Here is a 62,455-nt window from a genome sequence, read left to right on the forward strand (position 1 = left end):
ACACGTTGAATTATTGAACATTTACACACTACACATTATTGAACAATTACATTTTATTTATTTTCTTTTTAACTAATAAACCTACACATTCTGAACAATTATAATTTCAAGCACTGTATTGGTAGTTAGTTAACATGCTACCTAACTGATCAACAATTATATTCCGACAAGATAGAACTGCCAAAGGGGGCGGTGTTGCAATCTACTGCAAAGATAACCTGCAGAGTTCTGTCTTACTATCCAGGTCTGTACCCAAACAATTCGAGCTCCTACTTCTAAAAATTAACCTTTCCAGAAACAAGTCTCTCACCGTTGCCGCTTGCTATAGACCACCCTCTGCCCCCAGCTGTGCCCTCGACACCATATGTGATTTGATTGCCCCCATCTATCTTCTGAGCTCGTGCTGCTAGGTGACCTAAACTGGGACATGCTTAACACCCCGGCCATCCTACAATCTAAGCTTGATGCCCTCAACCTCACACAACTTATCAATGAACCTACCAGATATAACCCCAAATCCGTAAACACGGTCACCCTCATAGATATCATTCTAACTAACTCGTCCTCCAAATACACCTCTGCTGTTTTCAACCAAGATCTCAGCTATCACTGCCTCATTGCCTGCATCCGTAATGGGTCTGCGATCAAACAACCACCCCTCATCACTGTCAAACGCTCCCTAAAACACTTCTGCGAGCAGGCCTTTCTAATCGACCTGGCCGGGGTATCCTGGAATGACATCAACCTCAGTAGAGGATGCCTGGTTGTTCTTTAAAAGTGCCTTCCTCACCATCTTAAATAAGCATGCCCCATTCAAAAAATGTAGAACCAGGAATAGATATAGCCCTTGGTTCACTCCAGACCTGTCTGCCCTTGACCAGCACAAAAACATCCTGTGGCGTTCTGCATTAGCATCGAATGGCCCCCGTGATATGCAACTTTTCAGGGAAGTTAGGAACCAATATACACAGGCAGATAGGAAAGCTAAGGCTAGCTTTTTTAAACAGAAATTTGCATCCTGCAGTACAAACTCAAAAAAGTCCATGGAGAATAAGAGCACCTCCTCCCAGCTACCCACTGCTCTGAGGCTAGGAAACACTGTTACAACCGATAAATCCACTATAATTGAGAATTTCAATAAGCATTTCTCTACGGCTGGCCATGCTTTCCACCTGGCTACCCCTACTCCGGTCAACTGCCCGGCACCCTCCACAGCATCCCGCCCAAGCCCCCACCATTTCTCCTTCACCCATATCCAGATAGCTGATGTTCTGAAAGAGCTGCAAAATCTGGACCCCCCTCTTTCTAAAATTATCTGCCGAAATTGTTGCAACCCCTATTACTAGCCTGTTCAACCTCTCTTTCGTATCGTCTGAGATTCCCAAAGATTGGAAAGCTGCCGCGGTCATCCCCCTCTTCAAAGAGACACTCTAGACCCAAACTGCTACAGACCTATATCTATCCTACCCTGCATCTCTAAGGTCTTCGAAAGCCAAGTTAACAAACAGATTACCGACCATTTTGAATCACACTGTACCTTCTCCACTATGCAATCTGGTTTCAGAGCCGGTCATGGGTCCACCTCAGCCACGCTCAAGGTCCTTAACGATATCATAACCGCCATCAATAAGAGACATTACTGTGCAGCTGTATTCATCGACCTGGCCAAGGCTTTCGACTCTGTCAATCACCACATTCTTATTGGCAGACTCAACAGCCTTGGTTTCTCAAATGATTGCCTCACCTGGTTCACCAACTACTTCTCTGATAGAGTTCAGTGTGTCAAATCGGAGGGCGTGTTGTCCGGACCTCTGGCAGTCTCTATGGGGGTGCCACAGGGTTCAATTCTTGGCCCGACTCTCTTCTCTGTATACATCAATGATGTCGCTCTTGCTGCTGGTGATTCTCTGATCCACCTTTAAGCAGACGACACCATTCTGTATACTTCTGGCCCTTCTTTGGACACTGTGTTAACTAACCTCCAGACGAGCTTCAATGCCATACAACTCTCCTGCTGTGGCCTCCAACTGCTCTTAAACGCAAATAAAACTAAATGCATGCTATTCAACCGATCATTGCCCGCACCTGCCCGCCCATCCAGCATCACTACTCTGGACGGCTCTGACTTAGAATACGTGGATAACTACAAATTCCTGGGTGTCTGGCTAGACTGTAAACTCTCCTTCCAGACTCATATTAAGCATCTCCAATCCAAAATTAAATCTAGAATCGGCTTCCTATTTCGCAACAAAGCATCCTTCACTCATGCTGCCAAACATACCCTCGTAAAACTGACCATCCTACCGATCTTCGACTTCGGCGATGTCATCTATAAAATAGCCTCCAACACTCTACTCAACAAACTGGATGCAGTCTATCACAGTGCCATCCGTTTTGTAACCAAAGCCCCATACACTACCCACCATTGCGACCTATACGCTCTCGTTGGCTGGCCCTCACTTCATACTCGTCGCCAAACCCACTGGCTACAGGTTATCTACAAGTCTCTGCTAGGTAAAGCCCCGCCTTATCTCAGCTCGCTGGTCACCATAGCAGCACCCACTCGTAGCATGCGATCCAGCAGGTATATTTCACTGGTCACCCCCAAAGCCAATTCCTCCTTTGGTCGCCTTCCCTTCCAGTTCTCTGCTGCCAATGACTGGAACGAACTGCAAAAATCTCTGAAGCTGGAGATTCCCATCTCCCTCACTAGCTTTAAGCACCAGCTGTCAGAGCAGCTCACAGATCACTGCACCTGTTCATAGCCCATCTGTATACAGCCCATCTATCTACCTCATCCCCATACTGTATTTATTTATTTATTCTGCTCCTTTTGCACCCCAGTATCTCTACTTGCACATCCATCTTTTGCACATCTACCATTCCAGTGTTTAATTGCCATATTGTAATTACTTTGCCACCATGGCCTATTTTCCGCCTTAATTCCCTTATTTTACCTAATTTGCACTCACTGTATTTAGACGTTTTCTTTTCTTTTTTTTCTACTGTATTATTGACTGTATGTTTTGTTCATTCCATGTGTAACTCTGTGTTGTATGTGTCTAACTGCTATGCTTTATCTAGGCCAGGTCGCAGTTGTAAATGAGAACTAGTTCTCAACTAGCCTACCTGGTTAAATAAAGGTGAAATAAAAAAAATAAAGCATAAAAAAAATAGGTACAAGCTAATAACAAGGTATATATGCTATCTTATTGAACAAGCAACTTAACTAAAATAATGAGGCATCTCTCTCCAGCTCTCTCAAGGTTGTTGTGCTGCTTGGCTGGCTAGCTGCTCAATGGTTTCCTCCAGATATTGCCACTGTTCTCACTGACACTGCAGTGCACACTGCCACCACCAGCTGTGTGTCTCCGCAAGTTCCAGAAAGTCCACTCCTTGCATACGTACTGTAAATATGATGAATCATAGATAGTCAAGGAAATCCTCTTCATCTTCACTGTCCAACTGCATTGTCACGGAGCTGGAACCAGCAGAAGAGGATGGAGCGGCCTTAAAGCTGTATGCTGCTGTGGTGCCAAACTGCTGCAGAACTTCACTTGGTAGATTATGCTGGTGACAGGCATCACCAGCGAGCTTCAGTCCATACCGCACCAGGAGTATGGAGTTGAGATTGTGCAGTGACATTCTATTTCTTAACTTTGACTTGACCACACTCATTTGGCTGAACAGCCGTTCAACCTCCGCATTTGAGTGTGGCAAGGAGAGGGCAGCGAGTGCAGCTTTGAACAGTTCTTCAAATGGATTTGACCCGGAAGAGTCCGTGTAGTCATTCACTTCACTACAAAACTCGACTGTATTTTCAGTTGAGTCCCACCTAAACAGATGGATGTTTCTCCATCGGGAAACAATTTTATCAATTGTTTGGGGCTTATACCCCAGTAGCTCAGCTACTTTAATAATTTCAGTGGTGCCTTTATTGTGCTTTAGCGTTTCCTTAACACCTGAACAAGGCCATGTTTCGCAAGGCTTCTAGGTTGTCTGGTAGCCTTGCTTGCAGCTCCTTGATTAAAGCAACAATGTAGATGATACACTGTCTATGAATGACCTTTTCGTCCTCTGGCACAAGACTGAGTTGGTACACCGTGCTCTCGAAAAGGTACCAAAGGTATATGGTGATGGACTGAGATGTCCATTAATGGCATCCTTCAGGACATCCATTTTTGCCATAGGGTTGACTACTCTGCTGCAAATCGATGTTAAGAGGTGTACCAGATTGTCCAAATGCTTGACAGGATCTGTTTGCTCTTCCTCAAATGACTTCACTGCAACTTGTACGTCGGACAGAGTTGATTTCAAGAATGTCAGGTAGACATAGTTGGTCTTGTCCATGTACCTGGCGTGGAGCACATCCACCATGTATCAATGCTTACTGGCCTTTGTCAACTCAAAGTGGAGCTTCAGTTCTTCACACTGGCTCAATATACGAGTTACCGCAGGCTCAATCGATAGCCAACGTGTGGCACACACTTTGGTGATCTGCAGGAGTTTCTGGCCACAATTAATGGTGGCATACACTGCTTTGTACACCTCGCGCCGTTTTGGGGAAATGGAAAACCAGTTGTAGGTTTCCCTGATTAAGTACTCAACACTCCTAGGGATGGTTTCTTTGGATGCTGCACTGACAGCCAATTGTAAAGAATGGCACACACAGCGGATGAGTACCAAATTGGGCAATGCACATTCTTCCTTTAAAATCTTGTGCACCCGTTGTGCACCCCAGTTATCCCAGACGCATTATCAGTGCCAATACCCTGAAGATTCTCTTTTTTAAGGTTACACTTCTCAAGAAACTCAACTACCGCCTTTGCTATTGATCTGGCATTGCCCCCCTCCAATTCAACCAGCCCGAGAAATGTGGACACAACGGTAATTGTTTTAGCACTGAAATACCGAATCACCACACCCAGGTATTTCGAGACACTGACATCAATGGACTCATCCAAAAGGAGACTGAACTTCTCATCCCACACATCTGATGTTACCCTTTTGATAAAATAAGGAGCCAGTATTCCCCTAATCATTTCTGTGCACTTGGTGCGGTGCATTTGGAAGTTTGTTGCTGTCACAGGATCTGAAAAGGCAGCTTTACAAGCCATACTTTAAATGGTTGCATGCTAGCAGCGAACAATGGTCCGCAATGGCCATTGCCACAGTAGCTTCTGCGCTTTTGCAGTTATCCACTTTCTTAACCAACTGTGGTAATGTAGACTGCGTTGCAGGGTCGTACGGTTTTGATTTATTTATATGCTTTGCTGTAGCACAATGTTTTTTGATGTCATACATTTTTGCAAGCATATCTGATTTGCAGTACGCACAGTATGCCCGACAATCATCCCCAATTACTGGCTTCAACCACAATTTAAATTCAGGTACAGACTCCCACTCTTTTCTGTACTTCTGACTGTACAATTTTAATTGAGACATGTTAATTGATGTTGTAAGTTCTGTTCAAGATCAAGCATTCGGGACCAACTATATTCATTGGGTTTGTCACGTCGAACGCAGACTACTGCTGCTGCAGTCAGCCAACAATGATTTGCAATTTGCTGAAATTGCTGCTGGCCTGCTGCTGCCTGCAGTGTTGCCAACTCCTCAGTAAGGAAAGTAGCTATTGGCTGTCCTAAAAGTCGCTAAATGAGGTCATCACCTAATTTGCATAATTGGCTATGTGCATGTCATTGTGATGGACGCTGTAGGACAGAGGAATAACGTCGCGGGAGAGACAAAAAAAACCACCCTAAATATGTTTAGAACTACAAAAATGAGCAAGCTGCAGAGAGTGGCACACACAGCGAATAAGAACCAGATATTTGAGGTCATACTCCTCATTCAGCACTTTATGGACCCCATTGTTAATCCCCGTCATAACAGAGGCATTGTCAGTCCCTATCCCCAGGAGTTTGTCTTTTTTAAGACAACACTTCTCGAGGAAAGTCACAACAGCACGGGCTATAGATTTGGCATCTCCTCCCTCCAACTCAACAAGCCCCAGAAATGTTGATACAATTGTCTGCTTGGTGTCACTAAAGTACCTTATCACAACCCCCAGGTACTTAGAAACACTTACATCCGTGGACTCATCGAGGAGGAGGCTGAAATGCTGGTCACCCACATCTGCGACCTTTTTCAGAAAGTATGGTGCTAGAACACCATTAATCATTTCTGTGCACTTTGCCCTGTGCATTTTGAAGTGGGTAGCAGCAGTGGAGTCTGAGAAAGCAGCTCTACATGCTTTTCCAATGTGATCACATGCCAGCATGGAACAGTGTTCAGCGATAGCTAATGCCATGGTGGCCTCAGCCTTTTTTGACCATAATGGCAGCTTGTTTTAGGTGGAACTGTTATAAGGCTTTGCCTTTTGAGTATGTGTTTTTTTTTTTTTACAATACAGGCAGTATGCCCGTGTATCATCTCCAATAAACGGCTTCAACCAGCCTTTGAATTCAGGGTTTGATTCCCACTCCTTTCTGTATTTTTGAGTGTACAGTTTAGACTGAGACATGATGAGCTAGCCAGCTAGATGTTTAGCTTATGTCACAGAGAGGCACACACACAGTGGACAAGGTGACTGAGGCTGTGTGAGTCAAATGCAGTGATTTATTTTTGTGCAGCGATTTATTTTAGACAAAGAACATTTTACATTTACATCCCGCCCTGAATGTAAGCCAGGGTGGGATCAGCCAGCGACGGCTTCCTGCATGCGCGATTAATTTGCAGTCTGGACGCGGAGGGGTGAACATCTCCTGCTCTTACTGCAGCTGGGAGGGACTGCTGCGCGAGGACTGGGCCACCTGTGAGTGCTTTGGGACGGGGTGGGGTCCACGGCAGCACCCGCTGCTCGTTGAGAAGAGTAAGAACGATATCGTCAGGGTCTCCAAAAGTCTCCAATAACACCAGAAAAAGTCGCTAGTCGACTTTTTGAAAATGTGTCGCTAGAGGGGTCTGAATACTTGCTAAATACAGCGACTAAGTCGCTAAATTGGCAACACTGGCTGCCTGTGCACGAGCTGAACGCCTGGTGCTGACGTCACTCTCAATGCACTTTTGCAGCCAGGCACGTGTGTTGTGACTGAGGGTGTGTCACGATTCCCACCGACGGTGGCGCCCCCTCCTGCTCGGGTGGCGCTCGGCGGTCGTCGTCACCGGCCTATTAGCTACCACTGATTCCCTTTTTTGTTTTCCCTTCTTTTTGGTTTTGTGCACCTGTATTTAGTTTGGTTAATTAGCGGGGCTATTTATGTTAGCTGGTCCGCTTCCGTGTTGTGCGGGATTATTTCTATTGTGACGGCTCATGTTCGTGTCGGTGCTATTTTTACGCCGTGTGTACTTTCTCCCCTGTGTTTGGGAGTATTTTGTTTGATGAGTGAGTGTACATTAAATACGCCACTACCCTGTGCTCGCTGCTTCCTGTGCCTCATTCCTTCACCACGACTGCCAATCCGTTACAGAATCCCGCACCACGAAAAGGCATGGGAGCAGCGGCCACCCCTGTTCCCTCGATGGAGGAACGCGTCCTCCACCACACTACGGTCCTCCACCGCATAGGATCCGCGATGGACCAGATGATGGAGAGGATGGACCGATGGGAGAGAAGTGGTCTCCTGTCTCCACCTCCGGCTCCTCCGATGCAGCCACCTCCTCCTCCCACTACGTCTGGCTCAGGCGCGCTTCGTTTGGCGCTCCCGAGGGAGTATGATGGGGCGGCGGCTGGGTGCCAGGGATTTCTGCTCCAGCTCGAGCTGTACCTGGCCACCGTCAGACCTGCTCCCTCAGGAGAGGAGAGCGTGAGTGCCCTCGTTTCCTGCCTGATGGGCCGAGCTCTGGAGTGGGCTAATGCGGTCTGGAATGGCCCAGACTCGGCGAGGGACCGTTATCCAGAGTTCACCCGCCGCTTTCGGGCCATGTTCGACCACCCTCCGGAAGGAAGAGCGGCGGGTAAACGGCTGTTCCACCTCAGGCAGGAGACGAGGAGCGCTCAGGACTTCGCGTTGGAGTTCAGGACCTTGGCTGCTGGGGCGGGGTGGAACGACAGGGCCCTCATAGACCACTATAGATGCAGTTTCCGGGCGGACGTCCGCAGGGAGCTGGCCGGTCGAGATGCCGCTCTATCCCTGGACGAGCTCATCGACATGTCCATTCGTTTGGACAATCTGCTGGCTGCCCGCGGGCGTTCGGAGAGGTTCCTGCCTGTTCCACCTCCGTGCACCCCCGCCCCTACCCCTATGGAGGTAGGGGGGGCCGTGCCAAGGGGCACCGGAGGAGCTGGCTCCTCCTGCACCAGCTGTGGTCGGAGAGGACACACGGCCGACCGGTGCTGGAGGAGCCAGTCTGGGAATCGAGAGGGCAGGCAGAACACTTCTCGGTCACCCCAGGTGAGTCAGCACCAGATTCACCCAGAACCCCTGTTGGTCACGTGTTCTTACCTGTTTTGTTTTCTAAATTTTTTCCCTCTTCCCAGCATAGGGCGCTAATCGATTCAGGCGCAGCTGGGAACTTTATGGATCGTGGACTTGCCATTAAGCTGGGCATTCTGCGGGTGCCGATAAATCCCCCCTTCCCCGTGCACTCCCTAGATAGCCGACCATTAGGGTCAGGGCTAGTCAGGGAGTCTACGGTGCCACTGGACATGGTAACGCAGGGGAATCATAAGGAATGCATTAGTTTTTTCCTTATTGATTCGCCTGCGTTTCCGGTGGTGCTGGGGGTCCCCTGGCTGGCTGGTCACAATCCCCGTATTTCGTGGAAACAGGGGGTTCTCCAGGGGTGGTCAGAGGAGTGTTCAGGGAGGTGTCTAGGAGTTTCCATAGGTGCCACGTCGGTGGAGAGTCCAGACCAGGTGTCCCCCGTGCGCATTCCCCCTGAGTACGCCGATTTGGCGATCGCCTTCTGTAAAAAGAGGGCACCACCCCATCGACAGGGGGATTGTGCGATAGACCTCCAGGTTAACGCTGCGCTTCCCAAGAGTCACGTGTACCCCTTGTCACAGGAGGAGACAGCGGCTATGGAGACATATGTCACTGAATCCCTGGGACAGGGGTACATTCGGCCCTCCATCTCACCCGCCTCCTCGAGTTTCTTTTTTGTGAAGAAAAAGGAGGGAGGTCTGCGTCCGAGCATTGATTACAGAGGTCTAAACGCTATCACGGTGGGGTTTAGTTACCCACTACCTCTCATCGCTACGGCGGTGGAATCATTTCACGGAGCAAAGTTCTTCACGAAACTGGATCTCAGGAGCGCGTATAACCTGGTGCGTATCAAGAAGGGAGACGAGTGGAAAACCGCCTTTAGTACCACATCGGGCCATTATGAGTACCTCGTCATGCCGTATGGGTTGAAAAATGCTCCAGCCGTCTTTCAATCCTTTGTTGACGAGATTCTCAGGGACCTGCACGGGCAGGGCGTGATTGTCTATATCAATGACATTCTGATATATTCCACCACCCGCTCCGCGCATGTGTCCCTGGTGCGCAAGGTGCTTGGTAGACTGCTGAGCATGACCTATATGTTAAGGCTGAGAAATGTGTGTTTTCCAAAAGAGCCGTTTCCTTTCTGGGTTATCGCATTTCCACCACGGGGGTGGTGATGGAGTGTGACCGCGTTAAGGCCGTGCGTAATTGGCCGACTCCAACCACGGTGAAGGAAGTGCAGCGGTTCTTAGGCTTTGCCAATTACTACCGGAGGTTTATCCGGGGTTTTGGCCAGGTAGGTGCTCCCATTACCTCACTGCTGAAGGGGGGGCCGGTGCGTTTGCGATGGTCGACGGAGGCGGACGGAGCCTTCAAGAAGTCGAAGACCCTGTTCACCGACGCACCCGTGTTGGCGCACCCGGACCCGTCTCTAGCATTCATAGTGGAGGTGGACGCATCCGAGGCTGGGGTGGGTGCCGTGCTATCACAGCGCTCGGGTACGCCATCGAAACTCCGCCCCTGCGCTTTCTTTTCGAAGAAGCTCAGTTCGGCGGAGCGTAACTATGATGTGGGGGACAGGGAGTTGCTAGCGGTGGTAAAAGCTTTGAGGGTGTGGCGGCACTGGCTTGAGGGGGCTAAACACCCCTTTTTCATCTGGACCGACCACCGAAACCTGGAGTACATCCGGGCAGCGAGGAGACTGAATCCGCGTCAGGCAAGGTGGGCCATGTTCTTCGCCCGGTTTAGGTTCACTATCTCCTATAGACCGGGTTCCCTTAACACTAGAGCCGACGCACTGTCCCGTCTCTATGACACGGAGGACCGGCCCATCGATCCAACTCCCATCATTCCAGCGTCTAGGCTGCTGGCACCGGTGGTATGGGAGGTGGACGCGGACATCGAGCGGGCATTAGTGTTGGAACCTGCGCCTGCGCAGGTTCCCATGGGTCGCATGTATGTGCCGCTCGGTGTTCGTGATCGTTTGATTCGATGGGCGCACATGCTACCTACTGCGGGTCATCCTGGTGTGGCGAGGACAGTGCGGAGTCTCAGGGGGAAGTACTGGTGGCCCACCTTGGCTAAGGACGTGAGGTCCTATGTCTCTTCCTGTTCGGTGTGCGCTCAGAGTAAGGCTCCTAGGCATCTACCAAGAGGGATGTTACAGCCCCTCCCCGTTCCACAACGGCCATGGTCGCACCTGTCTATAGATTTCTTGACAGATCTTCCCCCCTCTCAGGGGAACACTGTGATTCTGGTGGTTGTGGATCGGTTCTCTAAGTCATGCCGTCTCCTCCCATTGCCCGGTCTCCCTACGGCCCTGCAGACTGCGGAGGCCCTATTTACCCACGTCTTCCGGCACTACGGGGTGCCGGAGGACATTGTCTCTGATCGAGGTTCCCAGTTCACATCCAGGGTCTGGAGGGCGTTTATGGAGCGGCTGGGGGTCTCGGTCAGTTTGACCTCCGGTTTTCACCCCGAGAGCAATGGGCAGGCGGAGAGGGTGAACCAGGAGGTGGGCAGGTTTCTGAGGTCGTATTGCCAGGACCGGCCAGGGGAGAGGGCGAGGTACATTCCCTGGGCTGAGTTAGCCCAGAACTCACTTCGCCACTCCTCTACTAACATGTCACCCTTTCAGTGTGTTTTGGGTTACCAGCCGGTCCTGGCACCATGGCACCGGAGCCAGACCGAGGCTCCTGCGGTGGAGGACTGGGTACAGCACTCCAAGGAGACCTGGAGAGCCGTCCAGGACTCCCTGAAGGAGGCCAGTGGACGGCAGAAGAGGAGTGCTGACCGCCACCGGAGTGAGGCACCCGTGTTCGTACCGGGAGACAGGGTCTGGCTCTCGACCCGGAACCTGCCCCTCCGCGTGCCCTGCCGGAAGCTGGGGCCGCAGTGTGTGGGGCCCTTTAAAGTCCTGAGGAGGATAAACGAGGTGTGTTATCGGTTACAACTCCCTTTCTATTACCGTATTAACCCCTCGTTTCATGTGTCTCTCCTCAGGCCGGTGGTAGCTGGTCCCCTGCAGGAAGGTGAGGTGCCGGAGGTCCCTCCACCCCCTCTGGACATCGGGGGGTCCCCGGCGTACAGCATACGGGCCATTCTGGACTCGAGACGCCGGGCGAGGGGCCTGCAGTACCTTGTGGACTGGGAGGGGTACGGCCCGGAGGAGAGGTGCTGGGTGCCGGCGGAGGACGTCTTGGACCCATCCATGTTGAAGGATTTCCATCGCCTCCGTCCGGATCGCCCTGCGCCTCGCCCTCCGGGTCGTCCTCGAGGCCGGTGTCGGCGCGCGGCTCACTGTCACGATTCCCACCGACGGTGGCGCCCCCTCCTGCTCGGGTGGCGCTCGGCGGTCGTCGTCACCGGCCTATTAGCTACCACTGATTCCCTTTTTGGTTTTCCCTTCTTTTTGGTTTTGTGCACCTGTGTTTAGTTTGGTTAATTAGCGGGGCTATTTATGTTAGCTGGTCCGCTTCCGTGTTGTGCGGGATTATTTCTATTGTGACGGCTCATGTTCGTGTCGGCGCTATTTTTACGCCGTGTGTACTTTCTCCCCTGTGTTTGGGAGTATTTTGTTTGATGAGTGAGTGTACATTAAATACGCCACTACCCTGTGCTCGCTGCTTCCTGTGCCTCATTCCTTCACCACGACTGCCAATCCATTACAGGGTGTGACAGAGAAAATCATTTATTTGTGTCATTTAGAGGGAAAATGCGTGCATTTTAGCATTTGAGTCACTTTTCAAAAGTTGCTAAAAGTTCCAAATAAATTTGTAAAAGTAGCTAAATTTGTTGCTAGGTGGGTGCTGTTTGAAAAAGAAGTTGCCAGGGTAGTCTGAAAAGTTGCTAAATCTAGCAACAAAATTGCTGAGTTCTCTAGTTCCTCCTTCGGGCGGCGTATTCCCCAGCCTGGTGCCATGGTCCTGCCCCGTCCAGGATCTCCTCCCAGGTCCATGACTCTGTATAGTCCTCCTGTTGCTGCTTCCTCCGCTACTTGGTCCTTTGGTGGTGGGTAGTTCTGTAACGGCTGTCTGAAGAAGTAGACCAAGGCGCAGCATGTTGTGTGCTCATATTTAATTGTAATCGAGACACTTTCAAAAAAACAAGAAAATGACAGCCAAACAGTTCTGTCAGGTATAACAAAACACTAAACAGAAAACTAACTACCCACAAACCCCAAAGGAAAACAGGCTGCCTAAGTATGACTCCCAATCAGCGACAACGATGTACAGCTGTCCCTGATTGAGAGCCATACCAGGCCAAAACAAAGAAATACAAAGCATAGAAAAAAGGACATAGGATGCCCACCCAAATCACACCCTGACCAAACCTAAATAGAGACATAAAAGAGGATCTCTCAGGTCAGGGCGTGACACACAGAACTTGTTCTGGCAAGTCGTGACAACCAGCAACCTGTCAAACAAGTTCCCAATGCGGAATGCATGAAATGTCCATGAGGCGCACCGAGATGGATACAGGCACAACCTAAATTGGCGCACTTAAGTTTCGTTTCCCAAGAAATTCTAGGCACTGCATTATTTAACCCTGACCCAGTCTTTTCCCCTGCAGTCACTGATACAGTCACCGAGGAACCATGGAAGTTTGTGAGTAACTGTCACGTTCGTCGTAAGGATGGGACCAAAACCCAGCGGGAATGTGTATACTCATCTTCTTTATTATGAAGAAAACCAAAATAAACACTTAAACAAAAACAACGACGAAAAACAGTCCTTAAGGCACACAGCTTACATACAGAACAACTACCCACAAATCCCAATGAAAAAACACCCCTATAAATAGGATCTTCAATGAGAGGCAACGGGGAATAGCTGCCTCCAATTGAAGGTCAACCCAATAAACTAAGCATAGAAAAAGAAAAACTAGAGCGAACATAGAAATATACTAACATAGAACATTAACCAAAAACCCCGAAACACAAAAAACAAACACCCCCTGCCACGTCCTGACCAAACTACAATAACAAATATCCCCTTTACTGGTCAGGACGTGACAGTACCCCCCCCAAAAGGTGAAATTTAATAGAAATACAAATATTGTGGACAGCGTAGTATAAGTAGGCTAAGCTACCAGCAAAATGCCAATTCAACCCATGGTTACAGGTGCATAACAAAAAGCATAGCTAGCTACACATGTTAAATCATTTGCCATTTTTACATCTAATTTTGAGAGATTCCATTTTTTGTTAACATTTTACCCAATAACTTAAATATTCTACTTAGCCAACTGTAGTAGGCTACAATTAAAATGTTTTTTTGTATTTTTACTTTTAATGGGGAGCGTTGGCCTCTGCTCCATTTGCCCTAGGAGCTGCAGGGTTTAATGCCGCTGGCATCGCCGCAAACTCTCTTGCAGCCGGCATGATGGCATCGGCAGCCACTGCAAGTGGCGGTGGTGTGTTGGCTGGAAGCACCGTTGCCGTTCTGCAGTTGGCAGGTAATGACAGTCACATTTTCATGTGTTTAAATATCCTATTTTAAAATCAGTTTACATAATTGTGTTGTGTCCAATACAGTGGCAACCTTACAGAGAAACATATTGTCAATGAATTGCTATTAAGAGTCACAGAATCAATAGGAATATGATCTTGTGATAATCCCCAACTATACCTTGATCATCTCTCTTTATGATCTATTTCTTCCACCTTTATTTTGCATATTAGAACATTGAAGACCTCTTATTTTCAGACAAGACAAGGCTATGATACCCTGGTGCCTGAGGTACATTCTGTTGTGAAGGCCACAGTGACAGATGTATGTTGTGTTGTTTCCCTCAAGGTGCAGCAGAGTTAGCTGGGTCTACAACCGCAGTGGTTGCTGGTGTTGGAGGAGCAGTGGGATGGCTCACCGCTGCAGCAGCTGCACTCATCTGATGATCCAAATATTGATGATGGATAGCTGTCTTGGGACAGCTCTCTTGTCAAAGAGAATTTTAATCTCAAAGAGCACCTCTTTAAACCGAGGATTTAAAAAAATTCTTTATTTGGGGATACATATAAACACTTGATAAGACGGTGAAGGAATGCTTTGTGTTTTTAGAAAAAACTGTTATATTTTAGTTCATATCTGCAATACTTTGTGCAATGAAGGGAAATAATGACTGACTTGTTCTGTTTGGACATCTTGGTCAGCTGCACTTTCAAGCCCAGGGCTTTTTTATACCTTACTTTTTACTTTTACATATTTCAGTTTAATACCTTCTTTATCTCAATCAAAGGTCAGGTGTTGCCAGATATAATGTAAACATTTGTCTGGTGTCTTTGTCTCTACATGCAGTATGTGTCAGCTAGGGATGGAAATGAGTTTAGTCTTTGCAACATGATGTTTTCCAATTGAGTTGAGTAGGCGGCTTTCTTCAAATCTGTACCTCACTGGTCTGTTGTACAGTGCAGTGGTGTAAAGTACTTAAGTAAAAATACTTTAAACACTACTTAGAACGTTTTTTGGAGTATCTGTACTTTACTAATTATATTTTTGCCAACTTGTACTTTTACTTCACTACATTCCTAAAGAAAATAATGTACTTTTTACTCCTTACATATTCCCTGACACCAAAGTACTCGTTACATTTTGACAGGAAAATGGTCCAATTCACACACTTATCAAGAGAACCTCCCTGGTCATCCCTACTGCCTCTGATCTGGCGGACTCACTAAACACAAATGCTTAATTTAATATAAGGAATTTGAAATGGTTTGGACTTTTACTTTTGATACTTAAGTACATTTTAGCCATTCCATTTACTTTTGATACTTAATTACATTTAAAACCAAATATTTTGAGACTTTTAATCAAGTACTATTTTACTTGTTGGCTTTCACTTTTACTTGAGTCATTTTCTATTAAGGTATCTTTACTTTTACTCAAGTATGACAATTGAGTACTTTTCCCACCACTGGTACAGTGTCTATGGTTGCATTGGTTTGTCCTCCTTTAAATTTTAATGGCAGACTACACCAATTGTCGTGCTGCAGTCACCTACTGTACAATCCATTGTACTTTGTGATACGGTAATAGAAAATTGGGGGAAAGAAAATTGACCCTGCCAACTATTAGCCCTCATGCGCCTTCTTCACTGATGCGCCTTCTTCACCACATTGTCCAGTAGCTACAGTGCATTTGGAAACTATTCAGATCCCTTCCCTTTTTCCAAAATGTTTTACGTTACAGCCTTATTCTAAAATCGATTAAATACATGTTTTTCCTCAATCTACACGCAATACCCGATAATAACAAAGCAAAAACAGGTTTAGAAAATGTTGCTAATTTATTACAAATTAAATTAAAAATACCTTATTTACATAAGTATTCAGACCCTTTGCTATGATACTTGAAATTGAGCTCAGGTGCGTCCTGTTTCCATTGATCTTCCCTTAGATGTTTTGACAACTTGATTGGAGTCCACCTGTGTTAAATTCAATTGATTGGAAATGATTTGGAAAGGCACACATCTTTCTATATATAAGGTCCCACAGTTGACAGTATATGTCAGAGCAAAAACCAAGCTATGAGGTCGAAGGAATTGCCCATAGATCTCAGAGACAGGATTGTGTTGAGGCACAGATAAACCCTTTTTTTTGCTGCCTAACCAATGACTGTGCTGTGTACAGCGGCACTTGAGGGGAGTCAATTTGTAAAAAAAATAAAATAAACAATGCTATATCTGTGCGCTGACTAGGCCTACTGATGTCCTATTCAGTTTGAGAGGGAGAGCGTGAAGATGAGGAGGACCAGAGGTATTTTAATTTTTCTTTTATTCCACATTAGCTGCTGCCAAGGCCAAAACTGCCAAGGCAGAAGTTAATCATCCTGGGGTCCAAAGCTTGCTACTGATTTAATTGATTTTAATTCAAATTAAATGGACATGATTATATAAAACCACGCTTTAGTCCGCAAGCTTTATGCTAGAAACAAGCTGACGTGACTAAAACGTGACTCCGATGCATTTGCGATATCTTTGGTTTGTCTCTATGACATTCAGAGGCTGCGCTACAACCTTCTATAGCCGAAGAGCAGTGGGTTTACTGCAATTTTTTATGTAAAATGTTAAATAATAATTAATCATTGTGATCTTGCAGGACATTGATTCAGCTTTTTCTTGCAAGACACTGATTAAGCTTTTACTTTACTAAACCAGCATCATTATGAGAAGTGATAATCTTCTATTTGTAGTAATAATAAGTGATGAGTACGACTATTAGATCTAGAATTCATTGAGGATCAACTATTTCAGTTGTAACTGGTTCTGTTGCACTACATTTTTTCAGTTGATAGACAACTTTAGCACTGTCCCAAACTCAGACAATAAAATCACATTTTATTAGTCACGTGCGCCGAATACAACAGGTGTAGACCTTACAGTGAAATGCTTACTTACGAGCCCCTAACCAACAGCGCAGTTTAAAAAAATACGGATAAGAATAAAAGAGCAGCAGTAAAAAATTAAATAATATATACAGAGGGGTGCCGATACAGAGTCAATGTGCGGGGGCACCGGTTAGTTGAGGTAGTATGTACATGTAGGTAGAGTTAATTAAAGTGACTATGCATAGATGACAACAGAAAGTGGCAGTGGTGTGGAGAGTGGGGGGGGCCTTCCTCTGACCCCGGCTGCTATAGAGGTCCTGGATGGCAGGAAGTTTGGCCCCAGTGATGTACTGGGCCGTTTACACTACCCTCTGTAGTGCCTTGCGGTCAGAGGCTGAGAAGTTGCCATACCAGGCAGTGATGCAACCAGTCAGGATGCTCTCGATGGTGCAGTTGTAGAACCTTTTAAGGATCTCAGGACTCATGCCTATTCCCTGAGGGGGAATAGGTTTTGTTGTGCCCGCTTCACTACTGTCATGGTGTGCTTGGACCATGTTAGTTTGTTGGTGATGTGGACACCAAGGAACTTGAAGCTCTCAACCTGCTCCACTGCAGCCCTGTCGATGAGAATGGGGCCGTGCTCGGTCCTCGTTTTCCTGTAGTCCACAATCATCTCCTTTGTCTTGATCACGTTGAGGGAGAGGTTGTTGTCCTGGTACCACACGGCCAGGTCTCTGACCTCCTCCCTATAGGCTGTCTCGTTGTTGTCGGTGATCAGGCCTACCACTGTTGTGTCATCGGCAAATGTAATGATGTAATGTGATGTTAAACCTTTAATGTGAGAGAATTGTATTCCCTTTCAAGTTTAACTAAGTCATTGGCCTGCCCCCGTGACCACAGACATGATCAGGCGTCATAGAAGCGCCTTTTCTACTGTTACGAATAAAAGCCCCTCCTAAAAAATCCTCTTTAGACTGAGCAAACCCACAGCGTGAGCTGTGATTGCGAATAGTTTAGACCACGCATACCTTGGTGTAAGCTGAAATGGCACAGGTTTGAGTACCAAAACTAGAAAACTATACCACGTGGAGCATTGGCTACACGGCTGGAAATGGTTAAACTCTGAGACTATCGATCCCTACAGAATAAGAGCAAATCTTAGATACTAATTACTAGTCTGCAGCTAGAAATTATGTAAACCTGGGACGAGAATATTGACAACCACCCAAACATCTATTCTAATTGAACATTTCTAAATGGTACTCTGAAGTATCCATTCTAACCACACAAGACTTTGATCTTCAGGGAAACAGAGAGACTCGGATGAACTCTCCAGCAGACGGACCGGATTCCAACAGAAAGATCACAACGACACATGGGCGTAAATATATATTTATTGCAATTATTCCCGAATGAGTGAGTGTTTATGTGCAAAGGATTAGCATTTCAATTAATATATTTATCAACTGTGTGTAGTGATCCTTTTTGTCTTTCCCGCTTCTTTCTCAGTCCACACCCACTTCCCTTTGTCCACCAAGCCGTCATATCAGCTTAGCCCACGAGGGATTCTTCCCTATCCTTTGTTAGTAACCAATATCTACTGTTTGTTTGTTTATGCATTTCTGTGATTATTTAGTTAGTAAATAAATGATTAAGCCAATTGGTGTATGGAATTTATAGTAAATGATGGGCTCGTGCAGATAACCAACAATTTACAACGTTTGGAATGAGACTGACGTGATGTAATGTAATAATTAATTAATAGAAGACTAATTGATCAGATAAAGTATCTGAAGAGTTATATTCAGAAAATTATAACTTTGTAATCTGAAGATTTTCCGTGGTGCCCCGACTTCCTAGTTAATTACATTTACATGATTAGTTTAATAGAGAATTTATTTGATAAAATAACAGGTCTTCACTTTTAATGATGCCAAAGACACGACACCACATATCCTGAGTCCGCATTTATTGACGCTGGGGATTTTAAAGCAAATTTGAGAAAAAGGCTGCCGAAGTTCTATTAACACATTGACTGTAGTACTTGCATTGCTAAAACACTCGAACACTGCCACTTCAACTTCCGGGAAACTTACAGGGCCCTCCCCCGCCCTACCTTGGCATTCTTGGGCACAGGGACTATGGTGGTTTGCTCAAAACATGTAGATATTACAGACTGGGACAGGGAGAGGTTGAAAATGTCAGTGAAGACACTTGCCAGCTGGTCAGTGCACATCCTGGTAATCCGTCTGTGGCCTTGTGAATGTTAACCTGTTTAAAGGTCTTACATTGGCTACGGAGAGAATGATCATACAGTCATCCGAACAGCTGCAGGTGTATTGTAATGGAATTCACAAATTGGTGAAAGGACCTCAGGGACTTTAGGTCACCCTTGTAGTGAATGAAAATGTAACATTTCCAAATGACCAGGTTGGGCATCTCATTTAGAATGTGAGATTACATAACACAGTGGTCAGATTCATGGCCAGCTGGTCAGATAGAGGTCACAATTATGACCAACTGGTCATACGGTCAGAAAAATGTAATATTCTGGTCGTTAGAAAGACCAACATTTTAAGGGAATTTGTCAACCAGTCTGTGACCAGAATAAGACGTCACAAAAATACATCATATTGACATCTTTTCAACCAGATTTTGCCCACTGGGTTCCCGTTTACTTAAAAGGATAGTCCACACAATTCACAAACTGCAGGCCTGTTTGCAGACGTAGTACATCCTACACTTTGGGTTGGTTTACCTAGCCACTGTCAAAGATCAAGCATTTTCTAATAAAAAGACGAAGTGAATACGATATTTTACATGTAAATGCCCAAAACAGTGATCTCAAAGAAACGTCAAATCAAGACAATGAACTCATTTATTTAACGAGGCAAGTCAGTTAAGAACAAATTCTAATTTACAATGACGGCCTACCCCAGCCAATGCTGGGCCAATTGTGCACCGCCCTATGGGACTCCCAATCATGGCCAGATGTGATACAGCCTGGATTCGAACCAGGGACTGTAGTGGCGCCTCCTGCACTGAGATGCAGTGCCTTAGACCACTGCACCACTTAGGAATGGGCACCCCGTCCACATTAGTTGGACTACCATTATTTTCATTGCTTATAAATCTACAATCACAAATGTCATTTCATACAGAAATTGAATTGACCAATAACTACAACCTCTGACACATTTTTAATATATTTACTTCAGCAAGGGCAGGCATTGCAATACTCACTAATCTTTTCATATTCACTAATCAACCTCCACACATCCTTTTTATCAGTCAGAAAATCAATGGAAACATTCAGTAGCCTCAACACTATGCTATAGTCAACTTCTCTATCCTGAAGCTCAGCACATACAGTATAGGACAAAGACACATTTTCAGTATAATCAATTTTATTATCAATATAATCATAGCGAGGATGAGTCCCCAGCGTCAGTACGGCTGAATGTTAAGGTCACCCCCTGAACTTAGAGGACACCCATCCCACCGCTCCACCGGCTGCCGCGCCTACACTTCCCACAACCGCTGTGGCCACACTGGTGAGTCCTGCAGCTCCTAGAGGAACAACAAGATAAGTCCTATTTATGTCCAAACCACGAGTTAAAATCATGACCTCAAGACAGTCCTGATAAATTCAGTTTCCAATTATTTACATTACATTGAAAAACACAATTTGTCATCTTTACCTGCTGACTGTAGAGCAGCAACAAGACTCCCTGCTGCTACCCCACCTCCATTGGCCACAGCTGCAGAAGACATCATGCCTGCTGCGGTTGATCCAGCTGCAACCCCACCAGCACCGAACCCCATCGCTCCCAAAGCACAAGGGGCCATGAACACTGCTACCGTACCTGTCAGGTCCAAACAAACCTTTTAACAAGCAGCCAAAAACACAGGAGTTCTGGGTCACACCTACCATAAGGAGATATGGCACTACTGTCATGTGCAAGAGGGCAAAATTACAGTGCAGAATGGTCTTCCCATACTGTTATTTAAATTTTAACAAACATTTGTTTTGACAGTGGATTATTTGTATAGTCCACACTACCGCTGCGCTTTCATAGTTCACACTACTGTTAGTTAAGCCATGGGAAGTTCTAGAACCTGCTAGAAGACTCAGACGGTTTTCTGAGGAGTAAGAATGCACTCTGCTGCACCAGACAGATCAGATTTCCACCAAACCAGAGAAAGGGCCATAAATCTAGCCTGCCAGAGTAAGTTTCTCTCTCTCTATCTAGAGAGATGATCATATACACGTTTGTTGATTTGTATATGCTGCTATGTGAATATCCTTTGTTCCTGAGAGAGAGAGATGAGATGTATATAAACTCAGCAAGAAAATAAACGCCCTCTCACTGTCAACTGTGTTTATTTTCAGCAAACTTAACATATGTTCATACAAATATTTACACAAGAGTCAACAACAGACAAACTGAACAAGTTTCACAGACATGTGACTAACAGAAACGAAATAATGTGTTCCTGAACAAAAGGTGGGACAAAATCAAAAGTTAATCAGTCTCTGGTGTGGCCACCAGCTGCATTAAGTAGTGCAGTGCATCATCTCTTCCTCATGGACTGCACCAGATTTGCCAGTTCTTGCTGTGAGATGTTACCCCAGTCTTCCACCAAGGCACCTGCAAGTTCCCAGACATTTCTGGGGGGAAAATGGCCCTAGCCCTCACCCTCCGATCCAACAGGTGCCAGACGTGCTCAATGGGATTGAGATTCGGGCTCCTCGCTGGTCATGGCAGAACACTGACATTCATGTCTTGCAGGAGATCACGCACAGAACGAGCAGTATGACTGGTGGCATTGTCATGCTGGAGGGTCATGTTAGGATGAGCCTGCAGGAAGGGTACCACATGAGGGAGGAGGATGTCTTCCCTGTAACTCACAGCATTGAGATTGCCTGCAATGACAACAAGCTCAGTCCGATGATGCTGTGACGCACCGCCTCAGACCATGACGGACCCTCCACCTCCAAATCAATCTCGCTCCAGAGTACAGGCCTCAGTGTAACAGGCTGACTACGCTCGCGCACATCACGCGAGCGTTGCAAAATAAATTTAGAAATCTATATTATTCAATTATTGCACCCACGCTGCTCGCGCGCCAACAAGCATCTGTGTTGCCAAGGGCTAAAATAGAAGTCAGTTCTAGAGGTCGACCGATTAAAATCGGAATGGACGATTAATTAGGGCCGATTTCAAGTTTTCATAACAATCGGTATTTTTGGCCACCGATTTGCCGATATTTATTTTTTTATTTTTTACACCTTTATTTAACTAGGCAAGTCAGATTAAGAACACATTGTTATTTACAATGACGGCCTAGAAACGGGGGTTAACTGCCTTGTTCAGGGGGGATTCGTTTTTGCAACCTTCGGTTACCAGTCCAACGCTCTAACCACCTGCCTTACATTGCACTCCACAAGGATTAACAGGCTGACTACCTGTAATGCGAGGGCAGCAAGAAGCAAAAGGTAAGTTGCTAGCTAGCATTAGACTTCTAAAAAACGATCAATCTTAACATAATCACTAGATAAACTAGTAATATCATCAACCATGTGTAGTTATCTAACGTGTCCTGCGTTGCATATGATCGATGCGGTGCCTGTTAATTTTCATTGAATCACAGCCTACTTCGACAAACGGGTGTTGATTTAACAAGCACATTTGCAAAAAAAGTACTGTCGTTGCACCAATGTACCTAACCATAAACATCAATGCCTAACAGGAATATTTAGACTTAGTCACCCGTTAGATAAAATACGGAACGGTTCCGTATGTCACCGAAAGAAAAAAAAACTTTTGTTTTCGAGATGATAGTTTCCAGATTCGACCATATTAATGACCCAAGGCTCGTATTTCTGTGTGTTTATTACATTATAATTAAGTCTATGATTTGATAGAGCAGTCTGACTGAGCGGTGGTAGGCAGCAGCAGGCTCGTAAGCATTCATTCAAACAGCCCTTCGCTGTGCTTCAAGCATTGCGCTGTTTATGACTTCAACCTGGGTGGGTATAATTTGTGGAACGTTCCAACAGGAATCTATTCCAAAAACTTCATAAATAACAAGGTTTCCAAAAAACAACGCATACAAAGTTGTATAGCGGCAGAATAAGATACCGGGTAGGGAGTGGTCCATTTCATTGCGTTTTTCACTCATCACGTTTATTCCGAAAAATGTCTGTCCTCACATGTCTGATTGCCTATGGACAAACATTAAGAATAAGCTACGTGGCGAGTTGATGCCTATTCGGCAGCTAGTTAGGTTTGTATGAGTTGCTACTTTGTATGCGTTGTTGGTTGGCAACCTTTTACTTTACGTTTTTTGGAACAGATTCCTGTTGGAACGTTCCACAAATTATACCCACCCCTTCAAGCCTATCAACTCCCAAGATTAGGCTGGTGTAACCGATGTGAAATGGCTAGCTAGTTAGCCGGGTGCATGCTAATAGCGTTTCAAACGTCACTCGCTCCGAGACTTGGAGTAGTTTTTTCCCTTCCTCTGCATGGGTGGCTGTTGTCGATGTGTTCCTGGTTCGAGCCCAGGTAGGAGCGAGGAGAGGGACGGAAGCTATACTGTTACACTGGCAATACTAAAGTGCCTATAAGAACATCCAATAGTCAAAGGTATATGAAATACAAATCGTATAGAGAAATAGTCCTATAATTCCTATAATAATATAATAACTACAACCTAAAACTTCTTACCTGGGAATATTGAAGACTCATGTTAAAAGGAACCACTAGCTTTCATATGTTCTGAGCAAGGCACTTAAACATTAGCTTTCTTACATGGCACATATTGCACTTTTACTTTCTTCTCCAACACCTTGGTTTGCATTATTTAAACCAAATTGAACATGTTTCATTATTTGAGGCTAAATTGATTTTATTGATGTATTAAGTTAAAATAAGTGTTCATTCAGTATTGTTGTAATTGTCATTATTACAAATTTTAAAAAAAGAAAATAAAGAAAATAAAAGAAAAAAATAAATAAATAATAATAAAATAAATTTTACAAATTTATAAAAAAAAAAAATCACCCGATTAATCGGTCTCGGCTTTTTCTGGTCCTCCAATAATCGGTACCGGCGTTGAAAAATCATAATCGGTCGACCTTTCATTATTTATTTGAGGCTAAATTGATTTTATTGATGTATTATATTAAGTTAAAATAAGTGTTAATTCAGTATTGTTGTAATTGTCATTATAAAAAAATAAATATATATATATATAGATAGGCCTTTTGGTCCTCCAATAATCGGTATCGGCGCAGAAAAAAAATCATAATCGGTCGACCTCTATTTCTGACGCAGATCGCGTTGCAAGTCCTGCCTCTCCCATCTCCTCATTGGTTATACCCATGTGGGTGACTAAAATACGAACGAGGTTGGTGGCGGTAATGCACCTAACTTATGAAAGTTGCCAATCTAAATATAAAGTCAAGAGAAGAAAAAGCCTAGAAGGAGAAGCTATGACTAGAAACGATTCAGTTGACCGTTTTGTGTGTGGATTAATTGTCGGAGTAGAGGACCTTGTGCATTTCAGGTAAAATAACAACTCAAATGTTTATATCCCTGGACAAATTAGCTAGAAACAGCAAGCTAGCTAAATAGGACAAATTAGCTAGCAAGTGCTAGCTAGCTAAATTGCCATAAAGGTTTAATGTTTTTCGACCTGTCCCCAAATTAATGTAATTGGTTCAGAGTTTGTTCTGATATTCTAACCTGCGTGTCGTGATCGTGTTTGGTGTGGGGGGACGAAATAAATTTATGGCACACGCGCGCAGCCAGTTTGGGTTCCGTGTAACGCTCATTCCTTCGACGATAAACGTGAATCCAACCATCCCCCTGGCGAGACAAAACCGTGACGTCAGTGAAGAGCACTTTTTGCCAATCCTGTCTGGTCCAGCAACGGTGGGTTTGTGCCCATAGGCGACGTTGTTGCCGGTGAGGTCTGGTGAGGACCGGTCTTAGAACAGGCCTACAAGGCCTCAGTCCAGCCTCTCTTAGCCCATTGCGGACAGTCTGAGCACTGATGGAGGGATTGTGCGTTCCTGGTGTAACTCGGGTAGTTGTTGTTGCCATCCTTTGCAGTTGTTGTTACACGTGGTCTGCCACTGCGAGGACGATCAGATGTCCGTCCTGTCTCCCTGTAGAGCTGTCTTAGGCATCTCACACTACGGACATTGCAATTTATTGCCCTGGCCACATGTGCAGTCCTCATGCCTCCTTGCAGCATGCATAAGGCATGTTCACGCAGATAAGCAGAGACCCTGGGCATCTTTCTTTTGGTGTTTTTCAGAGTCAGTAGAAAGGCCTCTTTAGTGTCCTAACTTGCCTACCGTCTGTAAGCTGTTAGTGTCTTAACGACCGTTCCACAGGTGCATGTTCATTAATTGTTTATGGTTCTTTGAACAAGCATGGGTAACAGTATTTAAAGCCTTTACAATGAAGATCTGTGAAGTTATTTTGATTTTTACGAATCATCTTTGAAAGACAGGGTCCTGAAAAAGGGATGTTTCTTTTTTTGCTGAGTTTATATCTATGTACAAATATATATTAATACTGTCATATCTATACATGTTTCTTTCCCTTTAGAACAAGTTTATTCCTAAATAACTGAAGAGTGTGTGTGTTAATACTATAGGTGGTGGTAAAACTCTGGATGTGAACATATCTGCCTGGTTCTTGCCAGATTGCCTGTAGTGGGGTCAGACCAAAGTACAGTCAGCATTATGTGGTGGGGTCAGACCAAAGTAGAGTCAGCATTAAGTGAGGGCATGTACAGCCAATCGCACAGATGGCTCCAGCTAGCCGTTTTTACAGTCGTATCTGCAACTGTTCATTCTAAGAAGAATTGATAAAAGGATACTTTACCAGTTCCAACTGCCATGGCAATCACAGATACTAAACAGAGGAACAAGCATACATGGGTCATCATCATTATGGTTAACTAATGCAATATTTTTCTTAGACAAAGCAGTTACATTGCCAAAACTTACACCAAACAATGAACTATACTCACCAGACACCATTTTCTTGGATTCAAATAGCTAAAAGTGTGATAAAGATTCAGTTAATGTTGTTGTTAGTGACAAAAGATCTGCCAGCATTCTCACTTAGGCTATAGCAGAAGGACACTGCTGGTACAACGCTAAAACATAGAATACAGCATTATAACAGAATAAATCAAATATGTACATTTTACCTTCCCGTTTTAGGCGTTGTTCAATGGAGACTCTTGGTAGGCTATAATAAATTACAAAAAAAGCAGACAAATCAAAATAAGACCACTTCTTGTAAGATCACATTCAGTTTCAGAATGTTTATTATGATCAAGTCCAGAGTACAGTCAATAACTCTGGTTGCCTACAGTGAGTGAGATCTGTAACTGATCTACTGGACAAATACATTTATGGAAAGCTTCAGAGTTTAACAGCATTGGCATCCAATATGTTGCATTACCGCCCCCAAATGGACTACAATATCAACCCATTACACTGATACAAAAGGGAAAAGGATTACCAAAGATGTACTACAACTAAACCAAGATAAACCACAGCCTGTCGTTTAAAATGGGAACAAACGAGTCAGTAGGCAGAACAAGAAAGGGGGTGGGCAGAGCCAAGCACGAGCTATCGAGATCCTATCTGCTTATTTCCGTTAGGGAAAGACTGCTCTGAAATGCACATGTGCAATAACGCAATACGCCTTTGCACTCCTAAACAATGCAATTTAACAACTTTTACAAAAGGGTCAACTCTACAAAACTTTGTCCACTCTGTTCATAACATATTCTAGTTTTGAGAACTGAAAAATTGTATTGAGATCAAATATTTCATTAATGAGAAAATGTGCAGAATGTCAGACAAAATCCATCTCGTTCCACCTTCTCTCACATATTTGGTAGTGGGTGGAAACACCAAGCGGATGCTCCACATTTATACCTCCGGTGAAATAACTGTCATTGTTCTGTGGGATTACTCCACCTTTATGATATCATAGCGGTCCACAAACCAGTGCATGCCGCCACCTACTGTGCTGGAATGTACGATCAATCATGATATGCCCAATTCAGAACTACATTGAAAATAAAACTCTAAACCAAATAAATCCCCAACTTCTACCACACCATCCCCCAAAAACCCTTCCCAACCCCATTAAACTTCATCTATATCATGCTGAAACACTCCACCCTTGTTCAGCATATCAACCACAATTTCAACAGTAACATCTGTTACCCCAATATCTCTTTTGACGTCTCAACAACCTTCAACCTGGCATTTCTGCTTTGCACAACCATAGTCGTATTTATAGTCTTACCAATAAAATCAAAAGTGGCCTTTGACACCACACATTCATGAGCACCAGATTTCTGAACAGGCCTCGAAACCCTGCCAGGGCCATCAGAAGCACCAGCCCCAATAGTAGGTCCACTTACTACAGGTACATCCATGTCAGCTCCATCAGTCTGACAGTAGGTCCACTTACTACAGGTACATCCATGTCAGCTCCATCAGTCTGACAGTAGGTCCACTTACTACAGGTACATCCATGTCAGATCCATCAGTCTGACAGTAGGTCCACTTACTACAGGTACATCCATGTCAGATCCATCAGTCTGACAGTAGGTCCACTTACTACAGGTACATCCATGTCAGATCCATCAGTCTGACAGTAGGTCCACTTACTACAGGTACATCCATGTCAGATCCATCAGTGTGACAGTAGGTCCACTAACTACAGGTACATCCATGTCGGCTCCAATGGGCCGCACTATAGTTCTAACAATCTGTTCTACGGCCTCTGCAAATGACACATCTTGACTGATCCTTTATCTCTGAGCCTCTCTGTACCTGGCATCCGCCAAATGCTGCACTGTATTCTCTCCCACAATTACTGCACTTAACCTTTACATTGCTTCCACATTCACCGTAATCATGAGCCCCTCCACACATCTTTTCTTTCCTTTACGTTGAACAGCTACATGCCCCATTCTTTGGCATTTAAAACACAGCAGTGCATGAGACAAATTCTCTAATAGTGAAATTAAGGAAACCTATCTGTACTTTTCCCAACAAGACTTTCTCAAACCTCAACATCACTGATAACCTTTCACTTCTTTGACCCTCTTTCCTACTGATCAACCTTTTGGCCTCAATCACTGCCTTCCTTCACATTGTCTTTAACATCATCTGTGAACATAGATATCGGGACCCCAGTGATGACTCCCCTCAATCTAGCATAAGCACCAGGGACATGGCTTTTAACCTTCTTCCCATTAACCTTTTCCATTTTCAGAGTCTACCCTTGCGGAGCCTGGCTACCACACAATATTAATATCTACCATTTCCAATGAACCAAGCTAACTCCCCTTAACCTACCTCTTTCTCTATGGCATTATTTAGTCAGATAGGGTGCAAGTGAGGCCCATTACTCTACCTCAAACAACAACTGAAAATAAATAGTCACCTTGGTGGACTCCCAAATGCTGCTGCTAGGACGGTCCAATTCTGATATTTTTTCACTTGGTCTTTTGACCAATCAGATCAGAAAAATATCTGATACGAAAAGACCTTATGTAATTTATCAAAATACCAATTAGTATAAAAAAAATAATTGGGTTGCCTGTGTAAACACAGCCTTCTTGGCTTATTTGGTGTTTGGCAGCCAACTTCACAGGTTCAAATGTTCTCCTTGATTAGTTAAAGTCATGTGCACCTGAGTCAGACTGCTAGAGTGAAACACCACCAAATGACAATTAGCAGTTAGTGTGTGCAATTGGTAATCAGTGCAGGTGTGGTGATACTGATGGTTTGTTACATAGCAGGTTAGCGGGTTAGGAGAACTAAATCAAATTGTATTTGTCACACGCACAGAATACAACATATATTACTGTGAAACGCTTACTTACAAGACCTTAACCAAAAATTCAGTTTTAAGAAACAGATTTTTTCTTTGGAAAACAAATAAGCAATAATTAATGTGCAACAAAAAAAGTATAGCGAGGCTGCATACAGGGGGTACAGAGTGAATGTGCGGGGGCACCAGTTAGTCGAGGTAATATGTACATGTAGGTAGAGGTAAAGTGACTATGCATGGATAATAAACAGAGAGTAGCAGCAGTAAAAATGTGGGTGAGGGGGACAATGTAAATAGTCCGGGTAGCCATTTGATTAGCTGTTCAGGAGACTTGGCGTTCCAGTACCGCTTGCCGTGCAGTAGCAGAGAGAACAGTCTATGACTAGGGTGGCTGGAGTCTTTGGCAATTTTTTGGGCCTTCCTCCGACACCGCCTGGTATACGCTGCGTGCACAATTAGGCAAATTGTATTCCTCGGGATTAATTTTATTGTTGAACACACACAATGCTCTCAGTCAATCCCAAATGTTTAACAAAGGAAAAGTGAGTTTTGTCTTTCTCAGGGAAATATATAAGTGTGCACAATTGTTAGGCAACTAAATTACAAAAATAATCTCTCAACTCACTTGTTTATTCTAAATTTTTAGAGTAAGTGTAACAGATAAGTAACACAAAATGACAATTATATAACATTTTTGGCTTTTAAAAAATATTCAGTGACCAATATAGCCACCCTTATTTTCAATAACTGCCATGAGCCTTCCATCCATGGAGTCTGTCAGTTTCTTGATCTGTTCACGATCAATTTTCGCTGAAGCAGCAACCACAGCCTCCCAAATGCTGTTCAAAAAGGTGTATCGTCTTCCATCACTGTAATCTCACATTTGAGAAGGGCCCACAAGTTCTCAATAGGATTTAAGTCAGGTGAGGAAGCGGGCCAGGTTGTTATTCAGGCATCTTTGAGGCCCTTGCTGGCTAGCCAAGCAGTGGAGTACTTGGATGCATGTGATGGAGCATTGTCCTATATAAAGAGTCACTTTCATTTCATCTGTCCATAAAACCTTTGAAAAATCTGTCTTCAGGTATTTCTTGGCCAAATCTTGACGCTTCAACTTGTGAATCTTATTCAGTGGTGGTCTTGTTTCAGTCTTCTTGACCTTGGCCATGTCTCTGAGCACTTGACACCTTGTACTTTTGAACACTCCAGGTAGGTTGCAGTTCTGGAATACGGTGGCACTGGAGGATAATGGGTTCCTAGTAGTTTGACGTTTAATTTTTCTCAAGTCTTTTGCAGTTAATTTGCACCTTTTCTTCCCCATGTGTTCTTTGCACCCCAGTTGACTATTCGCAACAAAACGTTTGATTGTCCGGTGGTCACGCCTCAATAGTTTAGCTATTTAAAGAGTTTCGCATCCGTCTGAAAGGCATTTTACATTTTTGGCTTTTCAGTGTCAGTTAAATCTCTTTCTTGGCCCATTTTACCTGAGGTAATGAGGCTGCCTAATAATTATGCACACCTTGATATAAGGTGTTATTCACTTTCGCCACACCCTCCCTCATTACACAAATACATATCACCTGAAAATGATTAAATCCAATAAGCATTCAAGTTTATATGGTTTGGAGTTCGAAAATGTGATTAGAAATAATGATAAGATCAGAATACTCACTTGCCTAATAATTGTGCACGCAGTGTAGAGGTCCTGGATGGTAGGAAGCCTACTAATACAACAGGTTAGGATAATTAATGTGGCAGGTTAAGAGAATAAGGTTTGGGTTAGGAAAAGGGTTACGGTTAGGCTTAGCTAAGATGCTACATTACACTTTAGTCATTTAGCAGACGCCCTTATCTGTGCATACAGTTTCATACTTTTTATTCATACTGGTCCCCTGTGGGTATCAAATCCACAACTCTTGCATTACTTCATGCTCTCGCGCAGGGGATTATCCAGCTAAACAGTTTCCCATGCATTGTCAATAAGGTTTCTAAACTAACCCGGGTGTAATATAATTCCGGCCACTGGTTGGTTTTGTGGCGCTACTCTGATTTCCCCATAAAGAACGCTATAAACAGGGAGAGGTGCATATTATTCTGGCCACATGTTGCTTGTGGTCCAAACACTTAAAAAGACACACCCGTGTCTTATGCCCTCGGGGGAATCCCCGAAGCCATCTTGAAGGAGGGTCCAAATAAAATGTTATTTGTCACATAAACGGTTAGCAGATGTTAATGCAAGTGTAGCAAAATGCTTGTGCTTCTAGTTCCGACCACGCAGTAATATCTAACAAGTAATCCAACTTAACAATTTCACAACTACCTTACACAAACAAGTGTGAAAGAATGAATAAGAATCTGTACATAAAAATATATGAATGAGCGACGGCCGAATGGCATAGGCAAGATGCAGTAGATGGTATAGAGTACAGTATATACAAAATGAAATGAGTAATGTAGGGTATGTCAATATTATATAAAGTGGCATTGTTTAGTGGCTAGTGATACACTTATTACATACATTTCTTCATTATTAAAGTGGCTAGAAATGAGTCAGTATGTTGGCAGCAGCCACTCAATGTTAGTGATGGCTGTTTTACAGTCTGATGGCCTTGAGACAAGCTGTTTTTCAGTCTCTCGGTCCCCGCTTTGATGCACCTGTACTAGAGGTCGACCGATTAATTAGGGCCGATTTCAAGTTTCCATAACAAATCGGTATTTTTGGCCACCGATTTGCCGATTTTTTTAATCACCTTTATTTAACTAGGCAAGTCAGATTAAGAACACATTTTACTTTCAATGACGGCCTAGGAACGGGGGTTAACTGCCTTGTTCAGGGGGGGGATTCGGGGATTCGTTTTTGCAACCTTCCTGTTACTAGTCCAATGCTCTAACCACCTGCCTTACATTGCACTCCACAAGGAGCCTGCATGGCAGGCTGACTACCTGTAACGCGAGGGTAGCAAGAAGCCAAGGTAAGTTGCTAGCTAGCATTAAACTTATCTTATAAAAAAAACTATCAATCTTAACATAATCACTAGTTAACTACACATGGTTGATGATATTACTAGTTTATCTAACGTGTCCTGCGTTGCATATAATCGATGCGGTGCCTGTTAATTTCTCATCGAATCACAGCCTACTTCGACAAACGGGTGATGATTTAACAAGCGCATTTGTGAAAAAAGCACTGGCGTTGCACCAATGTACCTAACCATAAACATCAATGCCTTTCTTTAAAATCAATACACAAGTATATATTTTTAAACCTGCATATTTAGGAAATATTGCCTGCTAACATGAAATTGTGTCACTTCTCTTGCATTCATTGCACGCAGAGTCAGGGTATATGCAACAGTTTGGGCCGCCTGGCTCGTTGCGAACTACTTTGCCAGAATTTTACGTAATTATGACATAACATTGAAGGTTGTGCAATGTAACAGGAATATTTAGACTTAGGGATTCCACCCGTTAGATAAAATACGGAAAGGTTCCGTATTTCACTGAAAGAAAAATGTTTTGTTTTCGAGATGATAGTTTCAGGATTCGACCATATTAAATGACCTAAGGCTCGTATTTCTGTGTGTTTATTATATTATAATTAAGTCTATGATTTGATAGAGCAGTCTGACTGAGCGGTGGTAGGCACCAGCAGGCTCGTAAGCATTCATTCAAACAGCACTTTCGTGCGTTTTGCCAGCAGCTCTTCGCAATGCATTGCGCTGTTTATCAACTCCCAAGATTAGGCTGGTGTAACTGATGTGAAATGGCTAGCTAGTTAGCGGGGTGCGCGCTAATTGTGTTTCAAACATCACTCGAGACTTGGAGTAGTTGTTCCCCTTGCTCTGCATCGGTAACGCTGCTTCGAGGGTGGCTGTTGTCGATTTTTTCCTGGTTTGAGCCCAGGTTCGAGCGAGGAGAGGGACGGAAGCTATACTGTTACACTGGCAATACTAAAGTGCCTATACGAACATCCAATAGTCAAAGGTATATGAAATACAAATCGTATAGAGAGAAATTGTCCTATAATAATATAATAACTACAACCTAAAACGTCTTACCTGGGAATATTGAAGACTCATGTTAAAAGGAACCACTAGCTTTCATATGTTCCCATGTTCTGAGCAAGGCACTTAAACATTAGCTTTCTTACATGGCACATATTGCACTTTTACTTTCTTCTCCAACACTTTGTTTTTGCATTATTTAAACCAAATTGAACATGTTTCATTATTTGAGGCTAAATTGATTTTATTGATGTATTAAGTTAAAATAAGTGTTCATTCAGTATTGTTGTAATTGTCATTATTACAAATAAATAAATATAAAATAAAAAAAATTAATCACCCGATTAATCGGTCTCGGCTTTTTTTGGTCCTCCAATAATCGGTACCGGCGTTGAAAAATCATAATCGGTCGACCTCTAACCTGTACTGACCTTGCCTTCTGGATGATAGCGGGGTGAACAGGCAGTGGCTCGGGTGGTTGTTGTCCTTGATAATCTCTTTGGCCTTCCTGTGACATCGGGTCGTGTAGGTGTCCTGGAAGGCAGGTAGTTTGCCCCCGGTGATGCGTTGTGCAGACCTCACTACCCTCTGGAGAGCCTTACGGTTGTGGGCGGAGCAGTTGCCATACCAGGCGGTGATACAGCCCGAGGATGCTCTCGATTGTGCATCTAAAAGTTTGAGAGTGTTTTTGGTGACAAGACGAATTTCTTCAGCCTCCTGAGGTTGAAGAGGAGCTGCTGCGCCTTCTTCACCACGCTGTCTGTGTGGGTGGAACATTTCAGTTTGTCCGTGATGTGTACGCTAAGGAACTTCCCACCTTCTCCACCATTGTCCCATCGATGTGGATAGGGGGCTGCACCCTCTGCTGTTTCCTGAAGTCGACGATCATCTCCTTTGTTTTGTTGACATTGAGTGTGAGGTTATTTTCCTGACACCACACTCCGAGGGCCCTCACCTCCTCCCTGTAGGCCGTCTCGTCATTGTTGATAATCAAGCCTACCACTGTAGTGTCGTCTGCAAACTTGATGATTGAGTTGTAGGTGTGCATGGCCACAGAGTCATGGGTGAACAGGGAGTGCAGGAGAGGGCTGAGAACGCACCCTTGTGGGGCCCCAGTGTTGAGGATCAGCGGGGTGGAGATGTTGTTACCTACCCTCACCACCTGGGGGCGGCCCGTCAGGAAGTCCAGGACCCAGTTGCACAGTTCGGGGTCGAAACCCAGGGTCTCGAGCTTAATGACGAGTTTGGAGGGTACTATGGTGTTAAATGCTGAGCTGTAGTCGATGAACAGCATTCTCACATAGGTATTCCTGTTGTCCAGATGGGTTAGGGCAGTGTGGTTGCGATAGCGTCGTCTGTGGACCTATTGGGGTGGTAAGCAAATTGGAGTGGGTCTAGGGTGTCAGGTAGGGTGGAGGTGATATGGACCTTGACTTGTCTCTCAAAACACTTCATGATGACGGAAGTGAGTGCTACAGGGCGATAGTCATTTAGCTCAGTTACCTTAGCTTTCTTGGGAACAGGAACAATGGTGGACCTCTTGAAGCATGTAGGGACAGCAGACTGGGATAAGGATTGATTGAATATGTCCGTAAACACACCAGCCAGCTGGTCTGCACATGCTCTGAGGCCGCGGCTGTGGATGCTGTCTGGGCCGGCAGCCTTGCGAGGGTTAACACATTTAAATGTTTTACTCACGTTGGCTGCAGTGAAGGAGAGCCCACAGGTTTTGGTAGCGGGCCGTGTCAGTGGCACTGTATTGTCCTCAAAGCGAGCAAAGAAGTTGTTTAGTTTGTCTGGGAGCAAGACATCGTGGTCCGCGACGGGGTTGGTTTTCCTTTTGTAGTCCGTGATTGACTGTAGACCCTGCCACATGCCTCGTGTCTGAGCCGTTGAATTGCGACTCTACTTTGTCTCTATACTGACGCTTAGCTTGTTTGATTGCCTTGCGGAGGGAATAGCTACACTGTTTGTATTCGGCCATGTTTCCGGTCACCTTGCCCTGATTAAAAGCAGTGGTTCGCGCTTTGTCTCGCACGAATGCTGCCATCAATCCACGGTTTCTGGTTGGGGAATATTTTAACCTCTTACATCTAGACGTTCCGCTAGCGGAACACCTGCTCCAATATCCAATGATAGGCGTGGCGCGAATTACAAATTCCTCAAAAATACAAAAACTTCAATTTTTCAAACATATGACTATTTCACAGCATTTTAAAGACAAGACTCTCCTTTATCTAACCACACTGTCCGATTTCAAAAAGGCTTTACAGCGAAAGCAAAACATTAGATTATGTCAGCAGAGTACCAAGCCAGAAATAATCAGACACCCATTTTTCAAGCTAGCATATAATGTCACAAAATCCCAGAAGACAGCTAAATGCAGCACTAACCTTTGATGATCTTCATCAGATGACACACCTAGGACATTATGTTATATAATACATGCATGTTTTGTTCAATCAAGTTCATATTTATATCAAAAAACAGCTTTTTACATTAGCATGTGACGTTCAGAACTAGCATACCCCCCGCAAACTTCCGGGGAATTTGCTAACAATTTACTAAATTACTCACGATAAACGTTCACAAAAAGCATAACAATTATTTTAAGAATTATAGATACAGAACTCCTCTATGCACTCGATATGTCCGATTTTAAAATAGCTTTTTGGTGAAAGCACATTTTGCAATATTCTAAGTACATAGCCCAGCCATCACAGGCTAGCTATTTAGACACCCGGCAAGTTTAGCACTCACCAATATCAGATTTACTATTATAAAAGTTTGATTACCTTTTGTTGTCTTCGTCAGAATGCACTCCCAGGACTGCTACTTCAATAACAAATGTTGGTTTGGTCCAAAATAATCCATCGTTATATCCGAATAGCGGCGTTTTGTTCGTGCGTCCCAGACACTATCCGAAATGGTAATTCAGGGTCGAGCGCATGGCGCAATTCGTGACAAAAAAAATCTAAATATTCCATTACCGTACTTCGAAGCATGTCAACCGCTGTTTAAAATCCATTTTTATGCCATTTTTCTCGTAAAAAAGCGATCATATTCCGATCGGGAATGTCCATTTAGCTAAACAGAGGAAAGAAAACAAAGCTTTCGGTCGACGTGGGCACGAGCCTGAGTCTCACAGTACTGTAACCAGCCACTACTCAAACGCGCTACTTTGTTTCAGCCAGAGCCTGCAAAGCCACGATTCAGCGTTTTGCCGCCTTCTGAGAGCCTATGGCAGCCGTAGGAAGTGTCACGGGACAGCTAAGATCCTCACTCTTCAATAAACAGAGACAAGAAGAACGACACCTTGTCAGACAGGCCACTTCCTGCATGAAATCTTCTCAGGTTTTTGCCTGCCATATGAGTTCTGTTATACTCACAGACACCATTCAAACAGTTTTAGAAACTTTAGGGTGTTTTCTATCCAAAGCCAATAATTATATGCATATTCTAGTTACTGGGCAGGAGTAGTAACCAGATTAAATCGGGTACGTTTTTTTATCCAGCCGTGAAAATACTGCCCCCTAGCCATAACAGGTTAATAGACGCTGTGGGTACAACATCACCGATGCACTTGCTAATAAACTCGCTCACCGAATCAGCGTATTCAATGTTATTGTCCGATGCTATGCGGAACATATCCCAGTCCACGTGATCGAAGCAATCTTGAAGCGTGGAATCCGATTGGTCGGACCAGCGTTGAACAGACCTGAGCACGGGCGCTTCCTGTTTTAGTTTCTGTCTATAGGCTGGGAGCAACAAAATGGAGTCATTGTCAGATTTTCCGAAAGGAGGGTGGGGGAGGGCTTAAAATGCGTCGCGGAAGTTAGAATAACAGTGATCCAGGGTTTTGCCAGCCCGGGTCGCACATTTGATATGCTGATAAAATCTAGGGAGCCTTGTTTTCAGATTAGCCTTGTTAAAATCCCCAGCTACAATAAATGCAGCCTCAGGATATGTGGTTTCCAGTTTACATAGAGTCAAATGAAGTTCTTTCAGGGCCGTCGATGAGTCTGCTTGGGGGGGATATACACTACTGTGATTATGATCGAAGAGAATTCTCTTGGTAGATAACGCGGTCGGCATTTCATTTTAAGGAATTCTAGGTCAGGTGAACAAAAGGACTTGAGTTCCTGTATGTTGTTATGATCACACCAAGTCTCGTTAATCATAAGGCATACACCCCCACCCTTCTTACCGCAAGAGATGTTTGTTTCTGTCGGCGCGATGTGTGAATAAGCCAGGTGGCTGTACCGACTGATGACGTATCCCGAGTGAGCCATGTTTCCGTGAAACAAAGAACGTTACAATCTCTAGTAGTATGCTCGGGAGCGGTGCGCAATGTGCCCGTCTACGGAGCCTGACCAGAAGACCGCTCCATCTGCCCCTTCTGCGGCGCCGTTGTTTTGGGTCGCCAGCTGGGATCCGATCCATTGTCCTGGGTGGTGGACCAAACAGAGGATCCGCTTCGGGAAAGTTGTATTCCTGGTCGTAATGTTGGTGAGTTGACGTTGCTCTTATATTCAATAGTTCCTCCCGACTGCATGTAATAAAACCTAAGATTTCCTGGGGTAACAATGTAAGAAATAATACAAAATAAAAAATACAAAAAAATACTGCATAGTTTTCTAGGAACGCGAAGCTGCCATCTCTGTCGGTGCCGGAACGATTAGCCAAGCAAGGGAAGTTTGCAACGTAAGCCCCTCAGCCCTCGTTTTAGTCGGCTTTGCGAGTGTACAATTAAGTTCACTCCGGGGCCTGAAACTCTCCATAATTCAATTCGCGACGATTGCACATCAGCTAAAAAAAAAGTCTGCGAAAACTTCAAAACAACATCAATGGAGAATTCAACATACAAGTGTAAGTAAAAACGAATGCAAATAAGTTAAATGATGCTACTACGTAAAAAGTAAATGTTTTCGTTTGGTTACCTTTTGGAAATTGTAGAAATAAAACATTTTCCTTCAGAAGTTCCAGCTATGCAGGCTAATGTTAGTTAGCTAATTAATTTGCTAGCTATCATACAGTAGGCGTATATTAATAATTATATTTAATATAAGTAGACATGCACTCATAATTGTTTGTAGCACATATAAAGTGTGCATATAAAGCACCCACAAGCTACCGGTAGCTGAAAACACCAATCATCGCGTAATGAACGAGTGATGAATTTCTGGCCAAGGGTGGTCCATTTAAAAATCATTATATGGGGGTGATAAGGGACATATATATAAGCCTAGGCAACCGTACCACCTGACATGATACCAACGCCTTACTGACGTTTGCGTGACGCCTGCATCGCTTGTTAATGAAAATCATAATGTGCATGGTTTATATTAATTAAATCTTAACCATTATTGTTAGAAATGTACAATTTTCCCCATGCAAGCAGACATTCCAACGTAGCTACCTTGAACTATAGTGTGGCCTACGACTTGTGTATTTCCTGTTATCGCTAATGGCCTAGAAAAGATGATGCCCAATCTATAGATAGTTTTTCCCTCAACACCTCATGGTATGGTATGATATTTTATCTCGCTGTATACAGATCTAAATGTTGTTAGCCAATCAGAGACTGTTGTTACCAGTTCCTTATCAGACAACCAACAAGAGTTGTGTCCACGGCTTTCAGAGGAGTTTATAGGTGCTTTTCGGTATCCTTGGGATGTCTCTTCAGTCGAATAGAGCAGGTCATAGACTTTCTCAGAAGGTCCGTGCTATTCGGGATCTTTGGGATGTCCATACGTCTATCAAGTATACATTTAAAATTGGTTAAGTTTAGTGTTAGATTAGGGTAAGGATGTCCCAAGGAATCTGGATAGCAGTGGCTGTTCATAGAGTGAGAGACTGGAACGGTATTTGAGAGCTAGGCGGCAACACAGACATTAATTCTTTTTTTAATAAGTGGCAGAAGCAATTTTGAGTGTCTGCCCCAGATAGTTTCCTTAGAGACAATGGAAAATAATTACCACGATGTCCTTGATCCAATTGAAGAGTAAGTAGGCTATTTTTAAGTTGTGATCATTAGGAAATATTTAGGTCTACTGTGTTAACTTTTTAGTGATGGGGCAATATTCGGATGAATGACGTGCCCAAATTAAACTACCTACTACTCGGGCTCAGAAAGTAGGATATGCATATTATTAGTAGATTTGGATAGAAAACACTCTGAAGTTTCTAAAAACTGTTTGAATGATGTCTGTGAGTATAACAGAACTCATATGGCAGGCAGAAACCTGAGAAAAGAAATCCAACCAGGAAGTGGTTTGTAGTTTTTCAAGACTGGGCCTATTCAGTATACAGTGACTTAGGGTTCATTTTGCACTTCCTAAGGCTTCCACTAGATGTCAACAGTCTTTAGAAAGTTGTTTGAGGCTTCGCTTCTATGGTGAACAGAGAGCGAACAAAGGAAGTTGGAAGTTGTTGACTCAGGAAAGGACACGGCCGGGATAAAAAAACGTACCCAATTTAATCTGGTTATTACTACTGCCCAGAAACTAGAATATGCATATAATTATTGGCTTTGGATAGAAAACACCCTAAAGTTTCTAAAACTGTTTGAATGGTGTCTGTGAGTATAACAGAACTCATATGGCATGCAAAAACCTGAGAAGATTCCTTACAGGAAGTGGCCTCTCTGACCATTCCTTGGGCTTCTTGACTCTCTTTATTGAAAAGTTAGGATCTTTGCTGTAACGTGACACTTCCTACGGCTCCCATTGGCTCTCAGAACCCGGGAAAAAGCTGAATGACGTCTTTGCAGCCTCTGGCTGAAAAACATTAGCGCCTTTGGTAAGTGGTCTATCAGAGGACAATGAGACTGAGGCGCGTGCACGAGGCGACCCCATGTTTTTATTTTCTCTCTCTTTGAACTAAAACACAGATTCCCGGTCGGAATATTATCGCTTTTTTACGAGAAAAATGGCATAAAAATAGATTTTAAACAGCGGTTGACATGCTTCGAAGTACGGTAATGGAATATTTAGACATTTTTTGTCACGAAACGCGTCGGGCGCGTCACCCTTTACCCTTTCGGATAGTGTCTTGAACGCACGAACAAAACAGAGGATATTTGAACATAACTATGGATTATTTTGAACCAAACCAACATTTGTTATTGAAGTAGAAGTCCTGGGAGTGCATTCTGACGAAGAACAGCAAAGGTAATAACATTTTTCTTATAGTAAATCTGACTTTGGTGAGGGCTAAACTTGGTGGGTGTCTAAATAGCTAGCCCTGTGATGCCGGGCTATCTACTCAGAATATTGCAAAATGTGCTTTCACCGAAAAGCTATTTTAAAATCGGACATAGCGAGTGCATAGAGGAGTTCTGTATCTATAATTCTTAAAATAATTGTTATGTTTTTTGTGAACGTTTATCGTGAGTAATTTAGTAAATTCACCGGAAGTTTGCGGTGGGTATGCTAGTTCTGAACGTCACATGCTAATGTAAAAAGCTGGTTTTTGATATAAATATGAATTTGATTGAACAAAACATGCATGTATTGTATAACATAATGTCCTAGGATTGTCATCTGATGAAGATCAAAGGTTAGTGCTGCATTTAACTGCGGTTTGGGTTTGTGACATTATATGCTAGCTTGAAAAATGGGTGTCTGATTATTTCTGGCTGGGTACTCTGCTGACATAATCTAATGTTTTGCTTTCGTTGTAAAGCCTTTTTGAAATCGGACAGTGTGGTTTTAGATTAACGAGAGTCTTGTCTTTAAAATGCTGTAAAATAGTCATATGTTTGAGAAATTGAAGTAATAGCATTTCTAAGGTATTTGAATATCGCGCCACGGGATTACACTGGCTGTTGCAAAGGTGGGACGATTTCGTCCCACCTACCCTAGAGAGGTTAACAGGCTAAACTTGTTGAGTACACTCTTTGAGAAAGGGGTTCCAACAGGGTTCTTTGGCTGTCACCAAAGGTGAAAACTTTTTGGTTCTAGGTAGAAGTCTTTTTGGTTCAATGTACAACCCTCTGTGGAATGGAGCCCAAAAGGGTTCTACCTAGACACAGAAGGGGTTCTACCTGGAACCAAAAAGGGTTCTCCTATGGGGACAGCGGAAGAATCCTGTTAGTTCTTAGATAGCACCTTTTTAAATCGGAGTGTAGGCCTATATTGCAGTCGTGGTTCCGTGGATATCTGTGATAAATTAAATTCATTGGTGGTGGTGAGTTAAGAATCAGAAATACTATGAAACATCCCGACTTTCAGCACACATTTGCAAGCAGGAAAGTAACCTGTGTGGGCTGAAGCATGTGTGATCACTGAACATTGACAGGACCAACAAAAAAATAGTTAGGGTTTGGCCGTCATTGTAAATAAGAATTTGTTCTTAACTGACTTGCCTAGTTAAAAGGTTCAATAAAAAAACATGCAAACAAAAGATGACGTGTCTAACTTGCACTGTTATGCAATTATTAGGAGACTAGATACGGTGCTGCATCGATCCCCCCCATTTGTTTTTTACAATGCTGCTACTCGCTGTTTATTATCTATGCATAGTCACTTCACCCCTACCTACATGTACAAATTACCTCAACTAACCTGTACCCCCCACACACTGACTCTGTACCGGTGCCCCCTGTATATAGCCTCATTATTGTTATGTCAGTGTTACTTTGGTAAATAACCACTAGGATACCTGCCGCCCCAATAATGTCATCCATTACCATACCACCCTCCAACTTTTCATTACATCAGCTACTGTTATTGTCAAGTTGTCCTTATCTGCAAAGAAAGAGCAAGAAAACTATCAAACTGAGCACATAATGTGAGCTACACAGATTAGCTAAAAACACTAACACTGCAAACACTCAGAATAAAGGGGACAGCAGCACATGGACAGTTTCCCTCTTCGAGTCCACTACCTGTTGAAAAACAAGTGACAGGCAGAACCTCCCATCCACACAATACCCATCTCTATTCCGCACACCAGAATTCTGTATTTCAGTCTGATTGCCATGTGAGTGTACAAAAAATATGAAAGTAAATTGACACACATGTACCAAAGGAAAATCAATGGTTATGTATTTATGTCTAAAATATTGCTAGATTGGTTTTCATAGCTGTTTCATAAGGTGTTCGCTAATGTAAATTGTAACATATCCCTTGATGGTATTTGTTAGTTCAAGAGGGTAGAGCTGCCGCTTTCAAGGAGCGGGACTCTAATCCGGAAGCTTATAAAATATCCCGCTATGCCCTCCGACGAACCATCAAACAGGCAAAGCGCCAATACAGGACTAAGAACAAATTGTATTACACCGGCTCCGATGCTCGTCGGAAGTGGCAGGGCTGGCAAACTATTAGACTACAAAGGGAAGCACAGCCGAGAGCTGCCCAGTGACACGCCTACCAGACGAGCTAAACTACTTCTATGCTTGCTTTGAGGCAAGTACCACTGAAACAAGCATGAGAGCATTCGTTTTTCCGGACAACTGTTTGATCACGCTCTCCGCAGCCGATGTGAGTAAGACCTTTAAACAGGTCAACATTCACAAGGCCGCAGGGCCAGATGGATTACCAGGACGTGTACTCCGAACATGCGCTGACCAACTGGCAAGTGTCTTCACTGACATTTTCAACCTCTCCATGTCCGAGTCCGTAATACCAACATGTTTCAAGCAGACCACCATAGTGTTCTTGGGGACATGGACTAAGGAAACCTGCCTAAATGACTACCGACCCGTAGCACTCACGTCTGTAGCCATGAAATGCTTTGAAAGGCTGGTCACGGCTCACTACACCATTATCCCAGAAACCCACCCCAATTTGCATACCGCCCCAACAGAGCCACAGATGATGCAATCTCTATTGCACTCCACACTGTCCTTTCCCACCTGGACAAAAGGAACACCCATGTGGGAATGCTATTCATTGACTACAGCTCAGCGTTCAACACCATAGTGCCCACGAAGCTCATCACTAAGCTAAGGATCCTGGGACTAAACACCACCCTCTGCAACTGGATCCTGGATTTCCTGACGGGCCGCCCCAAGGTGGAAAGGGTAGGTAACAACACATCCGCCACGCTGATCCTCAACAAAGGGGCCCCTCCTGTACTCCATGTTCACTCATGACGGCACGGCCAGGCACGACTCCAACACCATCATTAAGTTTGCTGATGACAACAGTGGTAGGTCTGATCACTGACAACGATGAGACAGCCTATAGGGAGGAGGTCAGAGACCTGACCGTGTGGTGCAAGGACAACAACCGCTCCCTCAATGTGATTAAGACAAAGGAGATGATTGTGGACTACAGGGAAAGGAGGACCGAGCACGCCCCATTCTCATCGGCTGTAGTGGAGCAGGTTGAGAGCTTCAAGTTCCTTGGCGTCCACATCACCAACAAACTAACATGGTCCAAGCACACCAAGGCAGTGGTGAAGAGGGAACAACAAAACCTATTCCCCCTCAGGAGACTGAAAAGATTTGGCATGGGTCCTCAGATCCTCAAAAAGTTCTACAGCTCTACCATCTAGAGCATCCTGACTGGTTGCATCAGCCTGGTATGGCAACTAACTGCTCGGCCTCCGACCACAAGGCACTACAGAGGGTAGTGCGTACGCCCCAGTACATCACCGGGGCCAAGCTTCCTGCCATCCAGGACCTCCTATACCAGGCAGTGTCAGAGAAAGGCCCTAAAAATTGTCAAAGACTCCAGCCACCCTAGTCATAGACTGTTCTCTCTGCTACCACATGGCAAGTGGTACAGGAGCGCCAAGTCTAGGTCCAAGAGGCTCCTAAATAGCTTCTACCCGCAAGCCATATGACTCCTGAACTGCTAATCAAATGCCCCTCCCCCCAATCTGGAAAGCTGCTGCTACTCTTATCTATGCCTCAATTGCCACACTATTGTTATTTACTGCTGCTCTAATGATTTGTTGTTCTCTTTTATTTTCTTAACTACATTGTTGGTTAAGGGCTTGTAAGTAAGCATTTCACTGCAAGGTCTACACCTGTTGTATTTCGCGCATGTGACAAATAAAATTTGATTTGAAGAAACTAAAAAACATTACCTGTACTTTTTGTTGAGCATTCAGAAACAGTTTAGCATTTATTTTGGCATTGTCTACATGTAAATAAATTATGGAAGGATATTCATTGTTTTATACTTGTTAATATTCGATGCCTTTTGTTTATGGGAGAATGTGCTGCTCAGTTTCCATAACTATAAAAAAGATAAAGGAAAACAATTTTACCTCAAATCTAATTGTGCTAATGGAAAAATGTCATATTCATAAACGTAAATTCAGTAATAAAATGTAAAAAAAAATAATAATAAATAACTCTTCCGTGTTTTCTATAAGGAATTCGAGCAGTACATTAAGACCATTCTACATTCTTCTAATAAGAATGCTGTTAAAACAATCAATGTGTGCATCTTTTAAGGTCTTTGTATAATCTGTAATTTGTTGTACCCCCTAGCATACGTTATCATTGTCTGTTTGTATACTTCTTGTATGTATACTGTTTTTTCTGCAATAAAATAAATAAAATAAAAGTTTGGAAGGCGAGTTGGTGCCACTATGCTCAATTGACCTTTTGCACAACGAATCAAAGCCCACTCCGCTCAACTTCCTACCCGATACATAGCTTCCTGTCCAGATCGCATTGTCAGCCTGATTGTAGCCATACTAACCTCGAAGTCACTCGTTTTATCATTACCTCGGTATATTAATATAATCATTTCTATAGCGTTTTTAAATCACTCGTTAAATTCTGTGTATCCGTTCAGTTAGTGATTTTTGTAATTTGATTGTGTTGTCTTTTTGTCTCTTTAGCTAGCAAACGTTAGCTACCAGTACCTAGTTAACGTTGGTGCTAACGACGTTAACATTATTTGGTGCGGCATCTTTATTGAAAGTTAGGAAATTAAGATTTCATGATACCTTCTAGTGGGCTTTGACATCTGCAGAAGGGAGCAGTACCTTTGCTATTCCAGTGGAATAACTACCATGTCCAAAAGATCCTCATGTCACTGATGGGAAGCATCAACTGCATCTGGGCTGTGGCTTGACTTCTCAGTGTAACTACCAGTGTGGGGCTCTTGTGAAGGCATGGGCCAAGGAGCAATGAGCTACTACGGCAATGCATCTTTCCTTTTTTTGCTTTGACCGTCCACTTTGTCTAACACCCTGTAGTCCATTTATTGGTAATAAACACCTCTGTTATACTCCAAACAAAATGTTATAAAGAGTTTTTATTTACAGTGACAAGAGAACAAACATTTAACTGAATTATTTTGAAGTATTAATTCATTCCAGAGACAGATGTTGGTTTGTTTCTCTTTCATTCATTGAAAGATAAAGGAGCCTGTCCCTTGTTATTTCATCTTTCCTGCCTAAGAACTTTTTCATGTACACAAGTAGTAGCAGTCACCCTTCTCTCTAATTAGTGAGAACACCACTGGGTCTCTATGTATTCTCTCACCTGAATAGTCTATGTGAAGCTGGTCTTCTTCACTGAACACAAATGTGCAGCCTTGAAAGTTGCTCTCCAGTCTGTAGCCATCCAGGGGCAGTGAGGGGAATGGTGGTGTCTCCTTATGGTGAACTATGTGTCACGTGATTGGAGGCTGCTGGTAAGACAGGAGGCTCCCCACCTGTACCTTTCCACAGTGGGAGTCAGCTAAAAGCTTTTCAGCACACATCCCCATGCTGCAGATCAATGGCTTGGATAGAGGGTCAATGTTCTTGTATGCCTCTTCTATCTGGAGAACTGAGAAGTCAGGGAGCGTTCCAAGAAGGGCGCTGTAGTGTACTTCTGCAAAGCAGCCACTGTGGTTAGCCAATCTAAACAATGTACTTGAAACCACCTGAAATTAAATCATTTTATACTGTCAAAGTGTAATAGGACATGACTAGCTACTACCTACTATATTGACTATTAGGGAATACTCACCTAATCCCTCCTTCTGCCATGTGCTTTTGGTGGGTTTGGTGATGGTAATTTTGCCTATGGGCCCAGGTTGCAGATCCTGTAAAAAGACAGTACAAAGGCACTTTTCTAAATCTAATCATGAGACGATTTAAGTTTTCATTAAATCATTTATTAGCATTATGATGTGATTATAACCATATGATGTTGATATGTGGTATAGCTATTAAAACATAGCATAGTCCTTGGTTTATGCCACTGCTGCTCGACCTCTGTGCAGCTGTGCACAGGTGGGACAACTAGTGTTCCCATCTGGGAATAGTGAGCAGTTGGAATGGTAATGCAACTGTGTGGTTGCATAATGCAGTGCCAGCAACACATTAACAGTGATGTTGTGTCATTGTTACTGGCTCAGAGGGCTTCAGTACAACCTACGTGGGGATATAATTTGTTTTATTTATTAGACTATAAAAAGTACTCAACATGTGTCACGACCAGCAAACAGAAGTGACTGGGGCAACATGCAACAGCCACTAAATTCATTACAGCAATACAGGTTTAAACTTTTCTATTAGGGGTATATGCCCTTGTTTAAATGTAATCTAATGCATCCAAACATAACAGCTTACATAAACAGCAAGGAAGACAACTGAACAATTACTACACTAAGAACATTTTCATAGACATGGGTTAAGCCTAGTTCTAGACTAAGCAATGCCTCTTTATGCAGATCTCCATTGACAGGAACTTCTTAGTCTAAGACGAGGCTTCATCTCTGACTGTGTAACCAGCATGTAGTGTGTCACAAACAGCTGACTTTTCACCCCTCACTCAAACTGTGTGGTTTCTCATTTTTCTTCATGGACCTGTGGTAGCAAGCCCTTATGCTGACCTCTCCTGTCACGTTGTCCCTGTTCAAAACGGTTTGGAATAGAAAAAAATATGAGCAATCATAATGTTAGCTAGCTACTGTAAAAGGCATGTCTTAAACTATGTCACAGCTTTGAATAAACGACCTTGTCTGGTCTGATAGGCAACTTACCTTCATAGTTGGAAAGGTAACTGGAGACAAAGTTTGAGTCCATTTTTCAACTTGGAGGTCAGTGCTTTGCTACTTGTCTTGTCCAGACGATGTACATCCGTCACTTATCTTTGGCAGCTCTTGCAAGTGCCTTGAGTAAAACACTGCCATGGTTGGTACAATCGAATTGCAAAAATCACTAACTGAACGGATAAACAGAATTTAACAATAATTATTTTTAAAAAGCTATAGGAATATGATTAATATACTGAGAATGATAAAACGAGTGACTTCGAAGCTAGTATGACTACAATCAGGCTGACAGGACGCTATGTATTGGGTAGGAAGTTGAGCGGAAGTGGGCGTTGCTACATTGTGCAAAAGATCTACAGAACTCATAGGAGCTGGCAAGGTGGAAAATTCCCTAAAATAAGGTCTGTTTTTTCGCGATTACTTCAAAACTACGGCAAGCTGCTGGGAAATATGGTCATATTATGAAACCGGGCTCCACGGCAGAGGCAATGAACTAGTTATCAGAAGAAGAAAAAGTGTGTCCAGCCTACTGTTGTCATTGGTTGTTTCTTTGGAGCTAGTTAAACGAACATTAACTAAACAGCGATGTACAGAAGTTCGATATGTTCCGTACACTTGACCATATTTTAGCGCCCCCAAAATGTAATACTTCCAGATTAACTGTAATATGAATACCATTATAAAGCACAATTTCTCCCCTTTCCAGCAAAATCAATGACGAGACCTGCTGCCCGTCTCTGCCTGACTGAAGATAGCAATGGAGCTCCGCCAGGTCTTTTTTTTAACATGGCGGGTGGGGACGCGGAAAGGTACTGCGTCAAAGTGAGAGATATGTCATGTGGGGAAACAGCCTTTTTCACCCGATTTATCCATCTTATAACCTCTAAAATGTAAATAAAACACTATATAAAGAGTTAATCTCTCATTACATACCTATTTAAAGGTTTGTGTCGAATTTGAAGTGTTAAGGTGGGGCAAAATTACTTCACAAGTTAACTGCGGCTGTCACGGTTTTTCAGTCATGATGGTGCGAAAAATGAACAATTGATTGAATTAACTTCACACTCACCATTGATCATTTCTTGTTTTTCATCTGCGAGAGAGGCGCTCCTCCTGACAGAAAGAGGCTGTAAGGTACAGAATGAGTTGCGCCGTGACACATCACACTTTAATGTACAGCGTCAGAGGGGTCAGTTTTTTCAACTTTTCTCCAATACTATTGGTCGATTACCATGTCAATCAACGCTAAATAGGAAGTTAGTTCACACTACGGATTTTGATGCCAACACAGTCGTTACTGTTATGGGTGTAAGATGGCACAGTGATTCCATCTGTTGGTAAATGTTAATGACTGCAACTCCAGTGTTTTACCAGTGTGCTTGAGATACCCGGATGTATTGCAATATACTGAACAAGACTGGTTACTCGCATCAATGCCTCTGTCTCTTCATTTAACATTCAAACAGTTACAGCCACATTAGTTTTCATTGCAGCCTCGTTAAAAAAATATATTCATGTATTTAACCTTTATTTAACTAGGCAAGTCAGTTATGAACAAACTCTTATTTACAATGATGGCCTACCCCGGACGACACTGGGACAATTGTGCGCCACCCAATGGGACTCCCAATCACGGCCGGATGTGATACAGCCTGGATTCGAACCAGGGACTGTTGTGACGCGTCTTGCACTGATATGCAGTGCCTTAGACCTCTCGGGAGTTTGAATGCCGCAGTTGCCTAAAATGTGTACGGATTGGGGTTAGTCATCGTTAGGTGGTTATTGTGGTGTACAGTTACCGTTTACATACTATAAATTCATTTTAGAATACTGTAAACTATCCTTTCAGTTGAGCGTACAAGATGTTCACCTGTCTACCGGAAGTTGATGCTGTTGTTATGCAACCTCTTGCTATCTAGTTAGTGTAACAAATGACTAGTTAGACATTTTACGACTTCGGGTTTGTTCTTAAATTCAATCTGGAGTGCAGGAGTGCTCATAAATTCAGAGCGTTGTCGTTGTCAGATTATCCGTTTGTAAATTCAGAGTGCACACTGGATGCTCGGCCGGATGAATAGGGTCGATTTGAGCGTACTGACCATACAACAGCAGTCAAGCGCCCAAGCTAACGTTGACTAGCTACTTCCAGAAACGAGACCACTCTGACCATTTTACTCACCCTAGCAGAGCTGGTCAGGCAGTTTTCATGTTATCTGGAGCGTTGGTGACTATAACTGTGCTGCTGGCAGCAATTTAATTACGCTTTTTTGCTGACAAATGCCATATTCAATGGGTGTTGGCGCTCGTAATTAAATTATTCTGCGCTCTTGTACACTCAGAGGAGAGTGCTCTGAAATCGGAGTATATAGCCAGAGAAAATTTACGAAAGCACCCGAATGTCCATTGAGAACGCACAACGACTATACCATTTAGCTAAGAGTGACGGGAATAATCACGTCAATTAACATTGGTTAGCCTATAGTTAATATACTGGCAAGTTTGATGTATAAGTAGCCAACTAACATACTGGTACATAACGTTACTGCTGTAATAACATGCTATGTGGTTCGTAAGGACAGCATAGCTAACAAATTGTCAGGCTACATAACGTGTAAGGTAACTTATTTGAAAAGTCATTACTTTATTACATTGTTCAACATTTTCTTAACATTTTTCATAATTAGCAATGCATTTGCATTAATTAGCAATGCATCTGCTCTCGTTGTATATCGGCTGCATATTTTCCTCAATTTTCTTCAAATCTGAAAACAATGTGAAGCCACGCCCATCTCCTGAAGAATTGCATTATGCTCCCTAAAGTACGGAAATACTGTCTTCTGCGTGTATACTTCATATTTTTGCAAATTTAGTACAACATCTGGGAACTTTTGGTATACTAACTATATCCATACTATGACCAATAACCATACTATATTGCCGTTAGTATGAGTATTCGAACACAGCTATTGTCCTTATCCATACCATAGCTGCTGCTATGGATATGCCTTTTACTTGAGAGCTCTTGTCTTCTTTTCCAGGTCTCCCTTGACAAAATTATGTTATTTTTGACTTGGTAAAATAATCTAACGGTTGTGTGCACTCTCACTAGATAGAATTGTGTGGTTTGGTGGCAGATTTTCAAAAGAAAATAGAAACATACAGTATATCATCAGCACTTCTCAATCAGATGAGATACACAGCTAACCCAAATTGAATTTCATTCATAAATGTGGACACTAATTATTGTTAATTTTCCAATTCTCTAGGCCCTCCATTCCCAAACCTGAAGCCCCCTGTCCCCAGCAGGAAAGACCAGGAAAAAATGTTGGCTTAAGGTACAACTTCCTATTGAGAAAATGTAAGATAACTCAATGTCATATTTAGAGTTACTGACATGAATAGAAGCATATACAAGCAATCTGTCAAATGTATTTTATAAAGCCCCTTTTACATCAGCAGTTGTCACAAAGTTCTTATACAGATACCCAGCCTAAAACGCCAAAGTGCAAGCAATGCAGACGTAGAAGCACAGTGACTAGGAAAAACTCCCTAGAAAGAAACCTAGAGAGGAACCAGGCTCTGAGGGGTGGCCAGACCTCCTCTGGCTGTGCTGGTGGAGATTATGAAAGAGTACAGCCATTTAGATCAGATCATTCTTCAAGACGTTTAACGTTCATAGATGACCAGCAGTGTCAAATAATAATCACAGTGGTTATAGAGGGTGCAATAGTTCAGCACCTCAGGAGTAAATGCCAGTTGGCTCTTCATAGCTGAGCATTTAGAGGTTGAGATAGTAGGTCCTGTAGAGAGAGACAGGATTAAACAGCATGTCTGGGACAAGGTAGTACCTTCGGTGAGCCCTGAGCAGGTAAGCGTTCCATAGCTGCAGACAGAAACAGCAGAGACTGGATCAGCAGCACGACCAGGTGGACTGGAGACAGGGAAAGCCAGAAGTCGTCAGGCCAGGTTGTCCTGAGGCATGGACCTAGAGCTCATGTCCTGCATCCTTTATTTAACTTGAGTGTAGACTAAGCCCTAGAGGTTTGTAGCTTCACATGATTTAGCCTACTTGTCAATCCATATCTGAATATTTGATATCCTTTTTATTATACACTGTTGATAGTCATTTTTCCCAAGCTAATCACTGAATGTCCTACTACAAGGAGGTGGTCAGGTTGACACTTCAAAGTCATAATAACACCGAGTGGCGCAGCGGTCTAAGGCACTGCATCTCGGTGCTTGAGGCGTCACTACAGACACCCTGGTTCAATTCTAGGCTGTATTACAACAGGCCATGATTGGGAGTCCCATAGGGCGGCGCGCAATTGACCCATCGTTGGCCGGGTTTGGCCGGTGTAGGCCGTCATTGTAAATAAGAATTTGTTCTTAACTGACTTGCTTAGTTTAAATAAAGATTTTTAAAAAATTATAAAATGAAGTCTGCTACGTGGTTGCCAGATACACACAAACTTAATACATTTTTTGTATTGTACTTATTATGGATCCACATTAGCCTACTCTTCCTCGGGTCCAGGGCACGCCCCCCTTAAAACCTCTTAGGGCTAGGGGGCAGTATTTTCACGGCCAGATGAAAAACGTACCCAATTTAAACAGGTTACTACTCTGTCCCAGAAACTAGAATATGCATATTATTAGTAGATTTGTATAGAAAACACTCGGAAGTTTCTAAAACTGTTTGAATGGTGTCTGTGAGTATAACAGAACTCATATGGCTGGCAAAAACCAGAGAAAAAGTCAAGCAGGAAGTGGGAAGTCTGGTGCTTGTAGTCCTTTCAAGTGATTGCCTTGACTGTATACAGTGACTTAGGGTTCATTTTGCACTTCCTAAAGCTTCCACTAGATGTCAGCAGTCTTTAGAATGGTGTTTGAAGATTCTATGGTGAATTTGAAGGGAATACCAGCTGTGGTAAACTGGTGTCCCATTATAAGGCATGGGCTCAAGTCACGTGCAATGACTTGGGAGCGAGCTGAGTTCATATTCACTCCTAAAGAGAACAGATAGGTCCGGTTGGAATTTTATTCAAGGTATATGATAAAAACATATACCTTAAGATTGATTCTATACATCGTTTGACATGTTTCTACAAACTGTAGTATAACTTTTTTGACTTTTCGTCTGGACTGCACGCGCGTAGTGGATTTGGATAGTGAACCTAACGCGCGAACAAAATGGATAATTTGGAAATAAATATGACCTTTATCGAACATTTATTGTGGAGCTGGGATTCCTGGGAGTGCCTTCTGATGAAGATAATCAAAGGTAATGAATATTTATAATGTAATTTCTTAGTTTTATTGACTCCAAGATGGCGGGTTTCTGTTTGCTAGTTGCTAGTGTCATCTGGGCTGTACTCAGATTATTGCAAATTGTGCTTTCGCTGTGAACCTTGTTTGAAATCTGACAAAGCGATTACATTTAGGAGAAGTGTATTTATAATTCTCTGCATAACACTTCTGTATTGATCAATGTTTACGATGAGAATTTACGTACTATGTGTGCTCATTGTGCTCATTCGCCGGGAGGTTTGGAGGGAAAACATTTCTCAACATTACGTGCCAATGTAAAATGCTGTTTTTGGATATAAATATGAACTTTATCGAGCAAAACATACATGTATTGTGTAACATAATATCCTAGGAGTGTCATCTGATGAAGATCATCAAAGGTTAGTGCTTCATTTAGCTGTGTTTTGGGTTTTTGTGATGCATCTTGTTGCTTGGAAAATGGCTATGTGGTGTTTCTTGTGAAGTTTATGTCCTAACATAATCAAATGTTATGCTTTCGCCGTAAAGCCTTTTTGAAATCGGACAATGTGGTTAGATTAACGAGAAGTTTATCTTTAAAATGGTGTAAAATAGTTGATTGTTTAAGAAAATTGAATTATGAGATTTTAGCTGTTTTAAATTTGGCACTCTGATTTTCCACTGGCTGTTGTCAAAATCAATCCCGTTAACGGGATGAGAACGGGAATGGGTCCCATAGAGGTTAAGGCAGTTATACAATTTGAAAAACATTAAATCAAATCTAATTTATTTATATAGCCCTTCTTACATCAGCTGATATATCAAAGTGCTGTACAGAAACCCAGCCTAAAACCCCAAACAGCAAGCAATGCAGGTGTAGAAGCACAGTGGCTAGGAAAAACTCCTGAGAAAGTCCAAAACCTAGGAAGAAACCTAGAGAGGAACCAGGCTATGAGGGGTGGCCAGTCCTCTTCTGGCTGTGCCTGGTGGAGATTATAACAGAACATGGCCAAGATGTTCAAATGTTCATAAATGACCAGCATGGTCAAATAATAGTAATCACAGTGAACAAGTCATGGTTCCATAGCCGCAGGCAGAATAGTTGAAACTGGAGCAGCAGCACGGCCAGGTGGACTGGGGACAACAAGGAGTCATCATGCCAGGTAGTCCTGAGGCACGGTGCTAGGGCTCAGGTCCTCCGAGAAAGCGAGAATTAGAGAGAGCATACTTAAATTCACACAGGACACAGGATAAGACAGGAGAAATACTCCAGATATAACAGACTGACCCTAGCCCCCAACACATAAACTACTGCAGTATAAATACTGGAGGCTGAGACAGGAGGGGTCAGGAGACACTGTGGCCCCATCCGATGATACCCCCAGACAGGGCCAAACAGGCAGGATATAACCCCACCCACTTTGCCAAAGCACAGCCCCCACACCACTTGAGGGATATCTTCAACACCAACTTACTATCCTGAGACAAGGCCTAGTATAGCCCACAAAGATCTCCGCCACGTCACAACCCAAGGGGGGGCGCCAACCCAGACAGAAAGGCCACGTCAGTGACTCAACCCACTCAAGTGACGCACCCCTCCTAGGGACGGCATGGAAGAGCACCAGTAAGCCAGTGACTCAGCCCCTGTAATAGGGTTAGAGGCAGAGAATCCCAGTGGAGAGAGGGGAACCGACCAGGCAGAGACAGCAAGGGCGGTTCGTTGCTCCAGTGCCTTTCCATTCACCTTCACAGTCCTGGGACAGACTACACTCAATTATAGGACCTACTGAAGAGATGAGTCTTCAATAAAGACTTAAAGGTTGAGACCGAGTCTGCGTCTCTCACATGGTTAGAGCAGACCATTCCATAAAAATGGAGCTCTATAGGAGAAAGCCCTGCCTCCAGCTGTTTGCTTAGAAATTCTAGGGACAATTAGGAGGCCTGCGTCTTGTGACCATAGCATACGTGTAGGTATGTACGGCAGGACCAAATTGGAAAGATAGGTAGGAGCAAGCCCATGTAATGCTTTGTAGGTTAGCAGTAACACCTTGAAATGAGCCCTTGCCTTAACAGGAAGCCAGTGTAGGGAGGCTAGCACTGGGGTAATATGATCACATTTTGGGGTTCTAGTCAGGATTCTAGCAGCCGTATTTAGCACTAACTGAAGTTGATTTAGTGCTTTATCCAGGTAGCCGGAAAGTAGAGCATTGCAGTAGTCTAACCTAGAAGTAACAAAAGCATGGATTAATTTTTCTGCATCATTTTGGACAAAAAATTTCTGATTTTTGCAATGTTACGTAGATGGGAAAAAGCTGTCCTTGAAACTGTCTTGATATGTTCGTCAAAAGAGAGATCAGGGTCCAGAGTAACGCCGAGGTCCTTCAGTTTTATTTGAGACGACTGTACAACCATCAAGATTAATTGTCAGATTCAACAGAAGATCTCTTTGTTTCTTGGGACCTAGAATAAGCATCTCTGTTTTGTCCGAGTTTAAAAGTAGAACATTTGCAGCCATCCAGTTCCTTATGTCTGAAACACAGGCTTCCAGCGAGTGCAATTTTGGGGCTTCACCATGTTTCATTTAAATGTACAGCATACCACCCTGCATCCCACTGCTGGCTTGCTTCTGAAACTAAGCAGGGTTGGTCCTGGTCAGTCCTTGGACGGAAGACCAGATGCTGCTGCAATTAGTGTTTTTGAGGGCCAGTAGGAGGCATTCTTTCCTCTGGTCTAAAAAATAGCCCAATGCCCTGTGTAGGGTGCCGTCCTTCGGATGGGACGTTAAACGGGTGTCCTGACTCTCTGAGGTCATTAAAGATCCCATGGCTCTTATCATAAGAGTAGGGGTGTTAACCCCGATGTCCTGGCTAAATTCCCAAGCTGTCCCTCATACCATCATGGTCACCTAATCATCCCCAGCTTACAATTGGCTCATTCATCCCCCTCCTCTCCCCTGTAACTATTCCCCAGGTCGTTGCTGTAAATTTACCTGGTAAAATAACGGTAAAATAAATAAAAAATAAATAAATAAAGTTAACATTGTGTTTTCGAATGACATCCCCAAGAGGTAAAATATACAGTGAAATCAATAGTGGTCCTAAAACGGAACCTTGAGGAACACCAACATTTACAGTTGATTTTTCAGAGGACAAACCATTCACAGAGACAAACTGATATCTTTCCGACAGATAAGATCTAAACCAGGCCAGAACTTGTCCGTGTAGACCAATATGGGTTTCCAATCTCTCCAAAAGAATGTGGTGATCGATGGTATCAAAAGCAGCACTAAGGTCTAGGAGCACGAGGACTGATGCAGAGCCTCGGTCTGACGCCATTAAAAGGTCATTTACCACCTTCACAAGTGCAGTCTCAGTGCTATGATGGGGTCTAAAACCAGACATTACAATACTTTCACAACACATTGTGTGCCCTCAGGCCTCTACTCTACTACCACATATCTACAACACAAAATAGATGTGTACGTGTGTGTACAGTGCATATGTTATCGTGTGTATGCCTGTTTCCCTTCACAGTCCCCGCTGTTCCTTAAGGTGTATTTTTATCTGTTTTTTTAATCTAATTTTACTGCTTGCATGAGTTACTTGATGTGGAATAGAGTTCCATGTAGTCATGGCTCTATGTACTACTGTGTGCCTCCCATAGTCTGTTCTGTTTAGGTTAGTGTGTAGTCAAGGCTTTGTCATTAAAATAATATTGTGCCTATCTTTCAGATCTGCCAACCAGGCTCGGTGGGTGACAGGTAACAATGTTTCAACCAAGCTGTTCCAGGCCTGGAGTGGCACGCTGGAACTTCCAGAGGCTTGTAGACCTGAAGCAGTGTGATGTGGTCCAGGTAATTATCACACACACGTATACACACTCAATCACTCATTCTGTTCTGTTGTATAATTATTTTAACTTAAGAAAATTGTTACTCTCTCTTTTAGAGCTGACATCCCTATTAGCTCAACCACAGTCCTCACAGCTGAAGTCGTCTGCCCCGGCACCTGCTACACCGGCCACGACAGGTGATACAGGTAATCATCACATGCATGTATACACCCATGCACACTCTCCCTCACTTGGGGCTCTATTCAATCATATCTGCTATAGCCGACATCCACATAGCGGTTGTTTTGGCGGTGTCTGAGGTGGAACTGTGTTAGAGCTGTCAAATTCACAAGCATCTCCTGGCATTATACCTAAAGCGGACATTGCCATTGCCTGCACGGAGTCGCATTAATTGAAATCTCATGCAGCCCTGTTTACAAGTTAGAACACTGGAATTTGAGATGTAATCTACACCTCGATTAGGCTGATAGAAATCCTCATTATTTAGTTGAATGATTTTGAATTTGAGCGTCATTATTTCTATATAACCTACACTTTCTCGTTCTGAACATGTAACACGAGTAGGACGGTGGAGTTTCGTGACAATGATCAAGAGCTGCTGCTTACCGATTTGACAGATCAATACACTTACACCTCAGACACCGCCAAAACATCAGCAATGCAGGTGTCGGCTATCGCCGGTTAACTCTTGATCTGATTGAATCTAGGCCTTACACTCATTCAGTCTGTTTAGTTGTATGATTATTGTCAGTTAAGACAATTGTGCCTCTCTCTTTTAGATCTGCCACCCCCAGCAGTTCAGCTGCAGTCACAGCAGTCCTCTGCTGTGGTCTTTCATTTACCGGCTGCACCAGTTCCTACTACACTGGCTGTGAAGGGAGAAACTTTTGAGGATTCCCAGATGGATACAGGTAATTCAGAATTATATTGCATATGCTCACTCACACCAACAGATGTGCACACAGACATGTTGTTGAGCTGTGTACTTACTCTCACTTTGTGCATATCTCTTTCAGATCTGCCATGCACTCCACCACTGCCTGACAGCCTCATCTCTGAGAAAGCAGAGATGGGTGGCTGACAAGGAAAAATAAAACACAACACACACTCTCTCTCTGTCACACACACTCACACACATTATCCCCAGTGTAAATTAGTTGTAATTACTTGTTTATTTTATGTTTGCTCAATTTTATTTTAGGATTTGAGATATCTACTCCTACATATCCATTCTCAATATCTACACAATTACTCTAAATATCTATCAAATCAATGTGTTATTGATATTGTAAAAGACTTGCTTAATTTGTACAGTTTGAGGAAATTCTGTGTGCTTTTTAAAAACATGCCTTCCTCTCACACATTAGACCCAATGTAAATACATTGTTTATTTTATGTATACTCCATTTTGTTTGAGGATTGTCAAATCAAATCAAAGTTTATTTGTCACGTGCGCTGAATACAACAGGTGTAGACCTTACAGTGAAATGCTTACATTTTACATTTTAGTCATTTAGCAGACGCTCTTATCCAGAGCGACTTACAAATTGGTGCATTCACCTATAATATCCAGTGGAACAACCACTTTACAATAGTGCATCTAAATCTTTTAAGGGGGGGGTTAGAAGGATTACTTTATCCTATCCCAGGTATTCCTTGAAGAGGTGGGGTTTCAGGTGTCTCCGGAAGGTGGTGATTGACTCCGCTGTCCTGGCGTCGTGAGGGAGCTTGTTCCACCATTGGGGTGCCAGAGCAGCGAACAGTTTTGACTGGGCTGAGCGGGAACTGTGCTTCCTCAGAGGTAGGGAGGCGAGCAGGCCAGAGGTGGATGAACGGAGTGCCCTTGTTTGGGTGTAGGGCCTGATCAGAGCCTGAAGGTACGGAGGTGCCGTTCCCCTCACAGCTCCGTAGGCAAGCACCATGGTCTTGTAGCAGATGCGAGCTTCGACTGGAAGCCAGTGGAGAGAGCGGAGGAGCGGGGTGACGTGAGAGAACTTGGGAAGGTTGAACACCAGACGGGCTGCGGCGTTCTGGATGAGTTGTAGGGGTTTAATGGCACAGGCAGGGAGCCCAGCCAACAGCGAGTTGCAGTAATCCAGACGGGAGATGACAAGTGCCTGGATTAGGACCTGCGCCGCTTCCTGTGTGAGGCAGGGTCGTACTCTGCGAATGTTGTAGAGCATGAACCTACAGGATCGGGTCACCGCCTTGATGTTGGTGGAGAACGACAGGGTGTTGTCCAGGGTCACGCCAAGGCTCTTAGCACTCTGGGAGGAGGACACAAGGGAGTTGTCAACCGTGATGGCGAGATCATGGAACGGGCAGTCCTTCCCCGGGAGGAAGAGCAGCTCCGTCTTGCCGAGGTTCAGCTTGAGGTGGTGATCCGTCATCCACACTGATATGTCTGCCAGACATGCAGAGATGCGATTCGCCACCTGGTTGTCAGAAGGGGGAAAGGAGAAGATTAATTGTGTGTCGTCTGCATAGCAATGATATGAGAGACCATGTGAGGATATGACAGAGCCAAGTGACTTGGTGTATAGCGAGAATAGGAGTGGGCCAAGAACAGAGCCCTGGGGGACACCAGTGGTGAGAGCACGTGGTGCGGAGACAGATTCTCGCCACGCCACCTGGTAGGAGCGACCTGTCAGGTAGGACGCAATCCAAGCGTGCGCGGTGCCGGAGATGCCCAGCTCGGAGAGGGTGGAGAGGAGGATCTGATGGTTCACGGTATCAAAGGCAGCAGATAGGTCTAGAAGGATGAGAGCAGAGGAGAGAGAGTTAGCTTTAGCAGTGCGGAGAGCCTCCGTGACACAGAGAAGAGCAGTCTCAGTTGAATGCCCAGTCTTGAAACCTGACTGATTAGGATCAAGAAGGTCATTCTGAGAGAGATAGCAAGAGAGCTGGCCAAGCACGGCGCGTTCAAGAGTTTTGGAGAGAAAGGAAAGAAGGGATACTGGCCTGTAGTTGTTGACATCGGAGGGATCGAGTGTAGGTTTTTTCAGAAGGGGTGCAACTCTTGAAGACGGAAGGGACGTAGCCAGCGGTCAAGGATGCGTTGATGAGCGAGGTGAGGTAGGGGAGAAGGTCTCCGGAAATGGTCTGGAGAAGAGAGGAGGGGATAGGGTCAAGTGGGCAGGTTGTTGGGCGGCCGGCCGTCACAAGACGCGAGAGTTCATCTGGAGAGAGAGGGGAGAAAGAGGTCAAAGCACAGGGTAGGGCAGTGTGAGCAGGACCAGCAGTGTCGTTTGACTTAGCAAACGAGGATCGGATGTCGTCAACCTTCTTTTCAAAATGGTTGACGAAGTCATCCGCAGAGAGGGAGGAGGGGGGGGGAGGGGGAGGAGGATTAAGGAGGGAGGAGAAGGTAGCAAAGAGCTTCCTAGGGTTAGAGGCAGATGCTTGGAGTTTAGAGTGGTAGAAAGTGGCTTTAGCAGCAGAGACAGAAGAGGAAAATGTAGAGAGGAGGGAGTGAAAGGATGCCAGGTCCGCAGGGAGGCGAGTTTTCCTCCATTTCCGCTCGGCTGCCCGGAGCCCTGTTCTGTGAGCTCGCAGTGAGTCGTCGAGCCACGGAGCAGGAGGGGAGGACCGAGCCGGCCTGGAGGATAGGGGACAGAGGAAATCAAAGGATGCAGAGAGGGAGGAGAGGAGGGTTGAGGAGGCAGAATCAGGAGATAGGTTGGAGAAGGTTTGAGCAGAGGGAAGAGATGATAGGATGGAAGAGGAGAGAGTAGCGGGAGAGAGAGAGCGAAGGTTGGGACGGCGCAATACCATCCGAGTAGGGGGAGAGTGAGAAGTGTTGGATGAGAGCGAGAGGGAAAAGGATACAAGGTAGTGGTCGGAGACTTGGAGGGGAGTTGCAATGAGATTAGTGGAAGAACAGCATCTAGTAAAGATGAGGTCAAGCGTATTGCCTGCCTTGTGAGTAGGGGGGGAAGGTGAGAGGGTGAGGTCGAAAGAGGAGAGGAGTGGAAAGAAGGAGGCAGAGAGGAATGAGTCGAAGGTAGACGTGGGGAGGTTAAAGTCACCCAGAACTGTGAGAGGTGAGCCATCCTCAGGAAAGGAACTTATCAAGGCGTCAAGCTCATTGATGAACTCTCCAAGGGAACCTGGAGGGCGATAAATGATAAGGATGTTAAGCTTGAAAGGGCTGGTAACTGTGACAGCATGGAATTCAAATGAGGAGATAGACAGATGGGTCAGGGGAGAAAGAGAGAATGTCCACTTGGGAGAGATGAGGATTCCAGTGCCACCACCCCGCTGGCTCGATGCTCTAGGGGTATGCGAGAACACGTAGTCAGACGAGGAGAGAGCAGTAGGAGTAGCAGTGTTATCTGTGGTGATCCATGTTTCCGTCAGCGCCAGGAAGTCTAGGGACTGGAGGGTAGCATAGGCTGAGATGAACTCAGCCTTGTTGGCCGCAGACCGGCAGTTCCAGAGGCTGCCGGAGACCTGGAACTCCACGTGGGTCGTGCGCGCTGGGACCACCAGGTTAGAGCGGCAGCGGCCACGCGGTGTGGAGCGTTTGTATGGCCTGTGCAGAGGAGAGAGAACAGGGATAGGCGGACACATAGTAGACAAGCTACAGAAGAGGCTACGCTAATGCAAATGAGATTGGAGTGACAAGTGGACTACACGTCTCGAATGTTCAGGAAGTTAAGCTTACGTTGCAAAAATGTTATTGACTAAAATGATACAGTACTGCTGGCTGGTGGAGTAGGCTAGCTAGCAGTGGCTGCGTTGTTGACTTTGAACGTGTAGCTGGCTAGGTAACCTCGGTAGTTTCAGTACTACACCTTGTCATGATACAAAGCAACTTTGTAGCTAGCTAGCTAACATAACACTAATCAAGACGTTCCTTGTAGTGTATTTAGTTTCAACAATGCTGCTCGTCGGTAATAGTTGGCTAGGTTAGGAAAAATGGCGTCGCGGGGGACGGAAATAGCTGGCTAGCTAACCTCGATGGCTGGCTAGCTAACAATTATCAATTAACAATTATCAAGCTATGACAAAGACAACTAGGTAGCTCGCTAGGTAACACTGCACTAGTCAAATCGTTCCGTTGTGAAGTATTAGTAACTACAGCGCTGCTAGTCGGTAACGGATGGCTATCTGGCAGTGGGTTAATGATGACTAGGTGTGTTGAGTAAGTCTGGCGCCGCGTCGCGGCTGGCTAGCACACCTCGATAATACTCAAACTCAAGCTACACAATTATCTTAGATACAGAGACAGCACAGACAACTATGTAGCTGGCTAACTAACACTAACACCACACTAATCAAGTCGTTGCGTTGTAATGTAATAGTTTCTGCGGTGCTGTTAGTCGGTAGAAGTTGGCTAGCTAACAGTGATGACTAGCTAGCTAGCAGCTAGCAGTGTTGACTACGTTAGGAGGACGAAGATAGCTAGCCTCGATAATTACTCAGTTACTCTAAACTACACAATTATCTTTGATACAAAGACGGCTATGTAGCTAGCTAAGAAGAATTGCTCAGATCAAACAAATCAAGCCGTTGTAATGTAGCGAAGTGGAATATTACCTGTGGAGCGAAGCGTGCTTACTTACCAATAGTTCCTTTTGTCCAGGTATGAAAGGGCCGTGTGGAGTGCAATAAAGATTGCATCATTTGTGGATCTGTTGGGGCGGTATGCAAATTGGAGTGGGTCTAGGGTTTCCCTGTGCCCAAGTGTTCTTGGGCACAGGGACTATGGTGGTCTGCTTGAAACATGGTGGTATTACAGACTCAGACAGGGAGAGGTTGAAAATGTCAGTGAAGACACTTGCCAGTTGGTCAGCGCATGTTCGGAGTACACGTTCTGGTAATCCGTCTGGCTCTGCGGCCTTGTGAATGTGGACCTGTTTAAAGGTCTTACTCACATCAGCTGCGGAGAGCGTGGTCACACAGTTGTTCGGAACAGCTGATGCTCTCATGCATGTTTCAGTGTTACTTACCTCGAAGCGAGCATAGAGGTTATTAAGCTTGTCTGGTAGGCTCGTGTCACTGGAAAGCTTGTCTGGTAGGCTCGTGTCACTGGGCAGCTCTCGGCTGTGCTTCCCTTTGTAGTCTGTAATAGTTTGCAAGCCCTGCCACATCCGACGAGCGGAGCCGGTGTAGTACGATTCGAGCTTAGTCCTGTATTGACACTTTGCCTGTTTGATGGTTCGTCGGAGGGCATAGCGGGATTTCTTATAAGCTACTGGGTTAGAGTCCCGCTCCTTCAAAGCGGCAGCTCTACCCTTTAGCTCAGTGCGAATGTTGCCTGTAATTCATGGCTTCTGGTTGGGGTATGTACATACGAGCACTGTGGGGACGACGTCCTCGATGCACTTATTGATAAAGCCAGTTACTCGTGTTGTGTACTCCTCAATGCCATCAGAAGAGGCCCGGAACATATAGAGTGACCAATAGTTACTGTATTATGATTCTTTAGTGTTTTATTTACTCAACAAGTAGTGCCCGAAAGAGGGATCGAACCATGTCTCAAAAGCAGCAGAAAAGGTCAAATAAGGTCACCAAAATGTCCCTGTTGGCTATACATGACTGGCCCTACCAGTAGTAGTTCATGGCTACAGACTGTAGTTATTCTTGATGTGACTAGATGAAGCTGATAGCCACAGGATATGGGATGATTGAATGGGAAAAATGGAAATAAACAAATATAAAAGCCATATAATTTACACATTATGCCATCATCTCACAAAAGCCATGTTTTTACGGAATGGCTCAGCGCCCATG

The 62,455-nt window shown here is 44.1% G+C and overlaps 1 protein-coding gene and 1 long non-coding RNA gene across 7 annotated transcripts; one reads left to right on the forward strand and one right to left on the reverse strand.

Moving 5' to 3' along the window:
• Nucleotides 1–20,142: 20,142 nt before the first annotated feature.
• Nucleotides 20,143–47,913, reverse strand: LOC106580379 (interferon alpha-inducible protein 27, mitochondrial). 5 transcript variants are annotated; one of them, XM_014161584.3, is made up of 7 exons: nt 47,670–47,742; nt 30,318–30,365; nt 25,991–26,031; nt 25,808–25,835; nt 25,660–25,689; nt 20,455–20,619; nt 20,143–20,323 (listed from the first exon to the last, which is right to left on the reverse strand). In XM_014161584.3, the coding sequence occupies exons 4-7, from the start codon at nt 25,815–25,817 to the stop codon at nt 20,223–20,225; spliced, it is 306 nt and encodes a 101-aa protein (XP_014017059.1). In that variant the 5' UTR covers nt 25,818–25,835; nt 25,991–26,031; nt 30,318–30,365; nt 47,670–47,742; the 3' UTR covers nt 20,143–20,222. The 5 variants fall into 5 exon arrangements, with proteins under 5 accessions (XP_014017059.1, XP_082827723.1, XP_014016968.1 ...); XM_082971597.1 differs by having other exon boundaries at nt 30,314–30,365; XM_014161493.3 differs by having other exon boundaries at nt 30,314–30,362; nt 47,670–47,731.
• On the forward strand, nt 46,920–57,116 carry LOC106580508 (uncharacterized). 2 transcript variants are annotated; one of them, XR_014391402.1, is made up of 7 exons: nt 46,920–47,001; nt 47,307–47,734; nt 49,867–49,958; nt 55,597–55,718; nt 55,813–55,902; nt 56,497–56,628; nt 56,734–57,116. It is a non-coding gene; the product is annotated as an uncharacterized LOC106580508 (long non-coding RNA). The 2 variants fall into 2 exon arrangements; XR_001322900.3 differs by having other exon boundaries at nt 49,867–49,935.
• Nucleotides 57,117–62,455: the final 5,339 nt, after the last annotated feature.

Source organism: Salmo salar, chromosome 01 (assembly GCF_965601325.2).
Source record: "Salmo salar chromosome 01, fSalSal1, whole genome shotgun sequence".
Lineage (NCBI taxonomy): Eukaryota > Metazoa > Chordata > Actinopteri > Salmoniformes > Salmonidae > Salmo > Salmo salar.

Bases quoted from the DNA above. Each gene is read 5' to 3' on its own strand.
- LOC106580379 (XM_014161407.3), bottom strand. The intron at 20,620-25,659 runs GTAAAGTATCCT...TGGACCTGACAG, and splicing joins TGCCATGGCAGTTGGAACTG to GTACGGTAGCAGTGTTCATG. The intron at 20,324-20,454 runs GTAAAGATGACA...TTGTTCCTCTAG, and splicing joins TGCTGCTCTACAGTCAGCAG to GAGCTGCAGGACTCACCAGT.